Below are 72089 nucleotides of genomic sequence, written 5' to 3'. Positions count from 1 at the left end.
ATGTAGTATAAACACCATTTTAGTGATATTTTGGCTGGTTTTTGCCCTTGTCCTAAAAATCTGCCCAAGGCTAAATTGATTGGAGTTTTCTATTATTAGCATTGGCAGAGTTGATTTCAAGACAGCCTAGTATGGACTCTGTTGTGTGGTTATTAGTCATTGCTCTTATACAGATCAGTAATGAAAAGGAGCAAGTTGACCAAGGACAAATACGAAATGTACAGTTTGCAGAGAAAAAGAGCATCAGGAAATGTAATGTAGAAGACAGAAGGTCTAGTACTTAAGGAGATAAAAATGTTTAAAGAAAAGCCTGTTGTTAAATGGAACAAAGGGAGTGATCACTTCAGGCCAAGCTACCACCCAGGTAAACTTCTAATTTGTGAAAAGGAATTTGTTTTAGAAGTTTAAGCTGTGAAGGAAAACAATGACAACAGAAAGCTAAAGCAAATGTAACTGAACAAGGAGTCTGTGGTGGTTTGCATGGGGATGGCCTCCACAGACTCTTGTGCTTGGGCCATAGAGAGTGGCACTATGAGGAGGCGTGGCCTTGTTGCAGTAGGTATAGCCTTGTTGGAGGAAGTACATCACTGTGGAGGTGGGTTTTGAGGTCTTTTAAGCCCAAGTTTGGCCAGTGTGTCTCAGTCTCCTTCTGTGGATCAAGATGTAGAACTCTTGACTTCCCCTGCCTCATGTCCGCCTGCATGCCACAGTGCTTCCTGTCTTGATGATAATGGACCAAATCTCTGAAACTGTAAGCCAGCCCCAAATAAATGTTTTCCTTTATTAGAGTTGCCATAGTCATCGTGTCTTCTCATAGCAATAGAAACCCTAAGACAGGGGCCAAGTTCCAGCCCCATCAAATAGCAGTTCTTGGCAGCTTCAGTCACATGGTTCTGGCTTTAGAGTCAAGGATACAAGAAAGGAATATGGAATCTCCCTCCATCGCTAAGGAAAGCCACCGAAGCCAGGCTTATGTCAGGGATGTCCCTGCCTGGAGACTTACACAGGCCATTGTGTGCAGCTATGAAAGTGAAACCTCAGTTGTGTTGGAGACCCTAAGAGGTTGGAGATGCCAGAGTCACATGATACCTCCAAAGGAAAGCTATAGACAGGTGACTAAGGTGACAGAGTCACGTGATACCTACAGAGGAGAGCTATAGACAGGTGACTACAGTGACTAAGGCATTTAGGGCATCGACCATGGACTCCTCAAGGGCAGTCAGAAAGGGGCTTGCCTGTTATAGGAAGAAGTAGAGTGGTGAGAAGAAGCCATTGAAGGAGACCCAGATGATTGAGGTTCTCAGGAAGCTGATGGGGGAGAGGCGTCTTTTGAAGCCTACCATGGGGCCATTAAAGAAGGCTGCTTCCTTCTTCCAGTGCTTGTCAGTTGGGACCTGAAGGAAGAAAAAGAACCCTGACAAATTTAATCAGTGATTGAGCCATATGGATCATTGAGAACAAAACAAACAAACATGTAGCATATTATTTTTGAAACAAAGAATTTGAAATTAAAGGGTCCCTAGGCTGGATCATGGATAGATAATGGGGTCTCTGAAAATCTACCAAAGGAGGGGCACAACTTTTTAACCTCCTCCACTATCCCTTGGCCTCTCCATAAGTTGACAGACACTTGACTTGCCTCGGGTTTGTAGTGTCTCCTGTTAGAACCCAGCAAGCACAACCGGTCTGTCCTGTGATCTGGTCACGTGGATCTGGGAGAAAGAGCAAGCCTTTTTTTTTTTTTTTTCTCAAGACAGGGTTTCTCTATGTAGCCCTGGCTGACCTGGAACTCACTCTATAGACCAGGCTGGCCTTGAACTCAGAAATCTGCCTGCCTCTGCCTCCCAAGTGCTGGGATTAAAGACATGTGCTACCACTGCCCAGCAAGAATACACATTTTTTAATCCCTACAGCCAGCTATGTGTACTTGGATTAATTCTGTCTCTAGACTTCTCAAGCATGAGAATCAAGAAAATTCTACTTCCTTAACGATGAGATTAATTCGTGATTGTGGTGCCCAGAGCCTCACTGGTTCAGATAACTTTTTGTCTTCTTTTTAAATTTTTTAATCACATTTATTTGTTGGGGAGGGGCAAGTGCGTCACATCATCAATAGAGGTCAGTGTTCAACATACAGGGCCCAGTTTTTCTTTACGTAAGTTCTGAGGCTCTGACTCAGGTCGTCGGGATTGGCAGGACGTAACTTTACCTGCTAAGCCATCTTTTTCTTTTGCTTATTTTTAATTTTTATTATTACATTTTAGTTATTGTGTATGCATGAGCGCACGCACATGTGTGGAGGTCCGAGGACAACTTGCAAGAGTTGGTTCTCTTTCCATCAGACTTGGCAACAAGCCCCTTCCCCCCCACACCCCCCCACACCCCCACCCCCGCTGAGCCCTCTCTCCAGCCCATAGCTCTGAGGTTTGAAAGGCCCTGGATAACTCTGGTCATAAACGATTCCAAGCAAGTTTTCGTTCCAAGGGTAAGATGCTCACTTCAGAATCCTGGCTGTATTTCAAGTTTGAGTAATTCCATCTGCTCTCCTTGAAAATTTTATTACAAGCACATTCCATATTCTTAGCTTTCTTCCTTCAGACTTCTTCTGGACAGCATGGAATCTTTTGGATCATTTTCATTATTCAAAGGAAAAAAAAAAAAAAAAAAAAAAAAAGGAAGAAGAGGAGGAAGAGGGAGAGGAGGAGGAGGAGAAGGAATAACTTTCTAAATGGAAATGTTCAAAAGAAACCCTGTTTGTTTGATTTTTTTTTTTATCCTAAACTTCAGCTATCTGGATGCTAAATTGATTTTCTTCTCATTTGTTATATGGGCACTAAAGGCTGCTGTCACAGACATCGGACTCAGGTCTCATGGGCCCTTCAATGCAGGCTCAGTCAGTGATTCCCAGGGAGACTTCCAGACCTTTAGCCTCACACTGGAGCTACATCTCTGGCCTCTCTTGTTCTGAGACTTCCAACTTCTTCAACTGAGCAGGTACTGAGTTCCCTGCCTCTCCAATAAGCAGATAGCCATGGAGAAACAGCCCCTGCCCACGGAAACCAATTTAATAAATCCCTTCTTTGCGTGTTTTGTTTTTGAGACAAGTCCTCATGTAGTAGCCAAACTGACCCCAAACTGCTGCTTAGCTGAGGATGACCTTGAACCTCTTTCTGATCCTCCTGCCTCTGTCTCCTAAGTGCTAGGTTTTAGGTGCTCCATCACACATGCCTTACATGCCATACATGCATACTAGTGTATGCTCTACTGGTTCTGTTCATCTAGGGAACCCTCAGTGATATGCTGAGAACACCAAACGCTATGAAATAGGGTTGACAGTTTCAGACATTCACTGACATACAGAGTATCTGCCTCTATGAAGAGAACCTCACTTCGCTGCCGATCTTTAAGAAATAACGTGAAACAAGGAAGATTCACCAACCCCAATCAGAACATTTTTTATGTGCGCGACCCCAAGGATACAGCAGTGAACAACACAAGCAAAATGTCTACCCTCAAACAGCTTCGTGGGGGAGAAGAGAGATAAGGAATGACAAAGTCAAATAACAAACACTCGGGTTCTCAGAAGGAACCTGAACCCACATGATTGTACGTGCCCCGGGGCAGCCTGCCTAAGGGGCCACCCCAAATCCAGACTTCAATGCTATTCTCTGGGCAACTTTGTGTGTTTGTTTTGTTTCGTTGTTTTACAACCTCTCTGCTTTTTCCAATGTTCTACAAGGAGCTTCTGTTATTTTTTAAATCAGGAAACGAATTCATCAAGAGGAGAAAACCTGACAGACTAGAAATGCAAATGCTTCCATGTGAAGCTGTAGGGAGAGGTGTGAAGCTGCAGCGAGAGGTGTGAAGGCTGACCCTCGCAGGACAGTGGCTGCCTCCAGAAAGGAAAACCTCCTCAGAAAGCATGCTCTTGGTTTTTGAGACCTTCTGGTATATTCAAAATCAGCCTGTTTTGTAGTTTCGAGTACCTGGTTAGATCACTTCCACGTACATTCTGTGTGAACCTCCCCTGCCAACCATCCCATGCGACCCCGCCCACCACACGTACCCTCCCTCCACTCCCATACCTATCTCCACCCCACTCCCCCTCGCCATAGACCACACCATGTCTATGTCGTTCCTCTGACAGTTGACTCCTCTGTTTTGCAGAGTGACCTGCAAAGATATCTATTCTCCCAGTGACCGCTGTGGTCACATAAGCCTTATTTACTCAAACGGGCACTTCCACGACCTTTTCATTTCCACCAGCCACTTATCCACAAACGGAGCACTCCCTCCCAGTTACCATGGAATCCGCGATAAAATGTCAACACCTCCTCCTTCTTCGCTAATACTTCTAAAAGTTGTTCAACAGATTTGTAAAAAGTACCTTTCCTGCCTCTGGTAGGGTAAAGCATGCTATTGCAGTCTTTGAGAATTTAGGGTCAGGATAGAAGATGGTTTTTCATTTCGTTTGAGGGTTTTGTTTGTTTGTTTCGTTTCTTTGAGACAGAGTTTCTCTGTGAAGCCCCACCTGTCCTGGAACTCAACTCTGTAGACCAGGCTTCCCTCAAACTCGCAGAGATCCTCCTGCTCTGCCTCCTGAGCGCTGTGTGTGCCACCACTGGGCTTTCGTTTTATTTCTTTCAATGGGTTTAATCGGAATGCTTTTCTAATAACCAATACTTGCTTTGCCTTTCTTTCTGCGTAGGGAAAGTATTAGTATTTTCTCTACTGCTGAGTAAAAAGGTTATTCTGACTTTTATCCATACAAAGGGAGAAATGAGGACTAGTTCATAAGTCAACAGTAGAGCACTTGCCCAACATGTGTAAGAGCCTAAATTCCTAGCACCGAAGTGGGAAGGGGGAAAGAAAGGAAAGGAAGAAGGAAGAACAGATATTTGGATAAATTTCTTAAAAATTAATTTCTCCACCTTTTTCAAATTGGTAAGTATATTAGTCCAGGTTCTGTTGCTATATCAAAATGCCTAGAGCTGGGTTCTTTGTAAAGAAAAGAAGGTTGTTTTGTTAACAGTTCTGGAGGTGGAAAACGACGCCTGAATGGCTCCCTTGGTCCAACACTTGGGAAGGACCAGGTGGCTATTTTCAGGTTTCTCTCACAATGAGAAAAATCTACAGTTTCTCTTAAGCATGGCTTTTAGGGGACAGGTCCACTCATTTGTCAGCGAGTAGGATTGCTGAGTCACAGAGTACATGTGTCTTAAGCTTTGGTCAGAGTCAGAAGGTGTAAAAGAGGACACAGTCCAAAGCCTTGTTCCCTTTTACGGGTCCGTACTGGAGTTCTCTTCTTCAGGAACAACAGTGTTATGTTCCCTCTGTGCTGTGACAGAAACAGCTCTGTGTGTAGAAAGGGCAGCCCCTGTATTCCACAGGGTCTCATGGGGCGTCACAGGACACACACTCTTCTACACCTTGCTTCCTTCACTGTATCCCTCTCTTTGCTTCTTTGTTCTTGTGTGAGTTATATTAAGGATACAGAACTGCTGGACTCCATGAAATGCCTGCCTTGTGTGGTATTTTGCACACTTGAATTATGTTAAAATCCACAGGGCATTTAAAGATTGTACCTTAGCTATTTATGAGTGCCTGTGTCCTCACACTCTCAATAATATAAGAATGTAACCAGCTTTTTGATTATTCCATTTTAAGACAAGGTCTCAGGCTGTTCTCAAACTGTCAATGCTACTGCCCAGCTTCCTGTGTGCTGGGATTACAGGCATGCATCACTGCATATGACATGCAAATTTCTAATATTTGTTAGTCTTTAGGTAGAAAATAGTATCTTTTTTTAGACTCAAACATAACATTTTTCTTCATATGAGAAAGATTTCTTCATTATGAAGAAATTAATTTTAATTTTCTAGCCTAAAATCTATTTATATTGTTTTCTCACTTTGTTATGATCTATTGCCTTTTGCCCCCAAAGTGGTTTCATAAAGTTTCTTTCTAAGCATTTTCCTTTCTATTATTTACTTTGCCTGGATGTCCCCTGCTTTCTCTAGAAAGCCTGGGAACACTAGCACCAATCCGGCCACACTTTGGCCATAGACATTCTGATTATAAATGTAATTGTTTTTCAATAATTTAATTTCTTATTTTTTTTTTTTTTTACTTTATGGGTATCGGTGTCTTGCCTGCAAGTGTTTGTGTACCGCGTGTGTGCAGTACCTGAGCAGTCCAGAAGAGGGAGTCAGATAGCCTGGAACCGGAGTCCAGACTGTTGTTAGCCATATACGGGTGCTGGGAATCAAACCCTGGTGGTCTGCAAGAGAAGCAAGTGCTTTTCCTCTCTTAGCCATCTCTCCAGCCCTTCGATGAAAATTAAATAGTAGTGGTTGGGGAGAATGAGAGCGTACACAGACACATACATGTAAGCAGATTTCAAGACAGAACCCTTTATTCAAATTAAGAGAGTTTAATACTAGAATAAGTAGTTATATCACCTGGCTTGTCTGAAGAGAGACAAAAAAAAAAAAAAGTTGTGAAAAGAAAGCAAAGAGTTGGAGTTTGAAGCCCAGTCAATTAACCATTGAGCAAGCAAAGTATAACATTGCCTTGAAACCAGCAAAGCAAAGGATGGAGGGAAAGTTGCCTTAGAGTGATCACTCCAGCATGACTGCTGTAAGCATTATGACCTATGAAACAAGGTGGACTCCATGTGACTGTAGGCTTCATATAAATGGACTCAGTTTACCATGAAATGGGGGGAAAATTTACATTCCAAAAGACAGTCCTTGAAGGTGTTGCAAATTACACAATGAATCCAACAGAATGAGGTAGTACATAGGTTTTGTGGTCGTTTTAAAAAGATTGGTCCCATAGGCTCATATTTTTGAATGCTTAGTCACCAGGGAGTGATAGGATTAGAGAGATCAGGAGGTGTGGCCTTATTGGAGGAAGTGTGTCACTGGGGGCAGGCTTTGGTGTTTAAAAGCTTAGGGCTGGCCCCAGTGTCTCTTTCTCTCTGCCTGCAGATCAGGATGTAGCTCTCAGCTAGTGCTCCAGTGCCTGACACACAGCATCCATGTTCTCTGCCATGATAACAATGGACACATCCTCTGAAATAGTAAGCAAGACCTAATGTAATGCTTTCTTGTATAAGGGTTGCCGGGGTCATGGCTTCTCTTCCCAGCAATAGAACAGTGACTAAATCAGTACTGTACTATTAGAACAAAATGCAAAGATTAGAACAAATACAGGATCGTGTGTGTATGTGACATACAAACCTGCACAATGGTATAGGAAGGAACGGAGCTTCGTATAGTTTGGTATCCAAGGTGGGGCCTGGATCCAATCCCTACTGCTTCTCTCTTTCTCCCTGTGTCCATTATGCTGATTGTTTATTGTATGTGGGGCTCACACGCCATGGTATACACACAGGAGGAGGTTAAAGGACAACTTGTGGGGGGAGACTCATGCTGTGTGGGGCCCAGGGATTGAACTCTGGTCCTTGGGCACGGTGGCACATGCCTGTACCTGCTAAGGCATCTTGCCTCAACCCCAGCTTCCTTTTCACAAGCCTACCATTTGTAATGTGGTTATTTAGGGTCTAAGTATATGATATCTTTGTAGCACAAGATGATTTTTTTTTAAGCAGCCTTCAAGGAACATTGTGTATAAAGTTACCTATCATTGTGTCATCTTTGCTTTGGTTAAAATTTGTATTCTCTTTAAAGATAAAGAAGGACATACATATTTATATTTCAGGTACTTAACGGTCAAGCAGAAAAGATCATAGACCCTGAGACAGACTGACTTAGTAATGCTCTGAAGTCATCTACAATCACCTTTTACATAAGTAAGAACAATTTTTAAACTTGGGTATGTTTTGTGCACTGGTTTGAAAGGAGGCTGGCTAGATTCCAGCTTTGGTATTAGCAGTGTGACCATACAATGGCTATGGGTTCTACCTCCCCACCTGCCCATCTCGGCAAACGCTCTGGTATACCCATCTGTCCACACCTGAACATGGGAACCGCCAAACCTGGGCCTGAGGAGATAGCAGCCCTGCTCAGATCAACAAGACCAGAAGCCAGGAACAAGGCCTCAGATGTTACCAGAAGGGAAAATGGATTCTGAGCCTGCAAAAATACTACATGGCCAGCATCTCCAGCTTTGGCTTTGGCTTCCGTATTTGTAATAAAGGGGTTGGTATAGAGAGTTCCAGTTTTGCACTCTCTAGACCAGCTTCCACAGGTAAAAGCACACGTTGCCTGAAGCAGGAAGAACACTTCATTCTTGGACTTTGGCTTGGTGACACCTTCTCACACTACGGCAGGAGGGCTCCATGAATTGAGACCAGGCGTTTACCAGCGGGTTCCTGAGCGGCTTTCCTGCTTTTGTGAGTTGTCTATATTCACTTCCTGCAGAGAGACTGTTTTATTAATAGCAACAGACAGTCTAAAGCAACTCACTTCTTTGACCCATCACTGTTTTTTTTTTTTTTTTATCTTTGGAAAAACCCAGTGTGTTACTTAGTGAAGAGTAATTTACTCCTTGCTGTGTGGCTGTCAATGTGAATTTATTTTCGCTCAAATTGTATAGGTCCTGGCTACTATGAACCCTCCCCCAAATTCAAGTTTTTCAAGCATTTACTTATTCTTCAGCTCTGAAGAATGGGGAGCCATCAAAATAGGATACAAACATTCTCTGAGCATAATTTTACCACAGCTACTACATACTCTTGAAACATTGTAGCTGGTCTTGCTATTTTGTGGGTTCTTTTTTCCCTGCCCTTTCTCATCCCAGTTTTACTCCCAGATAGGAGAGAAAGGATCGAAGGGTGAGAGAGGAAGAAGGAGAAGAGGGAGAGCAAGAGCAATCGAGTGAGGGAGAGAGAGAGAGAGATCCCTGAGTTTAATTTCTTTCTTTTTGTTTCTTCTTTGAGTATGACTACTAACAAATAGCAACCAACTCCTCTACCCCTCCCCCCAATGACCAACAATCACTGACCCCACCTACTCTGAAAAGTTCCCAAAATGCCAAATGTCACACAGTCTTAGAAACTATCTGCATCTGGCAAAACCACGCCCCTGCTAGAGCGCAAGGCAAATCACAGTCAGCTGCTGCAGACAGTCCAAAGCAGCCTCCACATCCCTACTTCTGGGATTAAAATGAGACCACATTCTTATAATATTTTGTATTTTTTAAAGAAAATAATCATTTTGGGGGGCATGGGAGAGTTGATGATTTTTTTTTTTTTTTTTTGAAATAGGACCCAGGTCTCTTTCATTCTATAGGAAATCCATTTGAAGAACATAGGATTTCCTAACATCAAATAGAGAGCTAATTTTTTTCTAGAGAATTTACAACTCATATTTGGCTCAAATAAATTTGATATAGAATAGCTACTCCTAACAGGCCTTCAGATGTGATGAGAAAAGAGGTAGTGGTGGGGGCAGGGGTGTCAAGCATGACACTGTTCATTCAGTAATTAAAGAACTCTTTTTTTTTTTCCAGTTTATTCCATGGTCTTAGCCCCAGGTCAGTATTTCACTAGTTTTCAATTCTTTTGTTTTTAAATGATTTATTTTTATTTTATGTGCATTGGTGTTTTGCCTGCATGTATGTCTGTATGAGAGTGTCAGATCACCTGGAACTGAAATTACAGGCAGTTGTGAGCTACAATATGGGTGCTGGGAATCAAACCCAGGTCCTCTGGAAGAGCAGCCAGTGCTCTTAACTGCTGAGCCATCTCTCCAGCCCCTAGTTTTCAATTCTTAGAAATAAACCTCTTAAAGTATTAAGAGCAGAGTCCTTCCTTCATTAGACCCTTAGCGTCTTTGCAAGTAGATGTTGAGAAACTTGTCATCTCTGTGTAAGCTGACATTTGCAGCTCTACTAGACTGAATTTTGAGCCACAAAATGGTATATATGCTTAAATAATAATTATATTATGCTACCAAAATTTTCTTTTTGAAGATAGTTTTGTTATGTAGCTCAGGCTGTCCTTGAACTTGTGATCCTCCTGCTTCAGGCTCCCTAGTGCTGGGGCTATAGGCATGCATCACTTAGAAGGCCAGTTGTTCACCAGGCAGAGCCAGGAGTCTGCTGGAACCAGTCTGGACAGGCTGATGAAAGCTGATTAGTAACCCTTCAGGAATGTTGTGAGCACACAGAAGGCTTTGCTAACTTGACATCAGCCACGATGGCAGTATTACAGACACGAGAGCAATGCTGCAAATCAGGCTCTTCACCCCCTCCCCTCAGCCCCAAAGTCTTCCCATCCCTCTACCCAAAGACCAGCAGCTCGTGTCTCCTCGTGCCTGGAAAGTGGCAGCAATAGCTGCCTTCATCCTCCACTCAGGCTCATATGAGACCAGGGATACCAGTGTTCAGAGCTCAGCTTTCATCTCTGAAGGTCAGAAGTCCTCTTTAGGGTGCCAGCTGCTGCTTGGCAAAGGTAGGTTGACATGGAACACTAGAATACCCTACTGAGGCAAGGAGTGACTCATTGTCCCAGTCAGCAGGGGACACTCATTTCTCCACATGACAGGATTTTCCTTCCGGTATCAACAATCACAGGGACTATGTTTGAAGGCTTTATTGTTACCAGACAGTAGGAGGAGGAGTGTGAGGAGAAGAAAAGAAGGGAGCAAGGAAGAGCAAGAGGCTGAGAAATCAGGGCTCAGACCCTTGAGATACCTGAGGAATGTCCTCCACTAGAAAGAGGTCATTCATTACTCTCTTAATGTATTGTAGAAATCCTGCCTTCCCTGTGTGCCAGCCAGGCCAGACCTGTTCTAACTGGTAGATTTTATCCTGCAGAGAAGGTTCTGAGAAGCATGTTTGTTTATTCCACTCGTTTGCCAGAGACTTACAGGGCCTCTGCTTGGTTTGCCTGGATCTAGCATGATGGCTGACTCAGCCTGAGTCATCCGGTTTTTTCACCTTTGTAAGTCAAGTCACAGAAGTACAATTGAACCCTGGAAAACAATCCAGGTAGCTTTCTTCACAGTATCCATATAAAGTGCTGAGGTCGAACCTAGTCAGATGTCCCCTATCAGAATCCTGCCAGGCTTGAATTCATTCCTGAAAATTTCAAGGAAGAATGGAAGCCTATCAGGCATCTTTATCCGGTAAGTAGATGTGGAATTGGGGACCTTTAAAATGGATACCCCAAACAAATTCTCATTTGCAGCTCATAGTATAATCCCTTGGGGCTTTTTAATATCTTACTACTCAGGCCGTACCAAAGACCAACGGAATGAAAACCGAGATGTGCAGCTCAGACATTGGCTAATTTTAAAAGTTCTCTGGCTGATGTAAGTATTTTTTGCACTGGTATTTGACCCACCAACAGAAAGCAGGACTCCTAGTTTTCTTCCTGGTGTGATTTATTTTATGTTTAGTCACTGTCCCAAATATATTACAATTCTTTTCCTTAGTGTCTGTTTCCCCAGTTGTTTCTTCTAGGACTTTAAATAGACAGTGAATCACGAATTCAAAACAATAACTCGAGTGAAGTAGGCTAACTGACTGACACACCGCAGCTAGGATCTTGTTACAACCTTGTTCAATTAAAAAAAAAAAAAAACTCCCTGTTGATCAGACCAAATACTGGTGAATATACAGAGGAAAAAAATATCTAAGCATCTTCTTGAAGAGCATAACTTGATAAAAAAAAACTTTTTAAAGAGCAATTTGAAGGCATACATTAAGTTTTAATATGTATGTTTTTATGAATCCATCATCTTTACTTTCAATAATTCAGATTAAAAAATAACTGATGGGTTACAAAAATATATGTATGTTATATTAATATCAATATTTTTTTTCTAGATTTTAAATACCTTAACCATGAGAGCCTTGACATGCCTGAAGCTCTCAGAAACTTCCAAAGTACATGCTGACACACAGAAGTATCTTCCCCAATGAGTTACTGCCAAGCGAAGGGTCAACTATAATTGTATTCATGTTAAACAGTAGCTCCATATTTTTAATCCATTAAAAATGTTGTATCCAAACCAACAGTGGTTATACTAAGGAACAAAATAATGGTCTGAAAGAAGAGGAAACGTTATTCCTTCTATAGTTGGGTATTTCAGCTTCCAAATGTACACATTTCTATAACAACACACACAACTCAAACTTGTTAAATTACCTCTTGTCGCTTTCTATACTGCAGTGTCTAAATTCTTTAGCATTACACCTAACACGTGCATCAATTTGTCCCCAAACGACTTCTGGCCAGGCTTTCGGAAATGTTTGTTATGGGGTTGGGTTTCAACCTCAGCTTCCTTGGTACACTCGCCGGAACCCAACTGTTCTCACCACAGTTGCTGTCCTGTATTCCACCTGTGGGACTGTCCTTCCTGACATGACCCTCTGCACTTCAGGAAGTACAACTGAGTGTCAGCTTTCCCTGGGCACTCCGCTCTCCCTGAAGGACATTGACATCTTGTAATATCCAATAGGCCAGATAAGACCATCAAAGACTTGAATGACCGCCTTGATGTAAAGTCCAAGGTCCGGTCAAGTTTAGTGTTTTCCTTTACAGTGAGACAGCGCCTACCACCCTGGGCTGCTGTGAGGACGGAGTGAGGTAATTATAAAGGGCGATAGCTCAATGGAAGGCTCACAGTTCACAGGGGTTGCTATTATCACAGTGTTTTTTTTTTTTTTTCTTCTCCTTTTTCCCAGAAATAATTTATTTATATTTATTTTATTAACTTTTTATTGAATTATATGTGTACAAAGAATATTCTAATTAGTATAATTCCTTTATCTTTTTTTAATAGATGTTTTTCTTCATTTACACTTCAAATGCTATCCCCTTTCCTAGTTTCCTCTCCAAAAATCCCCTATACCCTCACCCTCCCCCTGCTCCCCAATCCACCCACTCTTGCTTCCTGGCCCTGGCAGTCCCCTATAACTGAGGCATAGAATCTTCGCAAGACCAAGGGCCTCTCTCCTCCCATTGATGGTCAACTAGGCCATCCTCTGCTCTATATGCAGCTAGAGACCCGAGCTCTGGGGGTACTGGTTAGTTCATATTGTTGTTCCACCTACAGGGTTGCAGCCCCCTTCAGCTCCTTGGGTACTTTCTCTAGCTCCTTCATTGGGGACCCTGTGTTCCATCCAATAGCTGACTGTGAGCATCCACTTCTGTATTTGCCAAGCACTGGCATAGCCTCACAGGAGACAGCTATATCAGGCTCCTGATGACAGTGCTTTTATAATTTATTAAGTCAACTCTCTCTCTCTCTCTCTCTCTCTATATATATATATATATAGATAGATAGATAGATAGATATAGATATATAGATATATAGATATATAGATATAATATATTCCATATATTTTAGTGTCCTTTCCTGTGCAATGGGGCTAACCCTTGTTCTTTGTGGCAATGAAATTATGAATTACACATACTAGTAACTGTCAAAGGAATAACAAATCACTCAGTTTGGACGATGTTATGAATCCGAGGTGGCAAGAATGAAATAGTAACATAGAATTAAAATGTGAAAACACCTGCTGATAGAAAATGTATACGTAGAAAACAATGTTAGTTCTTTAGTAATATCACAGAAAATGGTCTCCGTCATACTTACAAGACGATAGAGCAGAAATAGTAAGTTAATTACAGAAAACACCGGATGAATTTGCTTTAATAGCTCTTCGGCAGATAGTGCTCTGTTTTTGCAGCCGGTTCCATGTGTTCTGGAGCGCTGACGTACGGGGTTCTGTATGCTCCCATCTCAGTGCGGTCCACAGCAAGTGGGAGTCTGTCTGCTCTGCTCCCAACCCAGTGTTTCCTCTGCGGTCCACAACAAGCCTGACCGGGATTTGAAGTGTTTTGCTCCTTGGCTTGTTCCACTTTAAAATCACCACTAGAACTCAGCTTTAAAGCTGGTAACGCCACCGCCAGCGCAGCTGAGGCAAGTTCTTCCCTCACTTAATCTCACCGGACAGACGTGATCTCTAAGGCATGACTCCGTGCCGTGGGGACAACTGGGATCACCTGATACGGTGCATTGCTCACCTTCCGAAGAAGAAAGTCAAATTGTTATTTCATCTTTGGAGGCCTAACAAACGTTTGCGTGTCTAATACCTCACAGTTTGGCTTTGTCTCTGAGTCCTGACGGCCAGCCCTAACTGGATCTGTTTTAGAGACAATACTTCTTCGAAGAAAGATTAAAAAAAAAATCTGATCAAAGTGTGAGCCATTTAAGAAAGATACGTAGATGCCTTAAACACCGTGTTTAACTTTGGAAAGCACTGGGGGCAGGATACAGCTCAGATGGTAGAGTGCTTGCCTACCGTACAGAAAGCCCTGGACTTGGTAAAGGGTACTACATTAACCAGATGAGATGGGGAGTGGCTGTAGTCCCAAAACACTGGAAGCAGAGGCAAGATCGGGACCCCAGGGTCATCCGTGGCTACAGAAGTGAGTTCAAAATAAATAAAATAATTTTATAAACTGTAAATGGACTAATTTAGCTCTGTTTTTGTCTCTGTCAGTCTCTCTAGTTCTCTTCCTCTCTTCCTCTCTGATCCTGAGACTGAAGGCAGGACCTTGTGCGGACTAAGTATAAGTCCTTCTGAATTCTGCACCCCTGAGCTATACACTCTGGCCCTAGCTGCAAAGTCTCCTGCTTGAGAATCAAGTTCCTGTCTGGTCTCATGATTATCCAATATTTTTGTTTTCATGTTTGTGTTTTTTCTTAAAGAGCAGAGCACTCTGGGACTGAAGAGTGGGGCTCAGCAGTCCAGAGCACCAGTTGCTCTTCCAACAGACTTGAGATACTCCTAGCCTCCACATGGCAGCTCATACCTCCAGTTCCAGAGATCCATACCCTCTTCTAAACTCAGCAGGCACCAGACACACATGTGGCACACAGATATACGTGAAGGCAAATACTCATACATATAAAACAATAAAATTAATTTTACAGATAAGAGCGAGGCACGGAAACTGACAAACTAAAACTAACCAGTATATGACACAGGCGTTCTTATATTACCTGCATAAAATATGAGAGAAAAATGGAGTTGGGGAACTTTATAATAATCAGCAGTAAACAAATCAGGTTGAAGAATAATGTGTTTGAAGAATAGTTCTGTTCCAGGAAGAGCAAATGAACCAACGCCCCCAGTTATCAGAATAAACAAGGAGGGAACATGGAAGACTGTCCACAAATACAGTGTGGAGTGTGGCCAGAGAAGAGGAAGTGGCTAGCTCTGGCTTTAAAATCTTTTATTACAATGGACTATTATGAAAGCATACTGTTGCTTTCACATGCAGTGGGAATTATGAATACTGGAAAATGAAATCTACAGAAAATTGATCAGAATTAACACAAGATTTTAATAGGATTGCTGAATTAAAAGCCAAAGCTCATTGTATTGCTAAACACCATCAATAAAATACCATTTGAAATAACAACACAAACTGCCAAGTCCCTAGGAAAGGACCTAACAGAAAATGTGCAAGACATACCTGGAGATAGCAATCAATTTTTTAAAAACCATTAAAGAAAAAAAAGATATCTAGAGAGAGAAATCTTCTACAGGAAATTTCAGTATTTAAACAAACAAACAAACAAACAAAACAACATTCTCAGCTGCGTGTAATGGTGAATGTCCACAGTCCTGGGTGCAGTGGGGAATCAGGAGTAACACAAGATCCTCCTTGGTTACCTGGCAAGCTCCAGGCTGGCCTGGGTTACAGGAAATCCTTTCTCAAATACAAACAAACAAGGTCCAGAGTGGCTGCTCAGCAGTTAAAAGCACTCGCTGCTCTTCTAGAGAATTCAAATTCACTTGCTAGCACTCACACCAGGAAGCTCACAACTGCCTGTAACTCGGGCTCCAGGAGATCCAACACCTTCCGCTGGCACTGTCAACAACTGTACATACATAATGCACAAACATGCACGCAGGCACACACATGAACACATGAGTAAAAGTAAATCAATCTTCAAAAAAAGATAGATGAAGTGATAACAATATCAGTTTCGTAAAATTGATCCATGAAGTGTAGTGATGAGGACAGTGCGTTGTTGGTAGATGGATGGACAAAACGTGAAGCGGAACAGAAGTCAAAGAAACCAGACAATGCATACAGAGGATTTATTTGTGACACAGAGTCATAAATCAGATGAAGAGAATTTTCTTGCCTGAGGTTATACACCCACCCTAGAGTAACCTGCATCCAGGGACTGGTCTCATAGCCTTACAATACACCCTAAGCACAGACACCCTGAAGGGCCTTTAGATTGGTGCTCCCTGCATTATGGTCCCACTGGCCACTCTGGCCTGCTTATCCCCGTTCCCGTCATTGCTGTTGCTCTGAATGAGATTCCACAGTCAACTTTTGGCTCACTCATCTCGGTCCTAAAGTCTAAGTCAGGGGCAGGGGATCAGTTTGTAGGGATGTGAGGGAAGACTCACAATGCACACACTTCAGAGTACATTCCAGAGAAATCTCCTAGGGGGATGAGGGAGCCATCAGGATATAAAGACATGTGGGTATTAAAAGTGCTGGCAAAATGACTCAAACAAGAACCAAGAACAATGATTGGGCTTTTAAAACGATGGACGTTGAATTTGGAGAGGTAAGGGTGAGCCCAGTGACGTTTTCCCACATCATGGACTGCTGCTAATCTGTAGAAGGGAATCTATAGTGGGACTTGAAACTAGGATTGGGGCAGAGGGGACCTGAGAAGCCCGTAATTGGAGCAGCAATTGTTCTAGAACAACAATGTAGAACCACCAGTGTTGTAGAACACGATTCTCCAAGCAAATCAGCTGGCTGGCATCTTCATCAGGTCAGTTGTGCTTGCTCCCACAGCTGCCCCTGACAATACCCCACCACTGTGGACGTTCCATCTGAAGAGGGAGTGGGGAGGCTGTTATACCTACACCTGAAATTCCATCTGCTCCTCCTCCCAGTCATTCGGGTGAAGTTCTGCCTCCATTGAGATTGGAGGGAAGATACTAGAGTGTTTAGGCTGGGAAGATTAACTACGGGCGCTCTGTCTCTGTGGCTATAAGAATCCATCATTCACCCTGGGTGAAGACTGCAGTGTGGTAGCTCAGGAGTCACTCACACTTCCATAAATAGCCCCTCATCTATGCTTTATAAGTAAGCACAGTAAACTCATTGGCTCCCAGGTTGAACTTCCGTACAATTATACTTTGGTTTGTTGTTGGGACCTTGTAACATGCAAAGTCTCCCCAGGGAAGGGATTCTTGGGACAAGCAACAGTGGCTGCCAGAGCAGGAGTCATGCAAGTAAGGAGATGGAATTTTGGTACCGATAGCAGAGGATCTGATCTAGAAAGCTGATACAGACAATGCTCGTTTGCTAGGGATGGTGGCATATGCCTACTGCATCAGCATGTCAGACGAGAGGTGAGGGCAGGAGGGTCAAGAATTTTGAGGCCAAGAGGTTGGAAAGATGGCTCAGTGGTTAAGAGCACTGACTGACTGTTCTTCCAAAGGACCCAGGTTCAATCCCTAGCTCCTACATGGCAGCCAACACTGTCTGTAACTCCAGTCCCAGGGGATTTGATGGTCTCTTCTGGCTTCCTCAGGCCATGTGCAAATGTGCTGCACATAAACATGTGTAGGCAAAACACCCGTACATATCTAAAAAGAAAAAAATTAATTTGAAGCCAGCCTGAACTATACAGTGGGTTTGAGCCTAGTCTAAACTACAAAGCGAGGCCTTATCTCAAAAGTAAATAAATAAACAAACAAAAAATAAAAAATAAAAACAGCCTGGTAGAGGCAGGTGGATCTCAGAGTTCGAGGCCAGCCTGGTCTACAGAGGGAGTTCCAAGACAGCCAGGGCTACACAGAGAAACCCTGTCTCAAAAAACCAAAAAAACTGAAACAAATAAGCAAAAGATCCCAAGAGAATAATAAATCATTTGATAATAAAACTTTAAATTTAAAACTTCTTGGGTCTGGAGAGATGGCTCAGTGGTTGAGGGCACTTATTGCTCTTGCAGATGATGTGGGTTACATTCCCAGCACAGGGTATACACACACACACACACACACACACACACACACACACATACACACACCATACAGATAAGGTAAATGTACAGTCTTTTTGGTTTTGAGCCTAGCATTTTTAATGGTTGAGCCATCTCTCTGCTTCCGAAGAAATAAATCTAAGAAGAAGAAGAAGAAAAGGAAGAGGAAGAGGGGAGAAGGGAGAAGGAGAAGGAGAAGGAGAAGGAGAAGGAGAAGGAGAAGGAGAAGGAGAAGAAGAAGGAGAAGGAGAAGGAGAAGGAGAAGAAGAAGAAGAAGAAGAAGAAGAAGAAGAAGAAGAAGAAGAAGAAGAAGAAGAAGAAGAAGAAATAAATTCCAAAGAAATAAANAAGAAGAAATAAATTCCAAAGAAATAAATCTAAGAAGAAGGAGGAGGAGGAGGAGAAAGAGGAGGAGGAGGAAAGAAGAAGGAAGAAGGAAGAAGGAGAAGAAGAAGAAGAAGAAGAAGAAGAAGAAGAAGAAGAAGAAGAAGAAGAAGAAGAAGAAGAAGAAGAAGAAGAAGAAGAAGAATTATGCACATTGATTCCCTGGGAAGAAGCAGCCTGAATGGAATCAGGCAAAAGAGAAAAAGTGTAGGGGATAAGGTTCAGGAAGGTAAATGCAGAAATACAGCCTGCCTGCCTGCCTGCCTGCCTGCCTGCATGCCTGCCTGCCTGCCTGCCTGCCTGCCTGCCTTTGGAAACTACATTCTCACCTTTACAGTCATGTGCTCTCATGCCATCTGAAACAACAGAATCGCTTTTGGTAAATGACGTTGGCAGGCATGACCAGCTAGCCCGGAACAAGCTCTAACTTAATTACTGGACTCTCATTTGATTGCTCGGTTTGGTGCTGGTCTCTAATGACCACAGTGTATTCTCTGATGCAGCTGTTGTTTCTGACAGCACTGTTATCTTTGCATGCTAAAATGGTTAATGTTATCCTTGAATGACTGCTCCTAGTGCCACGAAGACCAGATTACAATGACATCTATGTCTGATCTCAGACAAACCGGTCTGGTACTCGCTAATCTAAAGATTACGATTAGCAGACCCATTCTTGCCATTCTGTTCCATGTACCCTGCCATTGACATCTCATTTTTTATCTCCCAGCTGAAAGCTATGCAGCCGAGGTCTCTCGTAACCAGAAGAGGTTCAGTATTGCTTTTGTTGTTGAATGCCTGCTACCTCCTTGTGGGACACTTGATTAAGTGAATGAGCCAGGGTTTTAGGTTACTCCCTTGATGTTTCCCTGGGCTTTCTGTGGCTCCATTGCTGTTTCTAAGCACTGTTCTGGCTTGCTTTCAGGAACCAGAGCCACGCAATAATCCTCATCTAAAGTTCAATCCCATTGCTCACTCCGTGCTATTCTTGTTCCTAGGCCAGGAGAACCACAGACCCGCGTTGCTCTGCAAAGCCCCTGCTGCCTCTGGTAGCCTGTTAAGTATCTTTGCCTGACTCTGTAGCTCCTCCCTACTTTGTTTGAAGGTTCAGATCTGCCCGCATCACTCCCACATTTTGGGAAACAGAGTGTGCCCTTGTATCCAGTAGCTGCTAAAGGACCACGGTTTGTGCCGCTGTCTGGGCACCTCTACCTAGGGGAAACACAAGATTGCCCCTCCTTACGTTTCATTTTCCCCGGAAGACCAGCTCAGCCGTAACCTAGCCAAGACACGTGGCCTACTTAATCTGTGTTGAGTGGGGGTCAGGAACAAAAGAAATGAGTTTTAAAATAAGTTGTTTTCCTAGGGGTGCTGGCAGTTGCATGCAATCGTAGCATTGAGGCTGAGGCAGGAGGATAGCAAGTTTGAGGCCAGCCTGGGCTGTTTTGTAAGTTCTAGGCTAGCCCAGAAAATGTATCCAGATCCAGATTCTGCCACCTTGGACCTGGTCATGGTGGTGCTCCTATAATCTCAGCACTCCAAAGGTAGAGGCAGGCACATCTCTATGAGTTCAAGGTTACCTCTGTCTCCACAGTGGATTCAAGCCCCCAAGTACATATATATATATATATATATATATATATATATATATATATATATATATACACACACATACACATACATATATAGTTAAATAATAAATATATTTGATAAATGTTAAATAAGTGGTAGGTTCATTAGAAGCTTTACATATCGAATAGGTCCACATAATCTCTACCCAGATTTTGGTACAGGACACTTCCTGCAACCCTGAGAGTTCTCCCAGACCCTTTCAGGGGTACCTCACGCTCTGCCAGGCTGGCCCAAGTTGCTACTTCTTATTGCTGCTCTTGAACTGGGGTCAAGGGCTAATCATACATATACTCTTTCCAAGTCTCTCTTCTCTTGCCCATCAATATGAAAAATTCACCAATATTATACTAGGATTTTCTTATTCTAAGGATCTTACTACTTAGCCCAGGTAAGGCTCAAATGCCTGACCCTCCTACCTCAGTCTCTCGCACTCTGGGGTAATAGGCTCATGCCAGTATACCTGATGACAGTGTCACCAGGCTGTCATCTGCCTCTTGGCATGTGCTACTCCAGCCAGCTTTTCTTTTCACCTTTCTGTGGCTTATCTCTCCTTGGCCCATCTCATCGTTGGAATGAAGGACTGGAAATCCAGCCTCCAGCTAAGATAAGGAACATGATTTCAAGCAGGCTCTTAGGTCAAAAGTACTGTCTCCGTGGCTCCTGTAGAACCTCGTCTAGATGTGTGAATTAGGAGTTTATGCTGGCTTTAGGAGCAATGATTAAGTGACTTCCCTGGTGTTGCTGTCAGTGCACAGTGACTAGTGGCCCTTCCATCTCGCTTTACCACCACCGCGTTCCATAGATCCTCTGGCGCCTTCCTGGTTACATCCCTCCTCTGAACACGATACCTGCCCAGACAAGTTTCTGCCTGATCATACGATCTTCTGTGAAAGTCTAACTATAGATCCTGCTAACTCCTGATCTGTTCACAGTTCTCACTCCTGAGCCAAGGGGAAAGGAATAGCGTCGACGGGACAGATCCACTGCCGTTCTTCAGAAGCAAACCTGACCAGTGGACTGTGGCACCCTTATTTTGGACAATGAAAGCATGGGCCTCCAAGGACACATTAGCTTTCTCACACTGTTCTCTTCCCATGTGGTTAATGATATCCCCTTTCAAAGTCTTTAATCCCTTCTACCCTGTGCATGGAAACACAGATAACTAATACTATGGCTCTCACCCTGTGGGTTGCAACCCCTTTGGGTCAAACAGCCCTCACCTAAGACGATCTGCATATCAGATGTTTATATTACAATTCACAACAATAGCAAGACCACAGTTGATCTTGGCTTATCTCTCCTTGGCCTATCTCATCATTGAAATGAAGGACTGAGATCCAGCCTCCAGCTAAGATAAGGAGGATGATTTCAAGCTGGGTCTTAGGTCAAAAGAAATGTCTCTGTGGCTCCCATAGAACCTAGATAATACGGAAATTAATTTTATAGTTGGTGGTCACCACAACATGAGGTACCATATTAAAGGGTCTCAGCATTAGGAAGGTTGAGAACCACTGGCCTAGTGGTTTCCGATTTTGTAACAGGAGTCTACTCTGTCTTAAGTAAAGGGTGAAAGAGCTCAGACTCTTTGGCCATTCCTGTTGGGTTTTGTTTTGTTGTTTGTAGTGCTGAGCGTCAAACCCACGGCCATTGCCTGTGCTACATAACGCTCTCGGTGCTGAGCCACAACCCAGCCTCCTAATTTCCTCCTTAGAACCATCACCCCAGACTTCTCCCTCTGCCTTCTGGCCTACATTCTTTTCCTAGCGAACAACGCACGGTTCATTTATCTCTCTTCTTCTGGAAAGAGGTACAATTCCTTGGCTATCTGACTGGAGGGAAAGTATGTTGCGTGTTTCCAGTGAGACTCTATGGCTGGATTTTGTGGTTTCATTTCAAAGTCTACTGCCTGCTGCTTGGCACTTCACTTTCGCCCTGGCACTGATGTTGTCACAGGTGTTTTGGGAAGAACACGGCTCTCTGGGATCCAAGATTCTATTGCTCATCCATCTTCTGCATGAGACCAGCCTTCTTAGGGGAGGGCAGTATTTTCTCTCACTGACACCTGGGCCTAGCATCGTGCCCGGTGAACAGCAGCTCAGCAATAAATGGCAACTGCTGTGTCAGCAGGAAGCACTGGCTTCTGGGATTGTAGCCAGTGAAGTTGACAGGACTCATTCACCCTCTTCTCCTATCTGGAATCCCTGCCTCTGCTCTATCCCTGATAGGCTCCACTGGATTCACAGCCAGGCACACAGGAAAGGAAGCGCTGGTGTGATCAGGAGGACTTTCTTGGGTACAGGGGCAAATATAGCTAGTAGTTTAACAAAGATCTTCATCTTTTCTTCAAAGGCTTAGAACTTCGAGAATGAGTCGCAAGAAAAGCCTGGCTTCATGTGGCTCGTCACCGTTTAACCATGTGGTCTGAACACTGATTATTTCCTTAGGAGCTGGAAACACAAAAGCTAGTGAGGAAACTCTGGCCAGGAAAGTGAGACGCACATGCGTGCTAACTAACCCTTATGGCAGCTCAGTCAGATGTCCAGTCTGCTATATTGAACACATTTAGGGTCATGGCAGCAATAACCTAAATTTAGGTAAAAGGCAATTGAGCTCAGGAAATCTGTAGACCATGTGGCTCTCAGTAACAAATATGTAGGAAATCCACAGAAGCAGAATTCTCTGTAACTAATATTCGTAATTTGAGTGCCCTGGGAAGAAGGCTCTAAGACAGATTAATGCTCGTGGTGTTTTTTTAGGAAAGGAGAATCAGGAAGATGGCAGAGTCAAACTGTGAAACCAGCATGGCTGCTTCAGCCAGTTCTCTGGAGTGCAGGGTCAAGACACCCCAAGTGGCCTCACTTCAGGCTGGAATAGTCAGACCCGCTATAGTCTCACCTCAGTTGTCTTAGTTAGGGTTAATTAGGGCTGGCTTACAGTTTCAGAGGCTTAGACCATCACCATCATGATAGGAAGCATGGCAGCATCCAGGCAGACACAGTGCTGGAGGAGTCGAGAGTTTTACATCTGGATCCTTGGGCAGCAAGGGGACTGTTACCACACTGGGTGTAGCTTGAGCATATATGACCTCAAAACCTGCCTCCAGTGACACACTTCCTCCTATAAGGTCACACCTCCTAATAGTGCCACTCCTTATGGGTCAAGCATTCAAACACATGAGTCTACAGGGGCCATACCTAATCAAACTACCTCATCAGTCAACCTTGGATGTGGGCTTCTTCTGAAAGGGTGTGGCCTAGGCACTTTCTACAAGACCCACCAGTTGAAGGCTCTCTCTGTCATTTGCACTCCTAGCACTGAGACCACACATCTTCTCTCCTTGGTGGGGTATGGTGCAGTTCCTCTCTATGTTCAACATAAACTACCCTAGTACTGCTTAGATACGTTGCTTTCCAGGTACCTCTCTTTCGTTTTCCACGTGTGCACATGCTTGTGCATGTGTGCATATATGTGTGTGCATGTGTGTGTGTGTGTGTGTGTGTGTGTGTGTGTGTGTAGGCCAGAGGTCAGTATTGGGTGTTTTTCTTGAGGAACTTTCTTTGAGACCAAGCTTTTCCTTGGGCTAGGCTGGCTGGCCTGTAAGCCTCAGAGATCCGCCTGCCTACTTCCTTTCTACCTCTCCAGTTACATCACATCCAGCTTTCTTTTGGGGGGGGTTAGAGTTCTGTAGATCAATCTCAGATACTTATACCTGAACCGTAAGTTATTGCATCAACTGAGCTGTCTCTCCAGCTTGGGTCTATCTTGCTAAGAAAGGAATGGCTAGTGGAAAAACTAGACACCCACCTTTTGAGACTCGACTGAGGGCTGGAACCAGTTCTCAGTTGTATTTTCGCTATTGCCCATTCTAGAAGTTCCTGTACCCCAGATAATGTCTCTATTGGTTGGGGGTGTTCTCTAGATGCCACGACACAGACCTATTCCTAAAGGGACTGAACTCTGGGTCTCCATTGTCCTTCTCAGGTTGGGGATAGTTCTCTAGTTTGTTTCCTGCAGCATTGAGGGGATGACAGACAGTGCCCATGTGAGTCGACTGAGTTCCCTCAGTCCCATCCACCTCCAATGACTTGTTGAAACTCCCCATCCAGTGTGCTAATGATCCCTTCATGCACGGTGCTTCGTGTGCTCAGGGGCAGCCTGATTATGGTTCAGTGGGAGTCTGTTTTTCAGACAAGCTCTCTCTTTCTATAGTCCTGCATGGCCTGAAACTCATGATTAGACCATGCTAGCCTTGAACTCAAAGAGATTCGCCTGCCTCTGCCTCTGAGTGCTGGTATGAAAGGCATGTGCCACCATACCCCACCTCAATGAGTCTTATTGTGCTCCCATTCTGAAGATCAGAATCCTCAGCTCTGAAATGTAATGGGGACAGAAGACAGAAATCTTCCACTGAGAGTGGAGACAAATATCCCTGCTTTGATCCTGCGGTTCACAGTCCATAAATTCTCCCTGTCAGGTACATCACACCCGGGAGGATGATGTCCCTCCTTACATAGCATTGACTCTGAACTGGTGCTTCGGTACACTTTTAGAAAAATGTGTCCAAGTCTATCTGACCAGCAGCCTCTGCTCTGTGTGTGTGTGTGTGTGTGTGTGTGTGTGTTAACATCAGGGAAATTCCATGTGCATAGTTAAGTAAGGTAAGTTCCTAGTATGGTGGTTATTGGTGGGAGACCGTATTAGTAGGTCAAATACTACACGAGCTCTTAGATACTTTACTGCTTTGGTCGGTGGGAAAATCTAACATAGAGCCTGAATATGTGTCTATTACTGTCAGAAAATATTTTAAGATACACTTTTTATTTTGTGTTTATTCATTATGTGTTACTGTGTGTCTCTGTGAGCATTTGTGTACTTGCCCAGAGGCACAAGATCCTCTGGAATTGGAACTGGAATGTAAGGCACCTTTTGGGTGCTGGGAACCAAACGGAGGTCGTCTGAAAGAACGACAAGGGCTCTTAACTGCTCAGCCATTGCTCCAGCTCCTCACTCACAATGGCTCTGATTACAAGGACCCATTGGATTTACCTGCTCATTGACTGGCTGTTTGGTCTCTTTTAGTGGGAGGGGCAGGGTTGCGTGTGGCAGCAGTGACATAATGGCCTGTGTTTTCACTGTGGCTCTGTTCGTGTGCCCAACATGGCTGCAGTGGGGTGATGGATGACATTGGCTGACATCAAGCAGCTGGTGGATTATTATGTGATGCAGAGATGCTCACACTCTGTCAACAGTCTCACATGTCTATACACAAATACACAAGCCACTTCATGGCAGCAGCATTTTCCACGTTAACTTACAGACATAATTATTCAGACGTCTCTGATTTACTCTTGAGAGAGCTTCCCTACAAAGACTGTCATTAACAGAAGCAGAATTGAATGCCAAAATTCCTCCCAACAGTTTCAGGAGAAAAAGAACTAATTTCGGCTTGTTCTCTAGAGCAGGCTTATAATTTATTTTCACCTGTCCTCAAGTACTCTAAGAGCTCTATCCACGATATTTTTATCTTTGTAGAATATCAGGCTGTGTCATCACATTTGATTTGGGAATGTAGAACTTGCCAGGGCAGAGAAAAGTTTACATCCTAAGGGTTAATATCTGTTACAGGAATGCGAGTGGAGAGTCAGCCCTTCCTACGCTGTTCATGTTTTCATATGAACTTCTGGGACATTCCAAAGCTATTATGTATTAACTTTACATTTTGTTTTTATAAAGAGGCAGAGTTCTGGCAAACCACTCTCCCTTTTCTAGTGATGGGTCTTGTGCTCTGCCTAATATCAAAAGATGATACAAAACGTTCTTATGCCTCCCATTGGCTGAGAGCAGGCACCCCAGCCCAACTCTGCATGCTAGTAGACAGTTGCTTCTAAGACAGATAATGAAAGTTATTCTTGGTTTTTGGTTGGTTTTGAGACAGGGTTTCTCTGTCTAGCCCTAGCTATCCTGTAACTCAGAGACCTTCCAGCCTCTGCCATCTGAGTGTTGTGACTCAAGGCATGTGCCACATGCCAGGCAAAAGTGTAATCTAAATCAAGGTGTTATTAAAAGGTTCTCCAAGCAGACAGCCTGTGGTAGCTGCATAGTAATGTAGTCCTGCTCAACTGTGGCATTCAAAGGAAAGCTAATGCCTGCTCCCCTGAGGCTCCTGAGTGTGTAAGGCTGTCTCTCCCAGGTGACTTCATTCCTATGAACAATTGAAAAATACTGAAACCACCCAGTTGTCATCATCTCCGCAAGTAATTAAACACATATGCAGGTGTAAAATAAATAAAGCAACATGTTCTTGACTTTAGTGGAAATATAAAAGAATTGTATTTGTTCATTCCATTCAAGGCTGAAGGTGGCATAGTGTGGTTGTAGTATTTCCAGTTAAATCAGGGGACCCAGCTTTTTAGGGAAGTATTCTACCACTGAGCCACGCCCCCAAGCCACATTCTCTAGCAGTATTATTTTTTCTCTCATAGGAACTTACTCTTTTTGTTTTGTCCACAACTGTCTTAGCTGGGGTTTCACTGCTGTGAAGAGATACCATGATAAAGGCAACTCTTATAAAGGAAAACATTTAACTGGGGCTGCCTTACAGTTTCAGAGGTTCAGTCCATTGTAGGAAGCATTGTGGGAAGCACGGCAGCATCCCAGCGGGCATGGTGCTGGAGAAGGAGCTGAGAGTTCTTCATCTTAACTCAAAGGCAGCCAGGAGGAGGCTCTGAAAATTCCACACTGAGCGGAGTTTAAACACTAGGAGACCTCAAAGCCCACCCCCACAGTGACACACTTCCTCCAACAAGGCCCCACCTCCTAATAGTACCACTTGTGGCAGGCCAAGCATTCAAACACGTGAGTCTATGGGGGCCATCTCTATGCAAATCACCACATCAACCTTGTTTCTAACTGACATCTTCTCTTTTCAACTGTTGTTCATCCTTTTGTTCTCCGCATCGGTACATACTAGGTAGGGTGCTAAGTGAAGACCAAGGGACGTAAGGAAGGATCCAGTTGGGATGGGAAAGCTTGAGGTGTAGGTCTCTATGTGCTCTCCTCACTTCCGTCATTTATCAAACACTCTACCTGCTTTATATTCCTTTGCTAGGAATTGTCATTAGAAGTAAAATTTCAGTTCAAGAATTTGAGTCTCAAGAACGTTTGTGAATGCAGTTATTTGAAACGTGTTTCATTAGATACCACTAAATGTAACTATAAGGATCCGTTTCTCAGATGGGAGCAGTTAAGCAGCAATTCCTGCTTTAGTTAAGTAAGCTAGGTTAATGAGGAAAGCTTCTATAGGAAGAAGTCCATCAACTAAATAAAGAAGAATGACAGGATTTGAAAGTAATTGGAGAGCTTCGAAATATCTGTTGTAGGCAAAGATCATCAATAGCTTGATCCTGCAGCTAAGAGCCTGGTGGGACCCTTCCAACAGAAGGATCAGGCTGTGACACATGGACTTTCTGGTGACCCTTAGCACCAGTGAGAGGACAATAACCCAGGCCCTGTGGCTTTCCTCATGAGATGTAAGAGAAGGCTCACCACACCCCCATATGAAATGTCCTTTCAGCAACAATTGAAAAAATAATCAACAAACTCCTGAACTTGAAACCAATCAAGCTACTTTATTTTTTTTTAAAAAAAAGCTCACAGGAAATAAAGGCAAAAAGATTATTTTAAACCATAGGGCAGTCTCTTGGCAACTTACCTGGCTTCTGAGATCAGTCAATGGCAGGATGTGGCGAGAAGCGTGCTAGGGAGCCAGGGTGGCCGAGCAGACAGATGCCATTTGGGGACCCTGGTCTGACCACACAAATGGAAAGACTGGCTTATTTAAACATCTGAGAATTTTATTGTGCAGTTGATTGTACATGATGCAAAGATATTATAGTTAATTTTTTGTGTGATGATGACATTACAACTGTGAATTAAAATTAAAATTCACACACACACACATACACACACACACACACACACACACACACACATATATATATATATGAGAGAGAGAGACAGAGATCAAGTTTATAAGGTGGGGTGACTTGGTGTCTGAAATTTAGTTTGGAAAAGATGGGCAATGGAAAAAAGTGGCAGATGAAGTGAGTGTGGTAAAAATATCGCTATGCAACGGTACTTACGTGTAACTGCCGTCAGGGTGGCAGCCATGTGGAGGCCGGCTAGTAGTTTTGCTTTACCTGTGCGTGCTTGGAATTTTTCCCTCTTTACAATAAATATTCAGGCATGGGGGAAGGAGGAAGCGGCAAAAATAAAGCAAGGGAACAGTGGGACTCAGTGGCAGCGAGTGGCACTCGGGAGGCCAAGGCAGAGAGCTCTCTAGTTTAAGACCAGCCTGACTAGGTAGTGAGACCTTGCCTCAAGAATGGGTGGGGCCCAAAAGGTATTCTAGAATGAGAGAATACGTGAACCAAAAAATGTCTAGAATTCAAAGCTCCGACTGCTTTTCTTTCTTTCTTTTCTTTTTTTTTTTTTTTTTTTTTTTAGACAGGGTTTCTCTGTATAGCCTTGGCTGTCCTGGAACTCACTCTGTAGACCAGACTGGCCTTGAACTCAGTAATCCTCCTGCCTCTGCCTCCCAAGTGCTGGGATCAAAGGCGTGTGCCACCACTGCCCGGCTGCTTTTATTTCTTATAGGCACCCAGAAGCTTAGATAGCCTATTATGGACAAAAAGACATTCAGTTCTCAATGGAGTGTGTGTGTGTGTGTGTGTGTGTGCATCTCTAGTTTCCTAAACAACAGGCAGTAAGTCTTGTCTTTTGCAAAATAGCAAGGTTATATATAGCCCACATAGGTTCTTAGAAAGGCAATCCACCTACGATTTATGAGATAAATCTTCTAATCTCACCACATTTTAAGCCTCAGATGCCATCATTTATAAACAACAGTTTAAAAAGAAAAGGCAAAACAAGCAGCTAAAAATAACTATAAAGAGCCATTGCCAAGGTAAACACCAAGTGCAGGGGTACGACTTCCAACAGATGTCGAATTAGCTCCCAGTAATTGTATACATGGAGACTCAGATGTACTAAACCAAACAAGAACTGGTCTGGTACCTAGCTGACATTACAGAATGCCAGATCCCTGGGAACGAAAAGACCTGAGATCCATCCCTCCGCTGCCGCTGACGTAGACGGTGACCTTGGACATGCTCATTCATTTCTCTTGGCCTTGTTCCTGCTCATACTGTCTGTGCAGAATCCTTTCTGCCTACTTACCTTGGAAATGGTGAGGACAAAGGGGAAAACACCAGCGAAGTGCTTTATGGTACTCAGGAAAAAAAATATTTTTTCAGGACTACAGTATATTAAGTTTTTATTTTGACAGAGAAGGTTCTGAACAGCAGATTAACAAACCGACTTTAAGTCATTTAACAGACACTACATGGATAACATTTCCTGGCAAGGAATACTGCACGCATAACTTTTTAATTACACTCAGATTGAATTCACCTTTAAACCTCACAGGTTTCTCTAGAAAGGCTACATAAGCTGCAATTAAAATAGAGAAGATTGCAAAACCTCATCCCTGCACCCAAAGGTCTAGAATGAAGGATTTGAAAGCTTTGTGTTCTAGTCGGATGTGACTGTTATAGGTTCTGATTTTAATTGCGATAACCACCTGGGAGGAGAATAGGTTAAAATTAGTAATTGCTTTAATTTTAATTCTTAAACAAAATTACTTTCTAGTCTCCCATTGGGTAGGAACAGTTAAAAAAAAAATTAAAATGTGCAGGAAGGATTCATTCTTCTCCGGAGTCACTAACAGACAACAATTCATTCTGACTATTGAAATATGACAAGACACAAACAAATGGTTTTAGTTTAAGTGGGAGAGATTTAAAGATAATTGGCTCCCTGCCCCCACACTCCTTTTAGCTTCTCCTACTTTAGTCTACATTTAAGGATATTTAGGGGGGAAAAAAAAATCAATCACTTGCCTAGAGCCTCCAGTTCTTCTTCAGTGTTCAAGCCCAAGCCTGTGCTTGAGAGCTGCCTTCACCAGCACCAACATGTCCCTGTCACAAATGCTCCCTCCACCCCCACCCCCATTTCTTGAACTTGCAAATTTATTCTTTGCACTTGCTATTTCTTCCAACACAGTTATCCTTCCCACATCTCTTTATCCATCTCACTCCTTGTTACCAGTCAGGTCTCAGCTCAGACGTCCCTATTTCAAAGAGGACTTCCCTGAATCGGTAGAGAAAGCAGCGCTCCTCCCCCACCGCACCCCCTCCTTGTGCTCTATCAGATGGACCCATTGTGATGTCACCACATTTCAGTTTCTGATCTTGTCGATGTCTTTGTCATCTTGGATTCTTCTCATTTACTAGCAGAGACATTGTTTCTTGTTTAAGCCCGATCCTGGCATGCTTCCATTAAAATATTGCAAGTTTTCAATCCACTTGTTCAAACTTCTATCCCTGCCCTATTCTCCAGCAATAATCTTTGATTTGCTAGAGTCTAATGCTAAAATCTCCAGCAAAGAGGAGGGCTGAGACTGGAGTCTCATCCCTTTCCCTTGAGCTCGTGAGTCTGTGGGCCTTCACGCACACACACACACACACACACACACGCACACGCACACGCACACGCACACGCACACACACACACACACACACACACCCCACAGGGGCAATCAATGCTCCTCTGGTGTTCAAATTAGAAACCTGGCCACCTGGTTCCTGGGAAGTTGGGTTCCAGTGGAGACTGAAGAGCAGTAGTTCTGCAGCCATCTTCCAGGACTCCAGCACCAGACTGGAACGGCCGCAGCATCCAGCCTCCTAAACGGAACCACTACCACATTCTCTGCCTCCCAGTGCGGCAGCGTTGTTGGACCACCCAGACTGTGTCCTGTAAGCTAATCACTGCATATAATATAACAGATGCTCTTTCAGCTCTGTCCCTTTAGAAGACTCCGACTAACACCTGTGGTGAACTAGAAACCCTTTCCTTCTGAAGCTTCTACCAAGTTCTGGAAGAAAGAGAAGCTTCCTAAGCAGCCCATCGTTGTAAGGGACAACTTCTTCAGTGGACGAGCTTCAAGGAAGGCTGAAGGTATTAGGCGAGAGGGGAGGTCATCAAATGTTAACAATTCATTTTTAAAGAAAAAAAAAAGAGAGAATATTTACTTTTGCCTGGTTTATAACTCATTTAGAGGATAGAGTAGTTTCCGTCAGAACTGGGAATTAAAGGGCTGGTGAAGCTCATTTGGTAAGGTGTTTGCTCTGCATGCCAAAGGAGCCAAGTTCATGTCTAGAACCACAAAACCAACCAGGTGCAGCAGCACACACTTCTGATCCCAGTAGAGACAGGCAGATCCTTGGGCTCACTAGATATCTACACCAGCCTACTTGGCCAGTTCCTGAAAGTTCCTGGCCAGTACTGAAAGACCCTGTCTCAAGAACCAAAGGGAATGGCATAAGGAATGGCATTAGAGGTACACACACACACTACACATATACACACAAACACACACTACACATACACACCACACAAACACACTACACACATATACAACACACACATAAACACTACATACACACACACACTACACATACACACAGACTACACACACACAAACACATACTATACATACACACAGACTACACACACACAAACACATACTATACATACACACAGACTACACACACACACAAACACATACTACACATACACACAGACTACACACATGCACACAAACACATACTATACACATACACACAAACATACTACACACATACACACAAACACACTATATACTTACACACAAACATACCACACACACACAAACACACAAACATACTACACACATACACACAAACACACAACAATTCATAGGCCTTTGACTGTTAAAGCCAGGACACCTCACTATAGGATGGGGGTCAGTCTAGGCCATGAAAATCAAGGTCTTGATTTCCTCAATCTGGCCTTGGCCTGAAGGTTTACTTGTTAATCCGGTCAAAGTAACTCAAGCTTTATTTGTAACAGCTCTAGCAGCCAGGGAGCCTGTCACTTCTGTGACTTCATTCATCAGTTCAGTCAATAGGAAATGAGAGCTTACTGGTTCCAGGCCTCTACCCCGTCTTTTACAAGACCTTTAAGCTATCAACTTACCAGGGATGTTAAAGTAAACAAGACACCCTGTTTGTCAGTGGGGAGCTACCAATCTACTAAGGGTGGCAAAAACAATCAGAAAATCAAAATCCAGTGTGTAATAAACTCTGACAGGAGTAAGTATGGGGTGCTGTGGGAAAAGAGGGCGAAGCCCTTACTCAGTCTAGAGAAGACATTAGCAAGGAAGGCATGCCAGAGAACTGTGGGGTTTGCACTGAGACCCGATACTGCTGGTAGCTGATAACGAGGATCTGGTGACACAGAGGCTGCTTGGTCTGTTCCAGATGGTGAGTGTGTCGCAGTCTATGCAAAGACCAGGAAATACCAGGGCACACAGAAAGAAACTCATTGTTGCTGCAGCCGTGGTGGGGGAAGGGACACTGGAAGAGGTGGCGCTGTAGAAACAGGTGGAGAGAGCAGATCGCGAACGTCTGTGGATTGAGAAATTTGGACTTAATCCTGAAGGCAGTGACCATTATATACTAGCTGGAGAAAAGCGAGCTTAGGTTGTGATTTAGAACAATCATCCTAGCTGCTGTGTGTAGACTGGATCTCTGAGGACAGACGGAAGGCAAGGAGGAGATTTGGGACTCTTTTGCTATGATGAAGGTGAGACGTTAGAGTAGCTTGGACTGTTAACGGCAGTGGTGATGGAATGAAATGGCTGGAAATCTGTTTAACTGGCAAAATGTGTAAGACTTGGCATTTGGGTGAAGGGATGTTGAAGAGGGGCGAGTCAAAGGTGGCAGGTGGGACAGGTAGAAAATTAGGTAGGAAACTGCAGATTAGAAGGATATGAGAAGGAAATTAATTCAGGGCACACACGAGGTTCTTCTCATGTGTAGCTGATAATAGGTCACCCAGCACTCGGGAAAAGAGTTTGGAAAAAAGATGTGGGGTCTTCCAGCACAGACTTGGTGACTGGAGCCACAAGAACAAATCAAAATCTGCTGAGCTGCAGGAGAAAACAGCCCAGGAGTTCTTCATAGACGAACTGATTTCTTCAAGAAGATCAACTAAAGAAAAATAGAGCTGTGCTGTGACTAAGATTTAGAAGGGGTCTGGAAAGATGGTTTAGATGCAGTTAAGAGCACTCAGTCCTCAATCAGAAGGACCAAAGACTGGGACCCAGCACCCATATAACAAGCCAAGTATCCCCTAAAGTCTTGTAATTCCATCTTCGAAGGATCTGACACCCTTTTCTGGCCTCTGTGTATGCACATCTATGTGTACCTGCACACACATGTATGCATGAACACAGAAATTTAAATAAGGAAAAAAACAAAATAAAGCCTTACAAGATTCCATACCTGTAAATCCTTGCATGCAGATAGTAGAGGTAGGAAGACAAGACATCTGAAGGCATTCTTGAATCCATAGCGAGTTCCAAACCAGCCCAGGTTACATAAGACTCTGTTGAGGAAGAGAAGGAGGAGGAAGAGGAAGAGGAGGATGAAGAGGAAGAAGGGGAAGGGGAGGGAGAGGGAGAAGAGGAGGAGGAGGAGGAGGAGGAAGAAGAAGAAGAAGAAGAAGAAGAAGAAGAAGAAGAAGAAGAAGAAGAAGAAGAAGAGGAAGAGGAAGAGGAGGAGGAGGGGGAGGGGAGAATTATTATTGCTATCAGAATTTAGAATGCCCCCGAGATGGCTCAAAATTGAAATAAACAACTAGGAGAAGTGTCTGGTGGTGGAAAAAAAAAACCTTTGTGATTACTTGAGGGAATTTATGATCATTTCTGTTTCTTCTAAACAGTTGCAAATGCTGGTTTTCTTTCAAAGTGACACTTTTGTACCTTCCCTTGGCCAGAGTGTAGATACTTTCATCAACATGTGAAAAACTGAAGTTAGCTTTGCCTTCCTGGAAATGACATTTGTTTTAATTTCTGTATAAGAAGGCACTATGGCTTGAACAAGTACACTCAGAAAGCCCGGTGTTAAAAGCTTGGCCCTGGAGGTGCTATTGGGAGGTAGTAGAACCTTTAGGATGGGCGATCTAGAAAGAGGTTTTCAATCCGAGGAGAAGGCATGGCCTTTACAGGGGACTGTGGGACACTGGTGTCTTCTCTTTATTTTACTTCCCGCATGCCTTGAGGTAAGCAGCTTCAGGCATGTCGTACTACAGCTATGACAAACTGCCTTGTCACAGACTCAAGGGCAATTGGACCAATGACTATGAACTGAAACCTAAGAAACAGTGCTTTCCTTCCCTCTAAAGTTTACAGTGGGCTGGGGAGTTGGCTCAGCACACAAGAACACTGGCTGCTTTTCCTGGGAGCCAGAAGAACTATTCCCAGCAACCGCAGGGAAGCTCACAACTGCCCATAGATCCAGTACCAGACTCTGCAGACTCTGTGCATGCAGGTGGTACTCAAACACACACGCAGGCAAAGCATCCATGTAGATGAAAAATAAGTATATTTTAAATAAACAATAAAGTTTGTTATCTCGGTTATTTTGTTGCTGTAATAGAAAGCTGACTAACAGAGGCAGCTATAAAAACGAAATGGTTTTGTTTATTTACAGACAAAGAGATAGGATCGAAAAAGCACTTCTGAGATTCTTCATTCGGTTCACTTACGTCATGAGCATCAGGAGGAAGAAACATTTATGGAATGACCACTGAGTACTCTCTCTCTCTCTCCTGGTTACTCATATACCCAGGAACATCCTGTAGCACCTACAAACTCTCGAAGCGTGCCCTCCCTGGCATCTCATTTGAGAAAGCACAGTTGTGTCAGAGGCCCAGAATCATTTTTGAAGTATCCTAAAACACACAAGAACTGATAAAGACAAAATGGGCAGATACTCCAGAGATGGTGACCCAAGATTTGCCAAAAGCATCCTGTGGAATTATCACCAGAATGGAGAACAACATACTGAATAATAAAAGAAAGAAATGATTGGGGGTGGGGGTGGGGGGTGGGGAGGGAAGCAAGAAGAGAGAAGTGCGGGATGGAGTGGGGGAGGACCAGCGATGCGGTCATATCAGGTAGAGATGTGTCGGTGTAGCCAGAGTTAAGATCTGCCAGTTCAGTTTCCAGACTGTGAGCTCAGGAACCTCAGCCATCCGGGAGGAAAGCAAAGCACACTAAATACACCAGGACTATTTTTCTTTTCTCTTTTTTTTTCTTTTAAAAAAAATTTTTTCCCATGCTTATTTTTCAAGTTCATTAATCTTTGCTCATTACGGAAAGAGTGCATTCCTTCTCCTTGTGGGAAGGAATGAAGAAAAGTAAAACTAACCACAGTTTACACCCCATCCACCGTAACATCATACATTCATTTTTTCCTATTTTTAATTATGCGTGTGCCTGTTCACGTGCAGCTGTGTTGTGAGCACAGAGGTGAGAGGGCAGAGGTGACAGATCCCCTGCAGCTGGTGATTATCAACTGCCTGGTGTGGGTGCTGGAACCTAAACTCTGGTCCTCTGGAAGAGCATCCCATGCTCCTCCTCCTCCTCCTCCTCCTCCTCCTCCTCCTCCTCTTCTTCTTCTTCTTCTTCTTCTTCTTCTTCTTCTTCTTCTTCTTCTTCTTCTTCTTCTTCTTCTTCTTCTTCTTCTTCTTTTGGTTTTTCGAGACAGGGTTTCTCTGTATAGCCCTGGCTGTCCTGGAACTCACTTTGTAGACCAGGCTGGCCTCGAACTCAGAAATCCGCCTGCCTCAGAAATCCGCCTGCCTCTGCCTCCTGAGTGCTGGGATTAAAGGCGTGCGCCACCATGCCCGGCCCCATCCCTTGCTCTTCTGAATGAGGCATCTCTCCAGGCATCTCCCTACTACTTCTTTTTCTAATCCTGTACTGATTTCTTTTATTCGAATATATGGATTTATGTATGTGAAAGTATAGGCAGGAGTGTTTCTCACCATAATTTCTTTTAAATCTATCTGAATCGTAATGTCATTGGTTACATTTGCCATTTTGAGAAAACATCATCCTACACAGCCCAGTCTGGCTCTGAGTTTGTGGTCTTCCTGCCTCAGCCTTCCAGGTGCTGGGATTATCGGTGTGTGCCAGCATGTTTGCCTGCTGGTCACACTTAATTTTATAATTATTCCTTGAAAGGAAAAAGAAATGTTTGGTATGTTAGAAATGAAAATCTATCCTGTACAATTTTATAAAAAATTGATTGTATACCACTTTATTCAGAGGTTAAAAAAAAATCCATGTGTTTGTACTAGTGTACAGTGCTCTGGACTGGAAAGAGGCTGTGGAGGAAGGTTTTGAACAGAGGCAAGCCTGTCAGAGAAAACGTTGGGATGAGGGAAGATGATTTTTGGGAAAACTTTTAAAAAGTCCTAATCAAGTAACCATGTGGGCCTGCACTATGTAAATCTTCTATTTCCACTGTTCACTGGGACATGGTGGTCATAGAAGTTTATGGGGTACAACAAGATGGTTTGGTACCTGCGTACATTTATGTAATTATCAAATCAATGTGATTAACATGCCCATCACCTTAAACATTCATCACATCTCTCCAACGAAGCATTCATATTCCTTTCTTGCTATTTTGAAATAGACAATGTGTAACTGTTAACTTTCCTCACCTGACAGAGCAAAGGCTCCAGAATTCACTCTCCCTCTCTCTCTCTCTCTCTCTCTCTCTCTCTCTCTCTCTCTCTCCTCTCTCTCTCATTCTAACTGTAAATTTGTGCTTGCCCCATCCCCTCCCTTCTCTCCCCCTCCCACACCCCCAGCCTCAGGCAATCACTACTCTACTTTCGGCCTCCATGAGATCTCTCATTTTTGTTTTGTTAGTTTTGAGATTCCAGGTATGAGTGAGATCACAATGTTGTCTTTCTATATCTGGCTTACTTCCCTTCTCAGAACGTCTTCTAGACTTGTTCATGTTGTTGTAAATGGTGGGCTTCGATCTTATATTGCCAAATACCACTCAACTGTTTATACATTCCACATTCTCTGTGTCCCTCCATTTGACATGCTCCTTAAGTCTGAATCTTGGATACTTCGAGTACAGCGCTATGAAATAGAAGCACACCTATCTTTCTGACATAGTGACTTGATTTCCTTTGGATAGCTCCCGTCCGTGGGTTTCTGGGTCATATGACAGTCCTATTTTAAGGCAGTGCTTTGTTTTGTAAACCATGAACTGTTTTCTATAAAGGCGATAGTGGTTTGCACTCGCACTCACCATGTAACAGCTCTCAGAGTTTCACATTCTCAACAGCACATGGAGCCTCAGCTTCTTTCAACAATGTCGCTGACAGCACACACCGATAAAACCATGGCCTCTTCAGTAAACGGTGCTACAAGAAATGGGTGTGTGTGTGCACAAGAAGAAAATTAGGCTCGTCTTTTACCACATACAAAAATCAAATGGCTGGGGATGTAGCTCAGTGGCAGAGCAGTTAGTGTACACATGGGCCGTGATTTGAGCCTCAGCACACGAGAATCAACTCAAAACAGACTAGACACTTAGATGTGAGGCTTGAATCTGTGAAACTAATAGAAGAATACACAAAGGAGACAGTTCAGGACAATGGACATATCGGACGAGCTCAAAAGTGCAAAAAAATGGAAATGAAAAATAGAGAAATGGGATTTCATTCCAACGTAAAAATGGGCAAAAGAGTCAGATGACATTTCTGGAAAGAAGATATACAAACAGTATGTGAAGTGCTCAACTTCACTAGTCATCAGGGAAATGCTAATCAGACTACAATGTGTTATCACCTTTCTCCAGTTAGGATGGATGGCTGGAGAACAGAATTTTCCAATACCAAAGCCAGCTTTACTACTGTGCCCTGAATACAAACATACCCTCAACCCAAAGGAAACATCCTAGTGCCTTCCTTCCTGGAATTCAATAAGATACTGTTCATAAGCAAAGCTCTATTAGTATGTTTTCATAAACTATCCTAATAAGATCCCTCTTTTCTAACACTCCTGTCAGGTCAGTCTCCATTACAAAGCATGGCAATCTTATTTTTCAACACACAATTAACATGATTCCTTTCTCCCCAATGTAATTCTAGTTGATTTCACCGTTCACTCATTCCAGGTCCTGTGCTAACTTCTGGAGATAGAATCATTGATTTGTGGCTATGCCACTGTTTGTGTAAAGTTGAGGATCTTGAATAGGAACCAGGGAACAAAACACTGCACAGTGCAGCAGGGGACAACAGGAAGAAGGGCCACTGTGTGTGCGGTGGCACAGGGCATGGTCACTTGACCTGGGCAGAGATCTATGGTAAGACCCCAGAAGATGCCATACCAGAGACAACGGAATAGATGAGACTTAGCTAGGTGATGCCAGGGCTACAAACTGTTCCAGAAAGGTCATAATGAGTCCCAAGAAAGGAAAAGCTGGAGCTGAGAATGGGGGATCACCACCCATAGGTGACAATGAATGGCCAGAAGCTCCAGAAAGACTCTGTAAGCCATATAAAGAAGTCTTCCCTTCTCCCTGATGACAGAGGACAGGCATGCAAAGGCCTGATTGGCAATGACATGTCTACATTGCTGGCCCCACTGTGGAGAAAATCCTCTTGGGAAAAGAATGAGAAGGGGTGGGTAAGATCGTGTTCTTAGACAAGGCTATGCTTTGGCTCATAGAACAAGGGTGCTGGCTTTCATCGGTAATCCCCATGGGAAAGCCAGGCAGGAAAAGTGTAAGTCTGAAGCCCACCTGTACTACGTAGTGAGACCCCGTCTCACAGAAGAAAAAGCAAAATTAAAAAAAAAAAAAAAGCATATATCTTTCTCCTGGATGTTGATAAAGTCAAGGGTAAAATGATATCATTTTAATTAAGCAATTATTTAGCAAGACACGTGGTGTGAAGTTTCAAATAGTACCAAAAAGTAGGACATGGACATTCTGCCTCCCATTGGAGTGCCTACCTCTTTAAGCTTCCTTTCTAGGCAATTATTACCAGCCATAGATCCCTGACATGAAGTGCGTCCCCGTTGATGAATGTTATCTTGATACGTCATGGGCAGCGTTGAAGCTACTTTCTCTTAGTTCTTATGGCAGTAAAACACGGGGGCACAGACACAAGGAGCCGAACGGTCAGCACTCTGTCTACACTTCTGGGAGTGAAGAGTGGCAGCGGCTGGGCCTGTTGGTGGGACCGTTGCTGCTTTAGTATGCTGACCTCAGTGAACACCAGCTTTCTCAGTACTATATAGCATAGGATGGGCTCAGCAGGGTCTGTGGGTACCCGAAGCCATTAGCTGTCTTTCAGGTGTGAATGGCGGCCATTGCCATATGCCATCTTGTACTAGGGTAGCACACTTCTCTCTCTCCAGACAGAAATGCCTATTTATGACCCTTAGAATTTATTTTCTTTTCTACCTGCTTCTGCCTAGTTTAAAAGTTAAAAAGTTCCAAGGTTGTCTTCACACACCTAGAGAGTTTGAGGCCAGGCTGGGAATGAAGCTGTGTCAGGAAGGAAAAGGGGAGGAGGGGGAGGAGGGAAAGAGAAGAGAGGAAGGAGGAAAAGGGTGAGGGCATGGGGGACATGCTTTAAAGTCAGGTAGGCGTATAGCCCAGTTCATATATGTATATACATTAAACTTTATCATAAAGAACTTGCGAATAAAAGAAAAAAAAAACGCAAACCAAAATGAACAAGACCCAAAGTCTATATACATCTCAACAAACTTCTGTACAGTTAGAATATAAAGATTTTCTGGAATAATGTTTTAAATACCAATCATTCTGATATTGCCCTGAATTCAGACATTTTCTATAACTCACCCAACAAATGTGTGCCTCCCAGGTACCAGGGTGTCACACAGCTCACCCAGCGAATACCTCCGGAATCCTCATTAAATCATTGCCAAGCTGGTCCATAAGCCATGCTTGAGGATATATCCATAAGGGCGTCTCTTTCTCTGGATGGATAGACAGAAATGGTCTAATGAAAATGAAGTGATGGTTGAACCTACTACAAATAGACTCAAGTGAACTAGAACCTACTCTTCAAATACAGTGGACAGTAAATTACTTTTTTTTTTTTTTCAATGCTAGAGACCGAGCCCAGAGCCTGGCACATGCTCTGTTAAATGCTTTCCTACTGGGCTATATCTGTGGCCCACAGCCATACCACTTTTTCTTTTATTAAATTCCTCACACTGATCAGACCTATGTACATAAGCTGTTGTCCCAGCTGCTTATGAAGCAGAGGCATGAAGGTCACTTGAACCCATGAATTTGAGGCCATCTTAGGCAGCATTTGGTTACAGTACAATAGTAGGAGAACAAAAAAAACAAGAGTCAACCTAGTTTCCTAAAGGGTATGCTTTTTTGCCCATGGGCCTCTTTTTTAAGTGTGTGTGTGTGTGTGTGTGTTGTTGTTGTTGTTGTTGTTGTTGTTGTTGTTGTTTTATAAGGCAGGGCCTCACTGCACAGTCCTGGATAACCAGGAACTCATAGAAATCTACTTGCCTCTACCTCCTGAATGCTGGGACTACCTGGTCCAGCAATATCAAACTGAAAATAGAGAAAATAATTGTGGTAGATTAGTTCATTGTAATCAAAATAGCAACAAGAACAGAGCAAAGAAGTTATACTCAGCCACTTGGGTGAGCCTCACAAAAGAATGTCAAGAGAGGAAGTCACACATGAACTAGCATACGCTGTATTATTCTTCTTATATAAAGTACAAGGTACACAGATGTCATCTGTGCTGTTAAGACAAGACTAAGACAAGATTAGTGTGATTGTTCCTGGAAGAAAGAGAGGTTTAATCTCTCTCTCTCTCTCTCTCTCTCTCTCTCTCTCTCTCTCTCTCATTCAATGCAGGTATAGGTGTTTGCCCTGACCTCACTTAACACTAGGCCAGCACTCCGACCCTGACACTCAGCCCTAGCCGCAGCCTTCGCTTGCATCTGGTGATATTTGTCTTCAGAGCAGCAATTCCTTAGCCCCCAGGCTGTCATCCCTCAATCAACTTTCTCATGGGGCAAGGTGTGGTGGCCCACACTTGTAATCCCAGCAGTCAGAGCTGAAGCAGAAGGCTGTTCACCATCATCCTCAACTGAGTTAGAGGCCTGCCTGATACGCTGTCTCAACGCAAAAACCAAGACCCAAGGCTTTCTTGTTGAAATAAGTTTTTAATCCACAAAACAGTTATGGACATATACAATAAGCCAAAGCCAGCCGAAACCTTATCAACTTTATGCTTAAATTAGAAGGGATCCCGTCTTAAACTCCATAGTCATCACCTTAGAACTTCCTCAGGCCCAATATGTTTTGTGAGATTGGTTGCAAGGCCCAAGTGTTTGGCAGCCTTTCTGTGAGCCCAGCTGTCAATGACTGAACAACAAGCAATTGCTCAGTTGCACAATGTGTATGAAGTCATGCAGTTCTATAAACGGAATACTTGATTTGATCTTCAGTCGCCAGGCTCTGGTGCCCGGAAGGTGATTATACAGTGTCCGGTATTTATATCAACCTCAATCACTCACTGTCTCCCAACTGGCTCTAATAAGATGCTCCAAGCCCTATATTTAATTCCCATGAATTACTTGTTGATTATCTGCACTGCATATTATCTGCAATAAATTTTCTTTGTCCTGAGCCAGTTTCTTCTCGTACTCTTTTAGGCTACTTTTCTTACTACCCAGCTGGTGTGTGTAAAGCTGCAAAGCCAAACTCATTTTGATATTGGTATAAGTCAGTGTCTTTCAAGGGGAGACATTTGGCAGAGTCTGGACATATTTGGTTGTCACAGTTGTGGGAGATGCTTTCTTCCTTTACTGACAGAAGCCAGAGATGCTGGTTACATCATTTACGTGACACCCTCAATGAAAATTACCCAGTCCAAAGTGTATATAGTGTTGAGGTTGGGAGTCCCCTGGTAGAGGTAAAGATTGAAATAGGGGAAGGATTTACAACTAACAAGTGCATTTACTTGGAAATAGCCATGCTGTGGGAAGTTGTCTTCGATTTTAGACCTTCTGTTTCAGAGATGCTCTCCATTGACAAGGAAAATTGGCATTACATGTGTGTTTTTCCGTCTCTGTACATGTCTTTTAGTGATTATTTAAGGATGTGTAACCTTCAGATTACGATGTCTGCGCCACTTTTCAAGTGGGGGACTGTGCTGCCATTGTAGAGAGGTTGGCACTCTGTTACAGGCAGTAGGCAACCATGTAAAGATCTCAGAGAGACTTGAGTAGGATGTGGAACATATTTTCACTGTCAGATCATTTGAACTGTAGGAGGGTCCAGCCTATGGGTTTTTACACTTCTATTTCACCCAACTTTTATAGATTCTCTGAGGGTACCTGTGTCCTTGTCCTTGTTTGCCTCTGATGAACTGAGTGACTTACATGCTTGGCTCCACATGACTGGATAAAAACTTGGCATAAACTTTCCTTTTTCAACCACATACTAAAACTGTGATTAATTTTGCTTATTTGCATTTTGTCTGTCTGTCTTTCTTTCTTTCTTTCTTTCTTTCTTTCTTTCTTTCTTTCTTTCTTTCTTTCTTTCTTATTTTTTGTTTTTAGATAGGCTGTCACGTAATCCAGGCCTGTATTGAATTTCTATGTAGCTGAGACTGGCCTTGAATGCCAGATCCTCTTGCCCTAACCTCCCAAGTGCTGGAAACTCAGAACTGTGCTACTGCATTCAGCAACTGCAGTTAATACTTTTTTTTTTTTTAATTTAAATTGAGAAATGGCTCAATGGTTAAGAGTGCCTACTGTTCCTGTAAAGGATTCAAATTCAGTTCCCAGCACCCATGTTAGGTGGCTGTGACTCCAGACCCAGGGGATCCAACATCCTCTTTTGTATTCTGAGGGGAGTATCTCAGGTGCACATGCCTACACATACACACATAATTTTAAAATACTTTTTCAATCTTTAAGAAATTTAGATGGAATGCATTTACTTAGTGTGTGTGTGTGTGTGTGTACAGGTTTGTGTGTGTACAGATTTGTGTGTGTACAGGTTTGTGTGTGTACAGGTTTGTGCTACAGAAGACAGTTTGCATGAGTCAGTTCTCTCCTTCTACCACAAGGGTCCCAGGAATCAAACTCAGGTCACCAGGCATGGGGGCAAGTGACTGTGGCTACCGTCTCCGACCAGCGGAAAAGAAGCGATGAAACCGATGTCCTTCTCAAAGCAGTTTATTCAGGAACATAACTATGTGTACTAAAAAGATCCCCCGACCTCTCTCAGCCATCCCCTTTTATACCCTCTAGTCCACTCCCCATCACCCTATTCCACGGAGGCACAGTTCAGTCACACAGGTCTACATTTGTCACATCATCTGATCTTTCGTCGTGGTGCATCTGTGCAGTGCAGTTTAACTGATGTGGCTATCTTGAGGGATATGAGGAAGTCAGTTGTTAGCCATTAGACTTGGCGGCAGTCCCGGGCGCCATCTTGGGGCCGGGGCCAAACCCACTCCTCACAAGTGACTTCACTCAGTGAGTGTCTTGCTGGCCTGAACACAGTTAATTTTTATTTGCTTTTCACATGTCTTTCAACAGTGAGCTTTTAGTGGTTCCAAATTTCCCTTTGCTTTGACAGTTCTTGAAATAACATTCTTCATTTTAAATGAGTTTATTATTACATTTTATCTAGGAGGATAACATCAATGATCTGAGGCCGTGTGAGTGGAATTCCAACACAGCTCTTCCACAATGTGAACCCTCAGCGTCTGAAGGGTTGGCTCAGGTGGATCGAAGAAACATACTCCTATTGACTATCTATGAATGAGACCAGATGTTGTTTGGAATTTAAACTCTTATTGGTATGTAAAGGAGTAGAGTGGTTCCAAGATCTTTACAGGGGCTGTAAGCAAAACCAGGAGATGCTACAAGGCCAAAATCCTTCCAACATCCAACTAGAAGAGTGGTTCTGAAAATCAGTCTACTGCAGACTATTAATGTATTTCCCCATACTGGGGAAAATGATGGGGTATGCCTCTTAAACACGGGCGGAACCCAAAGCCCCATCTTCTCCTTCAGACTCTGAAGTGGAGTCTAGGGAGATAATTGGGTGACTTTTTTTCCAGCATTTCCAGAAAGGTGTTGACTTCACCTTGGAAAACTGTTTTCAGAAAGCATCATTAATTACATCTTCATGTTGGCTTTGTCTCTAACCAACCTAGAGTAAAGAGAGACAGCTAATATTATTTCATAAGACTGGAAAATTAATAATAATGAGAGTAATTTGCACAAGAGCTCTATTAATCAGTTTTTTTATAAAAAAAAGGATAGCAGAAACTCAAAGTTGAAATGTAGATAGTGTATAAAAAAAGTCCACATATGGCAATATAGAGCTGGTGTATTCAAACTCTTGGAAGCATGGCGGTGAGGAACAGTGATCTGGTCTCAAAAAGACATCCAATCAAACCCCGAATCACCCCCTCATTAGTTATGTGGTCTTTGACCAACTACATAAACTTCCTTAGTCTCAGTTATTTTCATATTCAAAAAAAAAAGAACAAAGAAAAATAATGGGATTTACCTTTTAGAAATACTAAGTGATATGTTGTATGTAAATGCTTACTCAGATTCTCAATAAATATAAGTATTTATTCTTTTTATTTACCTATTACTTTTTGGCTTCAGAGAAGAAACCCTGGGCTTTACATATGCTAAATTATATTTATTTGTATTATTTATCAAGCAAGGAAAAAGAGTTTGGATATTTGGCCAAAGGATATAAGTGAACATGGCAAGATGGTGGCACTGAATACGTCTCATTTAACAGTCAGGTTGGTCTTGTTAGTTTTCCATCGCTATGATGAAACACCAGATAAGTGAAGGTTATAAGAGAAAAAGTTTCTCTTGGCTTACAGGCTTGGTGGTCTCAGCCCTTGTCTGGTTGGCCCATTGTTTTGGGGTCTATAGTACTTCCATGTCTCTTATTTTTGTCATGGTAAAGTACATTACTCATTATGACTTTAACCATAACTGTGTACTTCAGTAAGTACACATACTTTGTTGTAAAAACAAAGCAAAACAAAACAAAAACAAAAACAAACAAAAAAAATACCTACAGTGTGCTTTTACCATAACTATTTTCATCCCAAACAAAACTTCTGTATCTATTAAATAATAAAAATTTGGATTCATGTTATCTTAACAGGATCTTCCACCTCTTCCTTCTCACCTTTCCCTGTAATTCTTCCTCCTCCTCTTCTTCCTCTTCTTCTTCCTCCTCCCCTCTTCTTCTTGTTCACACCAAGGAACTCGGGTCTTGAGCTTAGGAAGCTACCCTCCAGCCTTCAACTCCCTGACATTTACCATGTTTTAGTTATGAGTTTGTGGAGGGGGATGTGAGTGCAGGGACCTATGGAAGGGAGGAGAGGCTGTTGGAACCCACGGAGCTGGAGGTAGATTTGGTGGTGAACCCCTTGCTATGGGCTTGAGGAACTCAACTTGGGTCTTCTGCAAGAACAGAGCACACTTACCGCCTGAGCCATCTCTTCAGCCCCCTATTTCATATTTTTACATAAGAGGAAGCATATTTGTATCTTCAAATCATCACTTAGAAAAGACATGTAACAATAGAAATAAAGAACCTAAACAATTAGCATCAATATTTTGGTATATAGTTGTAACTAACTGTCCCCTTATAAACATATGTATATATAATTATATATCTAGTAAAAAGGTATGTTCTCCATGTACATGTGCATTGTTATTAATTTTCTTTACTGACCATTAAAAGTTCTCTATTGGGTGAGCATACTTCAGTCAAGTTGATAAAAGGCCATGGAGAACAATCAGAAAACAACTGCTTGGGTTTAAAAAGGCTTTGCCGGGGAAGCCCTGAGGAGAGAAAAAGCACCAACACTGGTTTTTACTTAGACCGTCTTCTCTGAAGACTAACTTTTCCTCCACCTGCAACTGTCAAGAGCCCAGCCCCATCCACTGCCTGAAGTGTTTCCCTAGCTCCTAGGCTGCTATTTTAAAAGCTACAGCATTCCCTTACATGAAGTACGAATAAGTCACGCCAAAGCTTTTTAGAGAAAACTAATGAAGCTTGAAATCCAATCTGTTTAAAAAATATTTCTGAAGATTAAGCAAAACGCACCAGATTTTTTTGAGTCTACAGTGTGTTCTTGGCCTCAAAGAAACTTCGGATGTTCTTTTGAAACCTTAAAAATCCTTAAACACGTTGTTTGACACTGTAATTCATTTGTAGTAAAAACTATGTTTACTTCCTCCTCGTCATAAAGTGAATTAGATAACACCTATACCTACTCAGAGAAATAAAGTCTATATATCAAACTACAGGTCTATGTACCAGTGAGAAAGCTCAGTGGGTGAAGATGCTAACCACTGAGAGTCACTACCTACTTTCCATCCCAGAACTCTCATGGTGGAACGAGAGAAAGGACTGCTCCAGTGAGTGCACATGTGCCCTACTCATAAATAAATACTTTTTTTAAAAAATGAAAATTCAAGTTTTCTAAAACATGCCATATAAGCAGGGTGTTAAATACAGATTATAATTACCTTATTAAGTAATTAATTTTCCTTGGTGTTATAATATAACTTAACTATAACGCTACATTATAGCATTCTAGGCCCTTCCAGAACTTAGCTAGCTTCAGTGCTTTTGCTTTTTCTATGGAGCAAATTTTACTTACCTAGAGATCTTTGTGGAACTGAAATAAAAAGCCAGATATTTTGTTTTAATTGGCTTAAGGATCCTATGTTACAAATTAGCCAGTTGTGATATAGTTTAGGGCAAAACATTTAGAGGTTCAAAGGCTGCTGGCCAAATACAATTGTACTTTTTATGTCACAGGTAAAATAATGGAAACCAGCTGGGTGTGGTGGCACAGTCCTTTCATCCCAGCACTCAGGAGGCAGAGGCAGGTGGGTCTCTATGAGTTCAAGGCCAGCCTGGTCTACAGTGTGAATTCCGGGGTGGCCAGAGTTGTTACATAAAGAAAACCCTGTCTCAAAAAACCAAATCATAAATAAATAGAAACAAAAACAAAACCTTAAAAATTGCAAACAGATGAGTCTGGCATGATACTAAAGCTTCCTCTTTACAGTTGCTACAACACGGCTTAGAAATCATGTCTGGTAAGAAAAACACTTTTCTGTAGATGGCATTTTGTGGAAATCAAGAATAGACTTCTTTTTTTTTTTAAAAAAAAAAAAGATAAATATTGCACTGTTTTCTTTATTACATTCTTTGCGGATAATCTTTGGCAAAATAGAAGCCCTTCCAGAAATCATGGACCTGAATGAGAAATCCTTTCTGCCCAGGAGTCCCATTGATGCCACTGGGAATTCTGAGAACGGAACAAACGCTGGACTTGACCCTGTAGTGTTTAAACTGCAACTCTGATTGCTCTTGGTGGCACAGTCTGGCTTCCCACTGAAAGGGCCTGTGGTCTTGGCAGGGATCAGACTTCAGGATAACAGGCTAGTTTTTCCGCTTCTTTTGAAGCAACGGCTGAGACACGTAATGTCTTTTTTCAGGGCTATTTGTATCTTTAAGCACACAGACCTTAAATGGAGTGGTGCAAGAAAGTAAAAAGTAGAGGCAATGAATGGAGGTTTACTTTAGTAATGATTTTCAACCGTCTTCTCCTCCAGTGGCTGCGAATCAGTGATGGGTCCTAAATATGCGGAAGGAAAGACGGCAGACAAAGACAGCAGTTTTTTGTTTGTTTGTTTGTTTTGGGTTTTTGAGGCAGGGTTTCTCTGTGTAGCCCTGCTTATCCTGGAACTCACTCTGTAGACTAGGCTGGCCTCGAACTCAGAAATCCACCTGCCTCTGCCTCCTGAGTGCTGGCATTAAAGGTGTGCGCCACCACGCCCAGCAAGACATCAGTTTTGCAAGTATCAACTGAGCCTCGCTCATGATACATTGCACAAGTGTGGGAAATGGTTACTAGGGACATTCCAGCTCAGTGATAGATGGTTTAATAAGGTGAAATTATTAAATAAAGTTGAGATGGAAAAAAATCTTAAAAAAATAAAAAGCTGGCTGACACAGCTCAGTGGGTAAAGGTACCTGCTACACAAGCCTGGCGCCCATGTTTGCTCCATGGAATGCACAATAAAGGTGGATGAAGAAAACTGACTCCACAAAGCTGTCCTTTGACCTCCACATGTGCATTGTGGCCTGTGCACCTCTCCTCCTATGTATACCAGGCACACACAACAATAATAAGAGGAAATGCTAGTCTTTATTTCCAGATGAGCATGGCACACACAATAATAAGAGGAAATGCTAGTCTTTATTTCCAGATGAGCATGGCAGCTCATGTGTGCAATCCGGGAACTGTGGTGGGAAGAGTGTCATGAATTGGAAACCAGACTTTTTCTGTCACAGTTCCAGGCTGGTCTTGGCTGTGGTGAGCCACTATCTCAAAAGAACAAAACAAAACTAGACAAACCCAATAGGTAAACAACAGCAACAGCAAGTTAGCATGAGAGTGTGTGGAGGGTGGGGGATCTAGTCTTAACTATGAACTTCTACACTTAGCAATTACTACAGTTCAAGACAAACAGAGAGAAGAGGGCCTTGAATCACCCACTGCACAGATTCACTGGGATATTTGAATAACACTGTTATTAAAGCTGTAGCTTTAGCTGTCTTGTGTAGGATGTTTCTGTATATATCCTTTTGTATACTTCATAAACTGCCTATTTACTGCAATGCATAAATAAATATTGCCTTTATATAAGAAAGAGAAAGAAAGGGAAGAAGGAAGAAAGAAAGAGATAGAGAAGGAGAGAGAGAGAGAGAAAGAAAGAGAGAGAGAGAGAGAAAGAAAGAAAGAAAGAAAGAAAGAGAGACAAAAAGGAAACAAAGGGTGGAAGGGGCCAGTTTTTGTTTAGAGGAGACATAAGAGGAAGATAAAGATATAGGATATATTTGAAAATAAAATTGAAACTCTTTTGCAGCCGGGCGTGGTGGCGCATGCCTTTAATCCCAGCACTTGGGAGGCAGAGGCAAGTGGATTTCTGAGTTCGAGGCCAGCCTGGTCTACAGAGTGAGTTCCAGGATAGCCAGGGCTACACAGAGAAACCCTGTCTCAAAAAAACAAACAAACAAACAAACCCCCCCCCAAAAAAATAAAAAACAAAAACAAAAACAAAAAACAAAAAAACCCACCTCCTTTGCTTTAATTTAATGGATTATTAATTGTGCCAACAAACAAACAAACAAAAAAACAAAAAAACCAAAACACTAAAACCAATGCTTTAGAAGTGAGGTGCTTGCTTTTTTGTGGTATAGAAAACATACTGGTACCAGAACTAAAAGTAGTTAAGAGGTTATGTGCAGTTTAATAGCTGGAGCTTCGGAGCTGCTCCCTGGTGGCTGGGTCAACATCCTTTTGTATACTTCATAAACTCTGTAGTTTCCTAGCTACATAAGCGTTTGCAGACAAGTTATCTATTAACTGGCGTCATAACTTACTGCTCTAACAAGGGTGAATTGAAGAGCAGAGTGGACTAAAGGGCCTGGGAGGGCTGTGTAAAGGGCAGGATGTTCTGCTGTGTCAGCTGCAGATGTAGGTTAGACACTTCCTGAGAGTGCAGAGAACATCGGGAGCTATGAACCTGAGAGTCCAAGGACATGTCAGAAAGGTCTCCTGGTGAAACTAGACCGCTTAGGAACTTAATGGTCTCTACCAGTTTTCTTTCTAACGGGTTCAGAACTGTGGGAATGTGTCCTGCTGGGGATGGAACCCAGGGCTTGGTGCATGCTGGTCAAGTGTTCTACCAGTGAGCTAGGTCTGTAGCTTTGTTATGTTTTATAGTATAAATGAAAAATTACCACATTTAATGCCAAGCCAGTCATATAAAATTCATTTTTGTTGTTTTGAGACAGGGTCTCATGTACTCCAGGGGCTTACCTCACACAGCCATATCACTTAAGACAACCTTGAATTTCTGACCTTCCTGCCTCCACCTCCTTTGTAATGCTGGAATTACAAGCTTGTATCACAAGGAGGGGGTTCGTTTTTTTTAAGTTTTATATGCCTCTACACTTAGCAATTGCTAAGTGTGTATATGTATGTATATATATATATATATATATATATATATATATATATACATATATATACACATATGGGAAATATACTTCATATATATATATGGGGAAAATATATATATATATGATATATATGTATATATATGGGAAATATACTTCATATATATATTTGGGGAAAATATATCATATATATGAGAAAATATGTATCATATATGGTGGATATATGATATGTATCAGAAACAATTTTCTGATTTTTATGAGGAATGTAATGCTAAATTTCTTCCCTTCTGCTTGATTTATTTAGCAAATTTTAACTTTCTCCTGCTTATATACTGTTCTTGACACACTTATTTCAGTTTTTCAAGAGATTTCATCCTGCTGGTCATGATGCTACAGGAAGATCTTTGGGTGTAGGGGTGTGAGGATCAGAAACTGAAGGCTGACCCTGAGTACACAGGGCTGAGGGCTGGAGAGATCACTAGGTAGGTAGGGAGTGTGTGCTTCTTTTCCAGAGGACTAGATTCATACCCACACTGGGCAGCTTACAAGTGCCCATAGCTCCAGGGCATCTGACATCCTCTTTTAGTCTCTGTGGGCACTGTGAATGTGACATTCACAGACACACAAACACACATAAATTAAAAAATAAATCTTAAAACAAACAAATAAAAAAAATAGTGATTTTGAGAAACCACCTGGCTTCATGAGGGCCCATTTTTAGAAAAGAAGGAAAGAGGGCTGGAGAGATGGCTCAGAGGTTAAGAGCACTGACTGCTCTTCCAAAGGTCCTGAGTTCAATTCCCAGCAACCACATGGTAGCTCACAACCATCTGTAATGGGATCTAATGTCCTCTTCTGGTGTGTTTGAATACAGTGTATTCAAATACATAAAATAAACTAATAAATATTTCTTAAAAAGAAGGAAAGAAAGAAAGAAAGAAGAATAAACTGATTTTAAATTCATGCTCTCATTGGGTTTGCTTTAGTCTATTCTAAGAAAGAAAGAAAGAAAGAAAGAAAGAAAGAAAGAAAGAAAGAAAGAAAGAAAGAAAGAAAGAAAGAAAGAAAGAAGAAAAAAGAAAAAAAGAAAGAAAGAAAGAAAGAAGAAAAAGAAAGAAAGAAAGAAAGAAAGAAAGAAAGAAAGAAAGAAAGAAAGAAAGAAAGAAAGAAAGAAAGAAAGATAAGCTGACTTTAAATTCATGCTCTCATTGGGTTTGCTTTAGTCTATTCTAAAATTCATGCTTTGTTCACAAGTATGTATGGGTCTCACATGTATGCCTGGTGCCTGCAGAGCTCAGAAGCAGGCATTAGATTCCCTGGAACTGGAGTTACAGACAGTTGTGAACTGCCATGTGGGTGCTGGGAATTGAACCTGGATCCTCTAGAAGAATAAACAGTGTGTTCCACAGCTGAGCCCAGCTCCTTTAGTTTATTTTACAGGGATGTTAAGCCTCCCTTTGTTTTCTGTTCGGATACATGTGCTTTCTCTATTAGTTGTGTTGACGATGATTGGCAGGAAGCAAACCCAAGGGCGTGTGGAGAGTGGTGAAAGTCCATTTAAACAAGAAGAGAGGTTCTCCTTCCTCCCCAGCCCCTCCCTGCCTCAACTCCAGCACTTGCCTCCTCAGATCTTCCCACAGGATTCTCGGGGACTCACAGAAGTGTGCTCTACCAGCCTTGCAGGGAATTGCAAAGCTTTTTTCCCTAAAAGTACAACCCCACTCTCCTAGAAAGCCACTATCTGGTCACCTCTTGTGATTCGCTAGAGCTATTTGTTACCATCTCATCCTGTTCAGGCCGTATTTGGGCTCATATCACCGTATCACCTCATATACTTACTTGTCAGGGATGGACTTCAGAAATCTCTGCAAATACCGAAGTCCCCAGGCACTCAAGTCCCCTCCACAATAGCATAGCATTTGCAGGTAACCTTCACACATCCTTCCACATAACTTTAAATCACCTCTAGGTGAGTTATACTACATAATAAAATGTGCATTCTGTGTAAATGGTTGTATTGTATTATTTAGGGAATGAAAGAAAACGTCTGCAAATGTTCAAGATAGATGCTGCGTTTTTTCTGCCAGATACTTCTAGTCTGTGATTGGTTGACTCTGTGTGAAACTCGAATACTGAGGGCCACTGTGTCTTAAAATCAGTTTTCCAACATACATAGCATTGGAATTTGGTCCATACTCACGAAGCCGGGTATTTCACATTCTGGGGCCAGGTTTAAGCATTTTAACTCTGGTCTGCTTGTCATCAGGCTGTTTACTTCCCTCTGTGTCCATGCCTTAGCGGGACCCTTCGATTGTAGGACAGTGCAGGTTGTTTTTTTTGCCTGTCAAGACTGAAAAGCAATAGTTATCCCAACGTCAGAGCAAAAGCCAGCAAGGGCTTCCGTTATGGTAGTTTGGGGCAGTTCCAACTGGACTTCTGTTTCTATTACTATAACTATTAATATTATTTTAGTGAGACAGGGTCTCGTGTATCCCAGGTGGCCTCAAACTCACTATGTAGCTGAAGAGGACTTTGAACTTCTAATCCTCTTTTCTCTACCTCCTGAGTTCCTGAGTGCTAGGGCTACACTCCCTCTTTGTGGGGTGCTGGGATGGAAACCAGTGTTTCTGGCCTGCTAGGCTCGCATTGCACCAAGCGAGCCACCCTCCTAGCCTCCAACTGGAGCCTTTACATGTTTTCAAATGTTCATTGCCTGCTGTGTGTGTGTGTGTGTGTGTGTGTGTGTGTGTGTGTACACTATCAGTTTATGTCTTTTGTAAATAGTTCAGTAGGACTGTTATTTTCTCTCGACTTACGAGAATTTTTTATATACATTACTGATATTAACTTCTGTTTCTTTTTTTTTCTTTTTCTTTTTCTTTTTTGGTTTTTCGAGACAGGGTTCCTCTGTGTAGCTCTGGCTGTGTTGGAACTCACTTTGTAGACCAGGCTGGCCTCGAACTCAGAAATCCACCTGCCTCTGCCTCCCGAGTGCTGGGATTATAACTTCTGTTTCTTATACCATTTCTTTTTGTTTTGTTTTGTTTTAGTCTGCCATTGATCTTCCAACTTTGTTTATGGTGTCTTTTGCCAAAATGAGTTTGAAATTTTTAGGTCGTTGTATCTGTCAGTCTTTTCTTCTGTGCTCTCTGGGCTGTTCTGTGTTTGGATTCCTATGGGATGGCAATGTGGTAGAAGGGTTAGGAACTGGGCAGACCTTCTTCGTTCCCTATGCAGTGCTAGGGATTGAACCCAGGGCCTTATGCACACTAGACAAACAGTCTACCCCTGAGCTGTGTCCCCATCCCCAGAGAACTGACTTTTAATTAAGTAGTAATGTGACTCTGGGCCAATCTGGGTTGTTTTGTTTTGTTTTGTTTTTTCACCTATAACATTGGTTAAGCTTGAAGTGAGACAACTTCTTCCTGATTAGTGACAATTCACAGATTTTACTCCCCACCCTCCGTGTTGGATTATTTTCTAGACAGGGTTTCTCTGAATAACCCTGACTGTCCTGGAACTCACTTTGTAGACCAGAACTCACAGAGATCCATCTGCCTCTGCCTTATGAGTGCTAGAGAGCTTTTCTTTGATTTTTAAAATTATTTTATTATTTTAAAAAAGATGATAGTGTTTATTTTTTTTCATTTTTAACATAAAAAAAATAAGATAAAGTTAAAACCATTGTATTGAAGTTGGATCAGACAAGCCAACAGAGAAATAAGAGACAGGGTTTCTCTGTGTAGCCCTAGGTGTCCTGGAATTCACTCTGTAGACCAGGCTGGCCTCGAACTCAAAAATCTGCCTGCCTCTGTCTCCTGAGTGCTGAGATTAAAGGTGTGCACCACTACTGCCTTGTTTAAGAACAGACCAGACAGTCTCTTTGAGTAGACCAGATAGCCTCCACAAAGACAAATATTTCTTATTTGCCTATCAGCATTTTTAGAGTGTAATATCTAGTTACTTCCAGAATTATTAAGTCTACTAAATTTTAAATTTCTGAATTAAAAAAATAAATTTTTATATAAAACATGATGAGTTAATACCTTCTCCTACAAGTGATAGACTTTCTTTTCTTTTCTCTTCTTTTCTTTTCTTCTCTTCTCTTTTCTCTCTTTCTCTCTCTTTCTTTCTTTCTCTCTCTCTTTCTTTCTTTCTTTTTTAAATGTTCTGCTTTTAATATAGAATTGAAAATGTCCATACTGTGTTTGTCCCTTTTAGTCACTGGGACCAATACTTGAGATAAACAACTTATGAGACATAAGAATTATTTTACCTCAGTAGTGTCAGTCCACAGACAGTTGCCGCCATTGCTTTGGGCCTGAGGGCAGGCAGAACATTGTGGCAGAGACACATGATGCAGGAAATCTCCTTACCTCATAGCTGCTGGGAATCAGAGACAGGCAAGGAAAGAGAGTCCAGGGACCAGATGTACTCCTTAAACACTCTCTCGTGGCCTTGTTACTTCAACTAGGCCCCACCCCTGGGGAGTTCACCACTGATAGAGCCCTCAAATCCATCACATGTCAGAAGCCCATCATCTGGCAGGCACACTTTTAACACACAAGCCTTTAAGAGTCAGATGCTAATACAATGCTATGTAACTGTAAGTCAATGTATGTTTAATATGGCTTATGCTATTCTAAATACAATAATAGTGGTATTTTAGTCATGTGGTGCTTACAGTATGCTTTCATGGCCATTATTTTATTTGCAACTTGGAGTGCCTGTATAACATCCATATAAACAAGGCTGTTTTCCCATTTAAATTCCACACATGAGAAAATTAAGTGGTTTTTCTATGGCTCTCAACTAGTAAGTGTTGGGGACAATCTCTGAACTTTTATGCAAGATGACCATAATGATAAGAAAGATTTAATTGGTTATGTTACTTTACTACAACAGATGAAGTAGAAATATCAGCTGTCGAAAAGCAGTGGTGGTGCACAGCTTTAGCCTCAGCTCTTGGGAGGCATAAGTAGATGGATCTCTGTGAGTTCAAGGCCAGCCTGGTCTACACAGCAAGTACCATGACAGCCAGGGCTACACAGAGAGACCCTGTTTCAAAAACAAAAACAACAGCAACAAAAAAGTAAATGAAGTGAGAGCAGTACAGAAAGGTGCTTCTCGCTCTCAGAAGACTAAGGCAAAAACATGGACGTTTCGAAACCAGCCTGTGCTACGCGGGGAGACGCCCTCCCCCCATCTAAAAAGGAAAAATACGTATAAAAAAGAAATGTAATTATTTGAAATCCATAGACAAAGTACTTGAAAAGCCTGAGAACCATTTCTTCCCCACATGTTTGCATTTGCATACAGAAGTATAAACAAACATCCTGTGGAAGAAAGCGGCACTTCTAATAATGCAGCAGGAAAATGAATGATGTGCTATGCAAAGCTCTGTGTAAGAAAATACAAAACCTGCAAGAGAGGAACGGGAGGTGGGAAGAAATTAAGCAGCTGCCATGGAAGGAAACCGGAGGGAAAAAAATCAGAGTAATTGATTAAAAGCTAAGAACGTGAAAGTATACTTACGGTCGATGGGGGATGGTTGACATTAATTTAAAATAGAAATAAAGAGATTGGATGGTGGAAACGGGAAAGAGATGAAACGTTTAAAATTATGCTGCTGTTTGGATCAGCTGTGTGGAAGGAAATGTGCAGGCTATTTCCAGAAAATAAATGTATCTGTCAGAGCAAAAAGTAAGTTTAGTAAAGCACGTTCAGAATGATTCCAGAAGACCCAGTTGAGGGAGATCAGTTTCCAGACACTGATTAAGCCAGATTTTGATGAGGTTCATCCAGGGTAACAGTTATGGCATGCCAGCCTCTGACAGATGGGGGATTCACCCTTTCCGATAGGCACAATATAAGGCTTAACTACAGAATAGCTTTAAAATTTTACCTACTGTTTTAGAGCAGAAAATTTAGCTACTTATTACACCTCAAATTATTATTATTGCCTAAGCATTTGCTATTTTTCTGGTATTTTAATGCTAAGTAGATTTTTTTAGAATAAAATACTATAGGAAAACTTTTAATTCATGAAATATAGATTTAAGTAGGAAAAGAGTAATTTTGTTGCTTAAAGAAAGATTTGTTTTATTTGTCGCCTTGCTTATAATGGCAAGCCTACACAGATGGGGAATGCATGTCCGTATTTAAGCTTTTGTTGCTTTAATACTGCTGAAATTTGCGAAGACATTCGTACAGTAATGTGATAGAAATAGACCATGATTCATACCAGGGAGAAGCGGGTTAGAAAGGAAGCAGAGAAAGGTGGAAATGATGAGGATGATCGCTCCAGCATGGAGGACAGTTTGGATTTCACATTTATCACCCTATAGAATCACTTGTCTGCTTTCATTCTCAACACTCCCTGCTTTGGAAGATAGACCATAGCAGTCCTAGCACTGGGGGGACCTTGGTGTGTTACCAGTTTATTTTAAGTCACCATTAACTCTAGCTAACACTCCCGACTCTGCCAAGGAACATGCAGAGCACTCACACTCGACTAGCTAGTCCACTCCGCACTGCCGATCGATCGATCGATCGACAACCATGTAGTGGGTATCAGAGTCCCCACTCCAAAGGGAACACTCAAATGTATGCTGGCAGCTATTGAGGAACTTGGCCCTAACCCCCAATAGCCATGGTTCTGATTCAGTTCTGTTTCAGAAGTCACACAGACAATCCCTAGGCACTGATTATTGTCACCTCACATTAAAAATATTCATAGGTACCTGAAATTTAGACTTGTAACTTACAAATGAATAGAATAGAAGAAAAAGATTAACAAGTGTGTGTAACCGTTCTCCCCCCCCCCATCCATACCTTCTCTTTCCCAGTTTCAGTTATCCGTAGTCAAATGTGGTCTGAAAATACTGATGGGATTTCTAGAAGTGACCAGCTCTTACATTTTCAGCCGTGTGCTGGTCTGCTTTGTCCTGATGGGCATATAAATCACTCTTTTGCCCAGTGTATTCCCATAATATGCAGTATCCACCCATTAGCCACATTAGTGATACCACTGATTTGTCATGGGTCTCAGTGCCTGTCTGTGTTCAAGGAAAACCTTACTGATAGGCCATCACTGTCACCTTGTTTATCTCCCTTTGTCTCAGCATGCCAGCTGTATGTGTTGGGTGTTTTGTTTTGTTTTGTTTTTGACATAGTGTCCTATTACATCGCCCTGAGTGGCCTACATTCTGCTTTTGCCTTGTGAGTCTGGGGTTACAGGCATGTTCTGCTGCACTATGCTATCTTGTAGGAATTTTACCATCCTCCATCATCACAAATGTAACACAAGACAATTAGAAAAACTTCATTCACATAGCTTTAAAAAAAAAATTGCATGCTATTTGTGTTCCTCTGCATGTGCATATATGTGTGCAGAGGCCCAAAGACAACTTTTTTTTAATTAGATATTTTCTTTATTTACATTTCAAATGTTATCCCCTCTCCTGGTTTCCCCTCTAGAAACCTTCTATCCTCCTCCCCCCTTCCCCTGCTCACCACTCCAGCTTCCTGGCCCTGACATTCCCCTACACTGGGGCATAGAGCCTTCACAGGACCAAGGGCCTCTACTCCCATTGATGACCAACTAGGCCATCCTCTGCTACATATGCTGCTGGAGTCATGAGTCCCACCATGTGTACTCTTTGGTTGGTGGTTTTGTCCCTGGGAGCTCTGGGGGTACTGGTTAGTTCATATTGTTGTTCTTCCTATGGGGCTGCAAACCCCTTCAGCTCCTTGGGTCCTTTTTCTAGCTCCTCCATTGGGGACCCTGTGCTCCATCCAATGGTTGGCTGTGAGTATCCATCTCTGTATTTGTCAGGCACTAGTAGAGCCTCTCAGGAGACAGCTATAACAGGCTTCTGTCAGCAAGCACTTGTTGGCATCCACAATAGTCTGGGTTTGGTGACTGTGGGATGGATCTCCAGGTGGGGCAGTCTCTGGATGGTCATTCCTTCAGTCTCTGCTCCACACTTTGTAACTCCTTCTATGAGTATTTTGTTCCCCCTTCTAAGAAGAATCGAAGTATCCTTTGGTCTTCCTTCTTCTAGAGTTTCATGTGGTTTGTAAATTGTATCTTGGGTATTCTGAGCTTTTGGGCTAATATCCACTTATCAATGAGTACATACCATGTCTGTTCTTTTGTGATTGTGTTACCTCACTCAGGATGATATTTTCTATTTCCATCCATTTGCCTAAGAACTTCATGAATTCATTGTTTTTAATAGCTGAGTAGTAATCCATTGTGTAAATGTACCACATTTTCTGCATTCATTACTCTGGTGAGGGACATCTGGACTCTTTCCAGCTTTTGGCTATTATAAATGAGGTTGCTATGAACATAATGGAGCATGTGCCGAGGACAACTTTTGAGAGCTGTGTCTCTCATGAGTCCCGGGGGTTGGATCGGAGCCAACAATCAGGCTTGGGGACAGGCACTTTTACCCTCAGAGCCATCCCGCAGGACCTTACATGATTTTCATTGTTATGTATTGTCACGATTAACTTATTGTCCCTGATCTTTTAATGCCCTTAATCTATAAAGTAGACTTTCTCATCAGTATGTATGTACATGAAAAGCAATACATTCAAGGTTGGGACTGTATGGTACGTGTTTTAGGCATTGCTAAAATTTTGGGAATGTTTCTGTGCATGAGAGGCGACTGTTGTACTGTTGGGGAAACTCCAAAAACTTTTATGGAAACCTTTTTACTAATAGTCTTCCCCTGTAATTCATAAAATGTTAACAAATCTTTTTTTTTGTTGTTATGGGAAGGGGAATTCTATTTCCAAAGTATTATTAACAAATCCTGGTATTGGTTCCTGCAGGTCCTGGGCTGTCACTCTGACCTCCTGCCCTTGCTCTATTAAGGGGCCAAGAGGGAAGTGAAAAGAGGAAACTTGAATCTCTATTAAAAAAAAAAAAAAAAAAACTGTCATGAGCCTAGACTTATTTTGACCTAGACTTGCTTTTAATCTAACCCCTTGGTGGTCAGAAGATTCAGTCTCCTAAACTCATCACACACACACACACACACACACACACACACACACACACACACACACACACATACACACACACACACACACACACACACTCACACAGAGGTATGTAATACAGAAAACTTTGGCTATAGATGACTAATTCTGTGTCAAAGGCTGAGAAAAACAGAGTGATTGTCTCAGGCTTCTCCTTGCACTCTGCCCATGTCACTTCTCCAGTGCTTGCACATTATAAATGCCTGGCTGATGTGGAGCCATGGCAGAGCATCTTTTTTGTTTGTTTGTTTGTTTTTGAGACAGGGTTTCTCTGTATAGCCCTGGCTGTCCTCGAACTCACTTTGTAGACCAGGCTGGCCTCGAACTCAGAAATTCCCCTGCCTCTGCCTCCTGAGTACTGGGATTAAAGGTGTGTGTGCCACCACGCCCCAAGGCAGAGCATCTTTTAACAAATCAAGCAAATCAACAAATGCCAGTACCAATGCCCTCCCTCTGGTCCATTTTTCTGGTGGGTTGTATAAGCATTCTTTGGAATGCTAGAGGCCTCACAAATGTTATTCTAATGAAGTGGCTTATCTCCATCTCCTCCTCAGCCCTGGGTGAGAAGGGGGATCACAAAGAATGTCTCCCTGTGTTTCTCAGAGAGTGACAATGGGGAAGCTGAACTGCTATCAACAGGTCACTCTTGAAGGTGGTCCTAGAGGCCAGTTTACCACTACAGAGTCACAACAAGATACCCTTGCTAAAGGTGAAGTTTTAGTTTTCTGTTTCATCATAAATGAAAAGCTCAGCCAGTCTTTCTTTAGTTCAAGGTCCTGTGAGAGGATTTTTAATGAAAACGAATTGCTAAAGCACAGAACAAGTGTGTTTATGAGAAAGCCCAGATAGAAGACTTGGCTAATTCTGTGTGTCTGTTCACATTAGAGCTAAACAGTGCTGAGTAACAAAGACTGGTCATTTGTCATTACTGAATACCTGATTATAAACGGAGCAGCCATTTCACAGATACAGAACGTCTGGGAAACACTTCATAAGGGTTTATTAAAGAAACATTTGACCAAATAGGCAAAGTGGATCCTGACTTCAAACTCATGGGCTAGTTGAGCATTTTCCTTAAAATTATGAGCAATGTTATTATAGCTCTGTCTCAGCTGAACAGGACATATGAAAACATGCATCATTCTTGGGGATCATTCTACTGCATAATCAGAACTTGGGTAACGGTTGAATGGGGACATTTGTTGCCTGCATTCCTGTTCTCCTGTACTGTTCTAAGGAGGGAGGGAGGCTCATTCTCTAGTCACTAGGCGTCGACATATGCTATCTTCATTTTCTCCTTCTACTAAAAGCTGCTTTAGAGATCTGATGAATTAGGTATAAATGACTACTGTTAAGGCTTAAAATATTACCTTTCCTGGGATTATGGCTTTGCTCTAGAGAAATAAACCCCGAGGGAATAAATGCAACTGACAGAGTTTCAGGTGAGTTAAGGCGGCAGGCGACTCTTAGTCAGAGTGGTAGTCACAATAGCCCCCAGCAGGAATTTACATTTAAAAAGGCTAGGGCCAGGGCAAGTTTTAACCTAGAGATGGGGTTTCATGTTATTTAGGCTGGGGTTAGGTTTGTTTCAATCTGTCCTACTACCCCTTTCCTCACATGGTGCTGTAGATCAAACCCAGGGCATGGGTTCTACTATTGAACTACATAGGGAGTTACATTTAGTAGGGTCTAAAGCTACAGGATGCAGTAGTACTGGAATCCAAGGAGTCAACCTGAGTTCTCACTGGATGGAAGCTGCTTCATCCAGGACACTTTAGGATAGTGACCTTTTGATCATAGCCTTGCCATTGAGCTCTGATCAAACTCCAAACATTTTCCAAAGATGGTGTAAAACAAAACTTTCTCATGTCCGTTGAAACAGTCTGTACAAATACGCTGTTTTTAAAATATACAGTGGTTAAGATCCCTATTAGTATAAAATAGAGTCCCAAGTTGAAATGACTAGTTCTGCCATTCCTGGGGCTGTCATCGAGTGTTTTCAGAGACTGCTCCGAAACCCTGGTACCACTGTCCTCTATGGTAAGAATCTAACGCTCGTGTGGGTTAATTCTAGTAGTTTTGGGTGTAGCTAAAATGCTTCCACTTCTATTCAAAATGACTTGAATATCTTTGGAATTATTCCAAGTATTTGTCTCTGGCGTAGAACTCGCTTTAGTAAATAATTCTTTGGTGGACTTCGTGAACTCTTTCCCTTGGATGCAAGCCAAAACTCATCTGTAAGGCATATAGCTTTTTATTCAAAGTTGGTGATGAATAATTATCTCTGGGCTACAGACGGAAGAACTGAACCAGTGGCTTGAAGGACCCAGAGGCTAATTACCATCCCTGTGCATAGTTAATACAGCAGAGTGGGGGTGGACTATGGTTTGCCCAGAATCTATTCCATTCCCTCGGATAAAACAAGGATGTTCTGTCTGCTAACATACTTAAAGCAGTAACTGTAAAAAACGGCAATGTTATGGTTGAAGCTTTCTAAGCCATATGTGTTGACAGAATGCTTAAGTCTCTCTCTTGCAATAAACGCAAACCCTGCCAGGCAGAACTAGCAGGGCCAGCGCGACTGAACGACTGCACGCCCGAAAGCGTAGGGGCTGGAAGGCTTCGCAGCGCTCGGAGTGCATCCAATGTTTCCTCTAACAAAAGGCACCGTCTTGAGGCAATTTCGCGGGCCACGCTCCCCCCCCTCCCAGCATCAGCTTTGTCTCCTCGGAGGGGGCCCCCAGCCGCGTCGCCGCTTGCAGCAAGCTCGGAGGCCGGCCCGGCGTGGGAAGAAGCTGCACGGAGCAGCGGCGGTGGTTTCCTGCAACCTGAGCGTGCCATTAGAGGCTGTCGGAGTGCTGCCGCTGAAAGGGATACCTGCTGCCTGGAAATCGGGGCTGCACTCGAACAACCTCTTTGCACCGATTACGGTCGTACAAAGAAACTCGATCGCCCGGGGCCGCGGAGGCCTCGCGGGGTCGTGGGGAGCGGAGGGGAGCCCGGCGGCCCGGGGCCTCGGGAGGGTAGGGGGCGGGCCTCCCGCCGCGCGCCTCCCCGCCAGCCCGCGGTCCCCCCCACCCCGGCCCGCGCCCCCCGCCGCCGACGTCGGCCGCGTAGAGCCCGTGCGCGCTGACTGGCTCGCGCCGGCCTTCGCCGGGCTGTGGGCGGTTGGGGCGCCCCCGCGGGAGGCCGCCCCGCCCCCGTCGCCTCCGCCGCCGCCGCCGCGCGCAGCCTCGGCCCCCTTAGCCGCCGGGGCGGTGGCGCTGTTGCCGCCGCGGCCTGTGAAGCAGAGACTCCCTCCACCCCGGCCCGGCCCGGGTCCGCCTCCTCCTTTCTCTCCTCCGCCTCGCCTCCCTTCTCCGTCTCCCGCTCGAGAGTGAAGGTGGCGCGGCGGCGCGCGACGCAGCCTGGGCCCCCGGCGCGGGCCCGCGAGCTCCCGAGGAGACCGCGCCGCCGCGGCCGCGACTGCGACCGCGACCGCGACTGCGACTGCGACTGCGACCGCGGGGAAGGAGGACGGAGGAGAGCGCAGGGACGGCGGCGGGAAGCCCGGAGGATTCGAGCGCGAGCGGCAGAGACAGGGCCGGCCGGTCGGACCGCCCGACGGACGGTCGCCTTCCAGCCTGCGCGGCCGGTCGGCTCCGGCTCGGGGCGGCGGGGACCGGGCGGGCGCAGGGCGCGGCCGGCGCACTCGAGACAATACCCGCGCGGCGCGGCTGTGGGGGCGGAGGCCTAGCGCGGCCCAGGCCCGCCGAGCTCCGCGTCCTCGCCCCCCGTGGGCCGCGCGAGGTCCCGCGGCTCGGGGCGGGCGCCGTCCCCTCCCCCTCGGCGGCGCGGCGCAGCGCGGCGCAGCGCGCCGCCCCGGGGTTCCGGGTTCCCGGGCCCCGAGTTGGAGCCTGCTTTTCACCCAGGCAGGAAGTGAGTTTCGCACGGCAATTCCGGGCGGTGTCACGAGTGAAAAGTTTTTTCCTTCGGCGGAGGAGCGAGCCGGGGCTGGGAAACTCCTGACACAAGTCGCGAGCAGGAAGCCAACCCGCACCCCAGCCCCCACCGGAGCAGCCGCCGCACTGCTGCGGGCGGGCGGGCCGGGCAGGCGGGCGGCAGCTCCACATCCGCCTCGTCCTCGCGGGAGCCTCGGCGGGGCCCGGAGCCACTGAGGAAGGGCAGGGAACCATGTCAAGCCGAGCCTCGGGACGGCTGCCCTGAGACACCCGGAGAGGTAATTTCTTTCTTTCTTTTTTTCTTTTACGGGAAGCGTCGAACCAAGTTCGTGGGCCGGAAGCGACGGTACTTTAAGTCCACTTCGCTCTGCCCGACTCGTCTCCCTTCTTTCTCCCGCGCCTTGGCATTTTAGCCGCCGACTAGTAGAACTGATTTCTCCCCCTCGCCCCGTCTACCGTCTGGATTCCTTTCTTTTAAAGATGGGGATTGTAAGAATGCGGTGGGACGAAAAGTTTTTCAGCCATCGGAAGAAAGAGTTCCTTTGTTGAGCAGGAGGGCCAGGAGTTTTAGTGCTCCGGGACGTATACAATGTATATCGAGTTGCTGAGGCTGGCAACTTTTGTCTCCGAAGAAAGTTGAGGCTTCTGGCTGCCGGGAGTGATTGAGTCGCTCTCCCTGAGATGGCTGCCACATTTGTTTATGTTGGTGCCGACTGTTTTGGTTTTCGCGTTAATCCTCCGCGGAGGTCCTTTCGGTAGAACTGCGTCTGGTTCTTTGGACTTCAGAAACCGGCTGCCTGCCATTCCCGATTGCTTTTTCTGGACGGCGAAGGCGCCGCTTGTAGTAAGTCGTGCGTTCTTTTCCGTCAGTAGCTTACAATGCTTGTTTGGTTACTTGATTGAAGATGAGTAGCTGCTAGATTTTTCTTGAAACTGGCGTTCTAGGAAACAGAATGTCGTAAAGATTAGGGATAGGGACGGAGAAGGATATGGCTACAAAAACAAAACAAAACGCCAAACACCTGCAAGTAGTTGATTGGTCAGAACTTATATGCAGTTCCGATTAGGAACAACATCGGAAGGGAAGCGAAATAAAACCCTTAAGATTTTCGGGAGAGTCACACTATGCGGAAAAAGTGGCGCTGTTTTGCAGCTGTATGTGTGTTGGCCCATCTGTTTTTGTTTGCTTCTGCCTAATAAGAGATAGATACGGACTGTTCGGGCAGGAATTCGTGAAACATGGCAGACATTCCACCAGTCAGACTTAGGAACGCTTCTGAACCCATGGAGTTTTCTGTATGGGTAGAACTAATTTTGGTTGCAGTAAACCCTGCTGTCTTTTCCCTTAGTAGTGTTTCAATTGTGTCTTTTAAAGTTTATTTTGCTCCCCCCTCCCCCAAGTACTTCTGTGGTAAGGGAGGTGACAGATAATACTGTATTTTAAATAAATATTTACTATAGGTAGATGTAGCTTAAGCTTAAATTGATGTTTAATCAGATGTTACCAAAATAATTACCAGAAACCTGAGGAAAAAGAGTTGACTTCCTTTAGTTGGAAAGAGGAAAGGTAGGATTTAAAGATGAGGACCAAGTGAGCTCACAACTTGTTCATGGCTGTTTGGCTTCCATTAAGTACATTTCAAAAGGAGAGTCGTCCCAGTATTTATGTTGTTATTAGGGCCTGGTCTCTGGAGGTTTTGTTTTCATTTTTATTTTATTGGTGAGATTTGTCAACCATCAATCTCTTTCTGTTAAAAGTCAGATTGCTTTATGAAGGAGTTTAAAGTGCATACCTGGTGGACTTTATGATTTGGGGACATATAATTAGGCAGCAAAAGAGGTTAATCTTGAGCATATGAAAGAGGGAAACAAAATAAATGACATTGAACTTCGCTTTCCTTTTATGGATTCTACTTGGCTTCAGCCTCAGAGCCTTAATAGAGCAAGTCTTTTAGAGAATGAACACTTTGCAAAGATGTTTTTGTGACATTCCGTTTTGTATAAAGTATTATGTCACTTGAAAATGCCTATTTAACACCCCTACCCCTTAAGGAAATAGGTTATTTTTGAAAGAGTAGTGTGTTTAGATTTTGACATGTTGAAAATGAGATGTTCTACCTTTGTGAACCTTTGATTCTCTTTTTCCTCAACAAGGCACTTATTTTGCAGTTAAAATTGGGTAAATTTAGCATCAAGTTAGCTTAATGAATTTTAGGTTTTATACTATTCTCAAGGAATATTTTTGGAGTCTTGTTTAAAATGAAGCAATGGATTGAAAAGAGATTTCTTACTTAAAAGACAGTAATTTGAAGTCTTTTCTGAATGGCCTTAAAATTTATGTATTTTCAGCCTTGTGTGAGGGGAAGCCTCCCCTTCCTGATTAAATTGTGAGATAAAATACTTCCAGAGGGTTTGCCTGCATTGCAGAGAGGCTTGTTAAAGAAAACAATCATGAGCTTTCAAAGCTTCACCTGGTTCAGTATTAAGACGATTCCTTGCCATTTAAGAACAAGCTATTTTTGTCAATGTCATGTATAAAATGCTTCAAGAGATTTAAGAATGCAAACAGTTTTTATTGTGCTGTTTTTAACTAAGTAATAACTATAGAGATATTTTACACTTATTATTGGTAATAAACCTCTGAAATTTGGTTGTTTTAGACATTATATATATTTTTTATTTTTGACTCTTTTCATTTCAAAAATACTTTATAGTAAACACCATCTACCAAGGACCATTCTTTAGATCCTGAGAAAATTAGGTACTTATTTGGGCATTTATTTGAAATAATTGCTTATCAATAATATGATTTTAGAGTTTCAGTTCCTATTTATTATAGGAAAAGATTAGGGCAATCTTTACAAAATATCTGTGATTATACAGAATTTAGTGAGTTGGATAGCAAATGCATTTCTTAATAATTGTTGATATTTAGAGTTTCTTTAAATACACCTACTTTGTTGCTTCCATTCTAATCATGACTCTGTCTTATTCATCCATTTTTTTGTTTTGTTTGTTGTTGAACAACCACCCACAACACAGAATGGCTTTCTCACTTCCTTTCTTGACAGCAGTGTTACACTTTCTTAACTGTTCATAATAGATTAATTCTTTTTTGTTTGTTTGTTTTTTTCAAGACAGGGTTTCTCTGTATAGCCCTGGCTGTCATGGAACTCACTTTGTAGACCAGGCTGGCCTCAAACTCAGAAATCCGCCTGCCTCTGCCTCCCGGGTGCTGGGATTAAAGGCATGCGCCACCATGCCCAGCAATAGATTAATTCTTGAATGCACATTATTTTTGTTGGAGTACAAAATGTATATATGCATTCTGTTCTGAGCTACCTACATTTGAATTAGGGGAATTTCATTTTTCCTTCACACGTATTCTCTCCTTCCTCAGCACTGGTCTTACCTCCTCTCATTGTACTTCATTTTTCAGGTTTACAGTTTTATCTTTCTCCTCTCTTGGGTTTCCTAATTTTAAAGCCTGCCATTACTCAACTCTCTCTTCTAATTCCTTTTTTTTTGAATTTTTCTTTTATTAATGTGCTAGTTTATCAAATTTTTCCATGTTCATCAAAAATCTAGTTATATTTTGCTTTGCCTCTTTTTTTCAAAGTTCCTTAGGCCATGCATTTCTCCTCAAAGTGTTTGAAATATGAGACAAAATAATTGATTTGATCAGTCTGTTTAATTCTGATAATGTTTGCATTCCAGCTCAGTGTTTATTCATGTTTATTAGTATACCACTTTGTTTTATGCTGTATCATTTTTCTTGTCCTGCCTCAGTGTCTATGCAGTCAGACTTTTACAGTTGTGTGCCTTTGTCTCCATCCATAATTGCGTTGCTACTCTACCACATTATTTTTGTCACTTCCAGTTTTGTTCCACTGCATAAAGTCCTTGACATGCATTGTAAATGATAGTGTGAAAGAGAATAGCAAATAAGAACATATGAAAGTAAACAGTGAAATAAAGCCCTACTCAATATGAACTGTATCCATCTATGAATTTAATTGTATAGCACGTTTTAAGAAACCCTAGGAAACAACAAAAATGCATTGTGTAATCAAAATAGGTATAATAATGCCTGTGAAGTTTATTCATGGTGACACTCTTATTCAGATCTTTGTGCATAGTGAGCTATTTCTTGGCTTCTTGGTGTGCTAGAAGGATTGAGAAAGGCACATTGACAGCACCATGAAATTATGACTGATGAGTATTACAGCGAGCGAATGGGAAAATGGAAAGAAGATCGAAGAACTTAGAAAGTACAGATGTTCTGAACTTATGATGGGACGGCATTGCGTGCCGACAAACTGATCATAGCTGGAACTAATCAAGAGTGTACTCGTTTTAGCACACCTACCAAGTGTGATGGCTTAGGTTAGACTCCTTACCCATGCCCAGAACACTTCCTAACCCTGCAAAGTCAGCTCACACAAAGCTTAATTTATAGCAGGTGTTCAGGATCTCCTGTAATTTATTGAGTACCTGTATCAAAAGAACTTTGGCAACCCAGTTCACTATAGGGTATTATTGATTCTCCTGATTTTTTTTTTTTTTTTTGTGGTTTCTGAGAAACACCATACCTTGGATTACTGGTTGAAGGAAGTGATCAAAATTAGCTGGGCAGTGGTGGCACACGCCTTTAATCCCAGCATTTGGGAGGCGGAGGCAGGCGGATTTCTGAGTTCGAGGCCAGCCTGGTCTACAGAGTGAGTTCCAGGACAGCCAAGGCTACACAGAAAAACCCTATCTGGAAAAACCAAAAAAAAAAAAAAAAAAAAGAGTGATCAAAATTTTAAATAGCTGTGCTGAGTGTGTATCACTTATGCACTGTAAAGTGAAATAGCCATGAATTGCACCTTGTTATTCAGACCAGTTGTAATCTGAACTACTTGTTTTGGGACGGAATGCTGTCTTTACATTCATTTGCAGGTTGACGGAGTCTCTCTGTTATAATGTATGATTGTGAGAAATAGTAGCAGTTTTAAGATTATTTGGTGTTTTGATCTTAGAATTTCCAGTACTTCTACAAACTGAGATCCTCTACTAGTTTGGATTTGTGTCAGCTATTGATTACTAATTTTTTTTAAAAGATTTATTTATTTATTTATTTATTATATGTAAGTACACTGTAGCTGTCTTCAGACACTTCAGAAGAGGGAGTCAGATCTTGTTACAGATGGTTATGAGCCACCATGTGGTTGCTGGGATTTGAACTCCAGATCTTTGGAAGAGCAGTCGGGTGCTCTTACCCACTGAGCCATCTCACCAGCCCTTGATTACTAATCTTGTTAGTAATTAAAATTTAAAAACCATTGCCTGCTAACATTGTTCTAGCAAAAAAAAATTATTTTCCAAAACAAATACAGTTGTGACATGTGGATTGTTTCATGGATATTTAGGTCCCTTATATAAAATGTCATAGTAACATACTGTATATATTCTATTTGTATAGCTCTAAGCCCATTTACTAGAAATATTTTAAGACGACTTTAGATGACTTGTATTACTAAATCCAGTGTAAATACTAAGTAAATGATGCATTGTTTAAGAAATAATGACAAGAAAGAAAAGTATATGTATTCAATACAGATGCAATTTCTCCCTGAGTATTTTCATCGTGGTTGAACTTAGGGATTTTGAGACCTGACTATAATAGAGCAAAAATAGGATGGTTTTGCATTTTTGCAAGTGATTTATGTTGGACTTAGTGTAAAGCATCTCAAATCTCATATCAGATTTTTCCATCTGTTGCAATATGTTGTTTTGATTGAAGTATATGAAGAAAATCTAGCCCATCCAGTTATATTTCTAGGAAAGGGAAGAATGTTTTCAAACACTTGTAGATACTTATGGGGTATTCTGAGTTATGGCAGAATCTTAAGACTTAATCTTCCAGCTCACTCCTTGGTTTTCAGCTCTTAATAATTTGGTTTTTGAAATACAGTTCCTAAGAATTTTTTTTCAAAGAGGTTGGTTTCTGTTCAGCAGTATTTTGTTCTACATATAACCTAGAATCTCTGAGTTATTAATTTTTAAAAATAACTTCTTCCATTTCCTACTTGAAATTTGATCTTGTGCTTGGTAGATCTGTTGTGGTTTTGGGCTTGGTTCAAATATTATATTTCTTTTTTTTCTAGTAGATAAAGTTTTTATTAATGGCCTACCATGTGCCTTATTGATATATCCATCTTCCCAGCACATGTGAATACTTGTTCTTGCTTTGGTACTTGTTAGAAGGGGAGGGTTGTATTAGTGTGTTCAGCTTATGTGTTAGGATGTGTGGATCACTTACTTGGCTTTTTGGTACAGGTGTTTCCTGTTCTGCAGGGGATGCCTTCCTATATCCAGCATCCTGCTGGCTTGTCAGCTTTCCCACAGGACAGATAGCTAGCTATATTGGAGCTTCAGCCATTCTATTATAATTTTGTCTACAAGCTGACTGCTCAGATACAATTCTCCTAATCCTTGCTTTAAAAATCTCAGTATCTTTGGAGATACATTCCATGCTTGTTTTCAGCACCTGCCCCTTACATGTTTAGTGGTAGTTGTACTTGTTTACCTTTTGGCTATAAAAGGTATAAGACTGAGTGGTTGCCTGTAACCACGGAGAGTACCAAGCCCTGTAATTGTATGCCTTTTCTGTCTTAACTAAGCACTTGACATATAGTGTGGTTGTAACTTTTTTTTAAGTTTAATTTTTTTAGTGGTAAATACCAACTTTGAGGGCCTCTACTGCCAGGCAGGTAGTCTACTAGGTGACTATCCCCAGCTCTAATGGCTGTAACCTTTGCTGTTGAAGGTAGAATAACAAAACTAGTGTGAATATCTTCACAATTTTATAGATAGAAGGAACATTCCTTGTTACTGACCTGGAGACAGGGTGTTATATAGCATAGACTAACTCAATTCACTGTGGTAGCTGAGGTTGGTCCTGAACTTCTGATTCCCCTGCTTTTGCTTTCAAAGTGCTTGGGATTATAGGTGTGGACTACTATACTGCTCCTGGCCATATGATGGATTCTTAATGTGGAGTTTAATATATTTATTATTGAGAACTTGTACCTTTTTACTGAAAAGGAAATGTGTGTGTGTGTGTGCCTTACTAGCCTATTTACATTTTGAGCCCATTAAATAAAATAGCACTGAAATACCTCTGCCATGTATTTGATGCCCTAGATGGCTATGAAGTAACTGACAGGTAGGGTGTGTACCCTGCGTGGATGCACTGCACAAAGTGATAGTGTGTCATTTTATTTTAGAATTGTTCATTTCTGGAATTGCCTATCAAATAGTTTTAGACTATGGCTGACTTTAGGTAACTGACTATAGGCTGTGGAACTGAATAACCAGGACTGTTTGATTCATTTGATGTCATCTTCCCTCCCAATCCTCGGTAGTCTGATTACTCTGTAGATACATACTCTTCCCAGGTTCTTAAAATGGCTACGGACTTTTTGAACATTTTTCTCTTGTTTGAGATTTTTCTTGAGTGTGTGTGAGAGACTGATCTTAAACTCACTTGGTAGCTAAACATGATTTGATCTTCCTGTCTCCATCTCCTGAGTGCTGTCCTTAGAGGCATACTAGTCCTTGTTCCCAGGAATAGTTTTATATGGTACTGGGAATCAAATCCAGGGCTTTGAGGAAGCCCAACAAATAGTCTTTACCTGAATTATATCCCTAGTCTTTGTCTTAAGTTTTGAGGCAAGACATACAAATTGAATCTATTTGTTCTTTAACCTGTTTGGCAATAAATAGCTCATCTGATGCCTTATCACTCTGAAATACTCCCATGTTTCTTTCTTATAAAGAAGGCTCTTTGACACAATCATATCAAGACTATCAGAGGTAGAATTTAACACTACCTGCTAAATCCTATTAGTTGTCTTTCTGTGTTACAGTGGCTTGTCGTTCTCCTCTTGCAGTCTGCAATAGTGTCTGCCTTTCAAGGTACTGATATGTTTAACAACTGCAAGCTTCATTGTTTTGTTGAATATTCCATCATTTTTAGTGTCTTATGTTTTTGTATTTATTTCTTACGGATTTCATAATTAGAGTTTCAGGATTGACTCTGAGCATCTTTATCAGGCTCTCTTGTGTTCTTATGGCATTGTACCAGGTACCAGGCAATCCCATAGCTTGTCCACTACTCATACTCAGTGACAAAGGTGGTGATTGCCAAACTTCTTTCAAGTTTTTTGTTTGTTTGTTTTGGCTTTTTGAGATAGAGATTCTCTGTGTTAACAGCCCTGGCTGTCTTGGAACTCACTCTGTAGACCAGGTTGGCCTTGAATTTAGAGGTTCTCCTGCCTCTTCATCCCAAGTGCTGGGAATAAAGGCATGTGCCACCTCTGCCCACTTTTTTCAAGGTTTTTTTTTTTTTTTTCCTTTTCCTATTTGTAATTAGTATTTTGAAACTAGGTGTTTTGAAACATGTAAAATTTTTTCCTCATTATATTTTAAATTTACTATATTTATTTAGAGTCAAAGTTTCCTATTCACAGTGTTAAAATTCATTTTTATTAATTTTTATGCTCATTATTTTGTGTAGGACTGGTGATGGAGCATGGTAGGCTAGTCCACTCCCACAGAGCTGTGCTCCCAGCCCTCTTGTTACTGTTTAGCTAGTGAGGACTTCTTCCACTTGGCTTTTTAAAATATTAATTTTAGAATGTAACTATGCTTTTTAAATGTTCTAAACAGATCTGCTACTATGTTGTTATTATTTTAAAGATCTGTCTATCTGTGTGCGGAAGTGCTTGCTTGTGTAGGTGCAGAGGCCAGAAGGTATCCTTGTTTGCTATCCTGCTCTCTGAACCTGAAGCTCTTGTTTCTTTGCTTTTCTTTTTTCCCCTAGGCTGGAATCTAGCAAGCTTCAGTAATCCTATTTCCACCTACTAGGACAGGCTCACTGGTTTCAGGCTTGTGCAGGATACCTGACTCGTTATGTGGGTACTGGGATCTGAACT

At 42.6% G+C, this 72089-nt stretch overlaps 1 protein-coding gene and 1 long non-coding RNA gene across 5 annotated transcripts in view; both read left to right on the top strand.

The window, feature by feature from the left end:
* Positions 1-19359: 19359 nt before the first annotated feature.
* LOC110328771 lies at positions 19360-44678 on the top strand. The gene is made up of 3 exons (XR_002380886.1): positions 19360-19441; positions 25928-25936; positions 43715-44678. It is a non-coding gene; the product is annotated as an uncharacterized LOC110328771 (long non-coding RNA).
* An 18351-nt stretch (positions 44679-63029) lies between these two features.
* Positions 63030-72089, top strand: part of Erbin (erbb2 interacting protein) — a 98400-nt gene continuing 89340 nt past the window's right edge. For 3 of the 4 annotated variants that reach the window (XM_021208599.1, XM_021208595.1, XM_021208593.2), the window contains exon 1: positions 63030-63386. The gene's annotated coding sequence lies outside the window, so the exon portion shown is untranslated. The remainder of the gene's footprint in view (positions 63387-72089) is intronic. The other variant, XM_029544035.1, reaches the window with a different exon arrangement.

This window comes from Mus pahari, chromosome 11 (genome assembly GCF_900095145.1).
Source record: "Mus pahari chromosome 11, PAHARI_EIJ_v1.1, whole genome shotgun sequence".
Lineage (NCBI taxonomy): Eukaryota > Metazoa > Chordata > Mammalia > Rodentia > Muridae > Mus > Mus pahari.
The sequence above is the reverse complement of the archived record's forward strand: the minus strand, read 5'-3'. Positions and strand labels throughout refer to the sequence as shown.